General features: G+C 34.0%; 1 protein-coding gene across 1 annotated transcript; it reads left to right on the forward strand.

Annotated features, from left to right (window-relative positions):
- The first annotated feature begins 13,347 nt into the window (after positions 1–13,347).
- On the forward strand, positions 13,348–46,932 carry GEMIN8 (gem nuclear organelle associated protein 8). The gene is made up of 4 exons (XM_003766575.3): positions 13,348–13,454; positions 28,521–28,558; positions 29,181–29,628; positions 45,715–46,932. The coding sequence occupies exons 2-4, from the start codon at positions 28,553–28,555 to the stop codon at positions 45,969–45,971; spliced, it is 711 nt and encodes a 236-aa protein (XP_003766623.1). The 5' UTR covers positions 13,348–13,454; positions 28,521–28,552; the 3' UTR covers positions 45,972–46,932.
- Positions 46,933–72,089: the final 25,157 nt, after the last annotated feature.

Here is a 72,089-nt window from a genome sequence, read left to right on the forward strand (position 1 = left end):
GAACATTGTTGACAAATTTCAAAGTTCTCAGATCAAAGAGAACATTTTAGAAGAAACAAGAAAAAAAATTCAAATGGTTGGAGCTACAATTAGAATTGTACAGGATTTATGAGCTGCTACAATAAAAGACTGCAGGTCCTAGAATCATATATATCAAAAATCAAAAGAACTAGGCTTGCAGCCAAAAATTATCATATCCAGAAAAATTATTTATGATTTTGAATGAGGAAAAAATGGACATCCAATGAACTTGCAGATTTTTCAAGACTTCTTATCAATCAAACCCAAACTTAAAAGAAAATTTAACATATAACAGCCAACATCAAAGGTCAATTTCAAGGAAATCAACATGGATAAATTGCTTGTGGTTTTTTTTTTGTTTGTTTTGACATGGAAAATTTATAAGCATATGTTTAAGATTAATGTCAACAATACAACAGCTCAAAAGAAAGATTGGAGCAGAGTTAAGGTAAAAATAGTAATTATATCATACAAATGAGGTTCAGAGAAAGAATAAACACAGTTCATTAGAGGGAGGAGATTCTGAAACCTAGTTTCATAGTTCTGATGACCTACTTATATCAGGAATGGGTTAAATAGGTAATGCTACATTTATACTCTGAAGGGTATTGCACCCTACAAAATATATAAAGATAAGGGGGAAGAGATAGGGGTCAGGGAAGAAGACAAGGGAGGGATCCCCAATGGGTGGGGGGAGGTTAAGAGCAAGGAAAGTTAAGAGCAAAACTAAAGCAAAGGATCAGCAAGGATAGGAAAGATATGTGTGTCTGTATGGGGGTCTGTGTGTGTGTGTATGTATGTGCATGCATATATCTACATATGTATATATAAATATAACCTTTCTTAACTATAGCCTGCTTGGAGGAAGGGAGGAGAAAAGGGAAGGAATAAAAAAGTAAAAAAGGTACATAGCAGAGAACAAAAGAATAATTTACAAGGAAGTAGATGGATACTCATGAATATAATTTCTTCTACTAATATATATAAATTTTCTTGAAGTGGTAATTTGTTGTTATATGTTTTGAATCCTCTCTGATGTTCTGTTGGGCACATGGCAATGTTCTCTTTTGTTTTACTTTATTTTGTTCTGTATATACATGAGATGACAGTTTCCTCCATTCTTATATAGGAGTAGAAGTTCACAGGTAGGGGACACTGCCCACAACATCAGACAACATCAGACTTTTTTGATATATTGATCAGTTTTGTTGATTTTTCTTTCTTTATTTCTTTCATTGTTTATTAAGTGTAGCTTTCTGGAAGAAAAGGAGGGGTTCTTTCATTATTTATTATAAAGTATAGCTATTTTGAAGGAAAGGAGGAAAGATATAAGAGGAAACGGGAGAAGATCCAAAAGCAAAAGATGAAATAAAAATCTATTTCTTCTAATTGTGAATGGACTAAACAATTCAAGAAAATTCAAGAAAGTAAAAAAGTTGATCAAAACAAAACTTCATAATTTGTTGTATAAAAGAGACATATTAAAAGCAAAGGCATACAGAGAGACTAAAAAAAATTTACTCTGCACCATTTGGATTTTTTTTAAAGCAAGAATTGCAAACACACTGCCATACAAAGCAAAAATGAAATATTATCAATAGAGATAAAAAGATAAGAAATTTTACATGAAGAAAACGATGAATACATATCAGTACTAAATATACATATACCAAGTGTACATAAATTCATAAAAGAAAAATTAACACCATTGAAAAATTAGACAGATGGTTAGTAACACAATGATATAGGAGACATTAATGTTTTTCTCTCAGAGCTGGACAAATATAACAAATGTAAAGATTTTATGTATATACAATTGGATAAATTACTTCTAAATTTAACTAATGGGATATGACTCATGGCATCTTCTGAAAAGAAACATTTAAGAATATTCATGTTTCTCAATTCCACATAGACCATGTGCTAAAGCAAATTCTAAGTGAATGTTTAAAAGCAGGAATACCAACACATCCATTGTGGACCAAAAACAAAAAACAAACAAAAAAACCTGCTGCAAATGGGGAGGTATGTATTAACCCTCCATACTGCCACAATAGTGGCCAGAATTCTTGGGGACAAGGTGATTTTGTGCAGATCTAAATCTAATTTTACTCCAACATAAATCAATCTGGGACCCAGCTGTAGGATTTTTGTTTTTTTTTTCCCCTGAGACAATTGGGATTAAGTAACTTGTCCAGGGTCACACAGCTAGGAATTGTTAAGTGTCTGAGGTCAAATTTGAACTTGGGTCCTCCTGATTTTAGATAGAGCTGGTGCTCTATCCACTGTGCCATATAGCTGCCCCAGCTGTAGGATTTTTTGACCAAAAAGAGTACTGAAACAATTATTATCTTCATGAACTGCTTTTAATCTCCTTAGAGATCATTTTTACCTGAAAGAAATGAAATGTGTTTTTTTGTACAAGAATTGTTTGTTTGAACTCTCAGGCTTTGAATGACCTCTTACATCAGATGAGAGATAGCAACCCAAACGAGTGACAAAGTGGATGGAATCTGGATTAATAGCCTGTTTTTCAAAGACATATAAAAAGAAGAGAGAGTATGCTCCTAAACACCACATAACATCCCATAAGAAAAGTGGGCTTTGAATGATAACAGAAGCATAAAAATAATAGTGAAAAGTAATCTCTGGTAGTAGTTAAAGAACTAACAACAATAGGATAGGTGAGAGACAGGGACAGAGGCAGAGACAGATAAAGAGAGACAGTGAAAGAGAAGCAAGGTGATCAGGGACAGAGAAAGAGAGCCAGACAGAGAGAGAGAGACAGAGACAGAGTCACAGAAAAAGAAAGTCAGAGATGAGACAGAGAAGACACAATTAAGTGCTCACTTGCCTTGTATTGGACACTGTGTGGATCATTGTGAATACAAATATAGGATCAAAAGACAGTACCTACCTTCAAATAACATATCCTAATAGGGGAAGACAATTCATAAAAGGAAACTGAAAAGCAATTAGGAAGAGAAAGCTATTGTATAAGAGGGAGTAAGATGGAAAAGTCCACAGTCTGAATTTGAGTTATAAGAGAAAAGTGCATGGATGTCTTAGGTAGTTGCTGAAATAGTTGGTCTTGGCAGAAACTCATATCAGAAGAGTGGGCTGCAGGGATGAAAACAATCCTAAGGTGAGAAGGCTATGAAGAGATGAACAGGACTGGAGAAATCAAAAGAAAAGCTAAGAGAGAAATGAAAAATAATAATACCAATAATACTGGCAGCATTGAAACAATCATTTTGGCAGTGGCAACAAGACAATGAAAGAACACTCATAATCTAGTCTATTTCTAGTCTATAATCTAGTCTATAAATTTCAGTTTATTTAAGAACAAGAGTGAAGGCCAGTCAGGTAGCTACAGGTAAGCCCTAGAAGCAGCCATGAAGCATATATCATCCGAATGGACAAGAAGCAACTCAGATAACTGTGGTCCTGCAGTTGCAGGAATGCTGCCCATATAAAAAATTGCTTGACATCTGGATAGGTCAGTAGCAAAGTTGGTTCCATGTGGACCTTTTGAACTGTTCTCATGAAATTCCTTTAGTTTTACTGCAGGGATTGAGGGGAAGGTGTCCCACTAGAAAGCTGACATTTGTAGCTCTTCCTGCCTATGTTATTAGTGTCCAGGAGTAAAAGAGAGTAATGTTGTGGATTGGAATACTGGTGAGAACAAAGAGGTATGAGTTAAACACCCCACCCCCTATCCGGCACCCACTCGTACACTACTGATCATGATTCTTACCAGCAAAAAAAAAAACTAAGTTACATTGCAGACCCAAGCAGTTTGGGTTAACTTTGACCCAAGGAGGCTTAATCTAGAATCCATCCTATCTTTTCAACACAAAGAGTATAAAAGCTATTAAAAAAAAAAAAAACAAAAAAAAAACTTTAGTGGAGAAGATCCTGAAACTCCAAGAAATCTCTTTATTGGGAGTTTTTATATGTTTTTATTTTCCTGAATTTCTTTTTAACTACCTTTAATATTCCTTTAACCTGAGGGTGCTGGATCATGCTTCTTGTAAAAGAACTTTTTGATTGAATCCTCAGGCTTTGATGGATCCACTGCACCAGATGAGACATAGCAATCTAGTCATTTTCCCCCCACAAACCACATTAAAAAAATAGTTAATAAGAGGTAATATATATATATATATATATATATATATATATGGATCTAAATGGAAACACTAATGACAATGAATAAAAAGTAGGTAAAAAACAAAATATATAAAGGTAATAGCAATGTAAAATTTTTTTTAAATTATATGTTTGTGTGTATATAATATACATATACATAAATAGCTATATCTATATACACATAATATATTTTGAGGATACAGTTAAAGCAATTTTCAGAAGAAAAATTATATCCCTTAAAACATATAGTAGCAAAATGGAAAAGGAAATTAATTAATTGAAAATGCATTTTTTTTCCTTTTTCCTCTTTTTTTTTCTTTTTAAGAAGATCTTTATCTCAGAATTAGATAGTTTGTTTTACCAAAGACTATTCCCATCCTGGAATATCTTCCCTCTTCACCTCATTGTCATCCTTGATTTCCTTGTTGAATTTTGATAATTTTTACACCAAAATATATGTATTATTCAACACTGCTTTGTTTCAGATAAGAGTAATATTCATCTTTTGTCCTCTCCCCCAATTTTTTCCTCCTTATTTATATATTATTCTTCTCAAATACTACAAGTATGATAAATTACAAGTTCTACCTTTTCCTTCTCCTTACTACATTAATGTATTCCTTTTATAGAGTGGCTACATGACACAGTGGATAGAGTGCTGGGTCTGGAATCAGGAAGATTTATCTTTATGTGCTCAATCTGACCTCAGACACTAGCTGGGTGATCCTGGTCAAGTCACTTAACCCTGTTTGTCTAAGTTTGTCTAAGCTCATTTATAAAATGAGCTGGAGAAAAAATGGCAAACCACTCCATTATCCTTATTAAGAAAACTTCAAATGAGATCTAGAGAAGTTAGACGTGACTTTAACAACAAATCCTTCTATTTCTCCCCGTTAAAACCATTAGAACAAAACAAACAAAAAAATAGGTATAGGTAAAATTCAGGAGATAATTGGTAAATTCTTTCTATCTCTACTTTTCCCTGTGTTTCTAAGAGATTGGAAAGCCTTTACTAACAATTTCTTGAAATATAGTATCCACTAAAAAAATTTTTTAAAACACAAAACACTGTCTCATCTCCTGTCTCCACACTTTTTCATTGTTCACATAGTAGGTACAAAAAGATATCTAAAGAAAGATCCCATTACATTGAAGAGTTGTGGAGGATTTTTGGAAGTACACAGAGAAGAAACATGTAGGAAGGCAGAATATGGATAGATGGCAATTCTCATTATTGGAGGGGTAACCATTTTAAGAAGGTCACAGATCTATCTAAATAACTGAAGTAACACTAGCTATGGAGGCTATAAGAAAACTACAATTAAAGCTATATTTCCTGAGAATTCTCATCCTTCATCATATAGTAATCAGCCTATTTTTTATGTGGAAAATGCCCCTCTGCCCTTTCAACTTCCAGCAATAACTTTCTTCCTCTTTCCTCTCATTCCTATTGTTTTCTTTGGTTATTGGAACACTGAATTTTGCAATCTCACATAAAATGGGAGGAATTCTTGAATAAGGCATGCCAATATTCAAGTTAGACTTTAGTAATGTGACTTAATCAGATGCAAGGCAGTGAAAATACTTGTGGTTTTTCTAAAAACTGTATTTCCACAGAGATGGAAAAACGAATGCCCACTAAAAAATGATAGAAATGCTTTGAAATAGAGAAAATTGGGGGGGGGGGGGATATAATTTTGTAATAACTGAAAAATCTCTGGATACTGATCTACATAATTGGAGTAGATAACATTGTCTTCTTCATAGTAGCTTTTCACCTAAAACGATCAAAGAGCATTTTGCCACATTTTGATAGTGTTCTCTATGTTTTGTGCTTAAGTTAGTTGTATAACAGCATTGTTTCTTATACATGGTTTTCATTTGTTTTTTGAGCTCATCCAAAATTTCTGAATCACTATTCCCTTAATTCCTATAACAGTTTTGTTTTGAGACAAGTCTTTAAAATTCAACAAATATACCAAAAAAACCTGTACTAGATCCAAAGAAGAAATTCTTAACTCCATTGCACATACAATGTACTGTACACTACATTTTATTTTTGTTTCAGCTAACTCGAAAATTAAAATTCTGAAATTTTATTCTTCCTTAACATATTTAACACAAGATTTTTTTTTAATTGAAGACAGATATACTCTTTGACCCAGCAGTACCCCTATTATATTTGAATCCCAAAGAGAACTGAAAAAAAAGGAAAGGAAAAAATACTTATATGTACAAAAATATTTATTGTGGAAGAAAAGAATTAGAAGTTGAGGGGATGTGCATCAACTGGGGAATGATTGTGATGAAATACTGATATCCTATAAGAAATGATTAGCAGGATGTTTTCAGAAAAACCTGGAAAGACCACATGAATTGATACAAAGTGAAGTGAATAGAACCAGAAAAACATTGAGCATAGTAATGCAATATTATAGAATAATGAATTGTAAATGACTTGAACTATTCTCAGCAATACAATGAGCCAAGACAATTCTGAAGGACAATTCTGAAATTCTTTCTAGAGAAAGAATTGAGGGGAGTCTGAAGGCTGATCAAAACACACATTTTATTTTATTTTATTTTGTTTGAGGCTTTGGGGGGTTATTTTGGTCTGTGCTTTTGTTTACAACATGGCTAATATGAAAATGTTTTTTTCATGACTTCACATTTCTAATTTCTATCAAGTTGCTTGTCTTCCCAAAGAAAGGATTAAAGGACAGAATTTGAAACTCAACATTTTAAAACATGAATGTTAAAAATTATTGTACATTTTAAACTTATGGAATAAAACTGTTATGTTAGGGGAAAACAATTTCCCTAAATTGTTCTGCTTCAGTTTCCCTAAATTGTTCTGCCTCAGTCTCCCTGGTGACAACCCCCCTTCTTTGCCATTAGGACTGATTTAATTAGGGCTGGAACCTCTGATACTACATTCCAAAGAGTCATAAACCTCTAGATGGCTTATCTCAGTATTTGGGCACATTTTCAGACATCCTGGCTCCTAGCCTCCCAACTTATCAGAATTTATGATCTGTCCTTACCCTCATCCTATCAGAATTGAATTTATGGTCCATTCCTGGAAGTTCCCACTCACCAGTGCTCTACTCCCACCTTGCCTTTATTTCCCTGATCGCTGGAACCCTATAAGAATCCCTGGAATCCCCCACTCGCTGCTGGATACTTTGAGACAAGAGTGCAATCCAGCCAGCTGGGGTCAACATGGATACTGTTTTGCCCCCAGTTCCAATCTCTCTCTCTCTCTCTCATAAAATATTAAAACCCTCTCTATTCCATCTTTCCTCACTTTCTCCAGCATTACAAAACAAGTACTTCCATAACATGGTGGAATTAAAAATATGATTGTACATAAAGCTACAATTCTATTATGCCCAATTTGCTATTTCTTTCAAATATACAACAAAATTATCATGTAAACTCCTTTTTTCTCCCTTCCCTACCCTAGAGATGGCCATCATTAGATACAAATATACACACACACACGCACATATATATATATATACACACATACATATATATATGTGTGTGTATATATAATATAAAAAAGTATGTAAAATTATTCTATATATATATATATATATATATATCTTTTTATCAATTCTCTCTATCAGATAGCATCTTTTTTCTTTTGTTCCTTGTCTTTAAGTATTTATAATAGACAAAATAACTTAGTCATTTTTAAACAATAGTGCTATTAAGGTATACAATGTATTCTTGGTCCTGCTCATTTTGCTCTTTATTATTTTGTGCAAGCTAAAAGTCTACCTTATATAGAAAGCCTTTTGAAATCCCTCTTATATTTAGTGCCTTCCTTTTATTATCTTCAATTTCTCCAATTTGTAGTTTGTACATAATTGTCTGCATAATCTCTTCCCAATTATATAATGACTTCCTTTCCTTTGCATCCCCAGCATGTTACACAGTGCCTGGAACACAATAGGCACTTAATAAATGTTTACTGTTATGTATATGTATATATGTATAATAAAATAAAACTTCTTTGATGGTTATCTATCAATCAAGTATATGATTCTTAGAACATACTAAGCACTCAATGACATCAAAATCATTTAGCTATCAAATGTATTTATAAAGTATATGGTCATTCTCTTTTCCAAAGGACCACATCAATGTTTTTAGTGTATTTTTATTATATGTAATACTAAATCTTGCAAGCAAAAAAAGAGACAGGTGGAAAGCAAAACCCTTAACCATATACTTTATTATAGCAATATTATAAAATACAATAGAACGTGTTAAATGTCCAAGGTTTTTTACCATTATTTATTTGTCTAGCAATTGTATGAGAAAATGAAGCAAATCAAATGAGACTGAGATTGATGTGGTTAGTGGCAGTGCAGAGAGTTGTGAGAATTGAAAGGATGGCGCACAGGTCCAACAGGGAAAAATTCCCAAACCTGAAAAGTCTGAATGGCAGAAAAGGAAAGTTTATTGTTCACTAAGAAGAAGCTCTCTTAAGCAGGCAATTCCTTATTAGGAATTTTGCAAAGGTGTGTTTGACAGACCCCTGTTTTATGAACAAAATGTTGGCCTGGGGCTGGGAGCTGTCTGGGATAATCAATAAAGAACCATCAGATAGAGATCTCCAAATGAAATCATTTTGAAGGCTTTTGCCCAGAGTCTGGGGAATTTCCTGGAGGGGATCCCAGCTACCCCCAAAAGATCAATGGAGGGTGATTTGATCAAAATCTCCAACTGAATGAGACTGCTTAACTTGGGGAAGGTGTTGTCTTAGGAAGGCATGCTTTTTCCCTTGGGAGAGTCTGAGACCCTGAATCTAGTTTCAGGGTTCACCCCTGTCAAGATCACATAAAATTATATGTGATATCATGATTTTGGGGAAAAAAAACCTAATAAAACATTAACAGCCTTGAAGAATGAATAGTTTGTTAACCACATAATTTACCATGCTTTTTATATATTGATTGCTTAAGAAGAAAGTATCAGAACTAAATCATTGGATTATACAGGTCTCCTCTGACAGGTCTGGGAAGAAAGTAAATGTAGGAAATGAATGTATTATATACACAGTGCAGTGCCAATGCACTGCATTTCATGGAAGCAGCTCCTTCTCAAAATTCTAAAAAGAGCAATAATAACAAGTAATCCTAGTGTTGAGCCTCTGGAGGTCAAAGACAGTGCAATTCTTGCTGAAATCATGTAGCGCTATTGCACTTTACTCTGTGCATTTACAGGCATTACATACACACACATATATACAATTATATGTTTTTATATATTACATATATTTTTATATGTGAGCATTTACATAACATTGGATATACATATTGATTACACATAGATTATAATATGTATCTGTGAAGAATAACTTTGTATTCTTCATGTGTGTGTGTACAATCATTAAATCATTCATATTTCAAGCCATCAAGTCATAAGTGTGTCTTAAGTATTTACTATGTGCGAAATGCTAGGATACAAAGAAAGGCAAAAATATTTCTTCCCTCAAGGAGCTTCATATTCTTATGAGAGAGATAGCATGCAAACAACTATGTGTGAACAAGAATTATATCAGATAAAATGAAAGTAATTTCAGAAGCATCAATATCAGTGGGGACTAGAAAAGATTTCTTGCAAAAAGTGAGATTTTTGCTGGTATTTCAAAGAATTCAGTAAAGCCTGAAGGCAGAGGTAAGGCAGGAGAGAATAACAAGCAAAGAAGACAGCAACAAAGCAGTAATATAAAAATGCATGGAGTTGGAGATGAATTGTGGAGTAGTCGGAGGGGAGGGGAGCTGTAAGAAGATTTTTAAGAGAGGAAACATGCCATGTTATAAAAGGTGTTTGTCTTGTTTTTTAAACAATCCTGGAGCAAATATCTATCTGTCTATCTATCTATAAAATTTTTCTCCCCAATTACATGTTAAACCATTTTTCAACCTTTTTTTTTTGTTTTGAGTTCCAAACTCTATCCTTCCTCTACCCCTTCCCTGAGATGGCAAGGAATCATATATAGGTTATACATGTACAATTATGTAAAACATTTACATAATTATTCATTTTGTACAAGAAGACAAATGAAAGAATTAAAGAAAAATAACATCCTTCAGTCTATATTCAAATAATATTAGCTTTTTTCTCTGGAGGTACATATTTTGCTTCATCATGAGTACTTTGGGATTGTCTTGGTTCTTTGTATTGTTAAAAATAGCTATGCCATTCACAATTCTTCATTGAACAATATTGTTGTTACTGAATACAACATTCTCCTAGTTTTGCTCACTTCACTTTGCATCACTTTATGTAAGTCTTTCCAGGTTTTTCTGAACTTATCCTGCTTGTTATTTCTTATAATACAATAATATTCATCATATAACATAGCTTGTTTTGCCATTCCCTAATTGATGGGTGTCCCTTCAATTTCCAATTCTTATCCCCGTATAAAGAGCTGCTCTAATTTTTTTTTTGTATAAATAGATCCTTAACTTTTCTTTTTTAATGTCTTTGAGATATAGACCTAGTAGTGTATTGATGTATTTTGTGCATAGCTTTTGGGGTATGCACAATTTTATAGCCCTTTGGGCATCATTCCAAATTGCTCTTTCTTTGAATGGATCAGTTTGCAACTCCAACTGCAGTGCCTTAGAGTTCCGATTTTCCTACATCCCAACATCCATCATTTTATGAAAAGTTTTAAAAGCCAAATTAAAGCATTTTTATATTTGATCTTGGAGATAACGTGGAGCCACTGAAATTTACTAAGGGAAAATGGGCAAAGTAACATGGTCAAATCTGTGATTTAGAAAAATTTCTTTAAAAATAGTGTTGAGTGGAGTATCAAATAGAGTGGGGAAAGATCACCAAGAGACACAGAACAGAGGAATGAAAGGGCCCAGGACAAAGCCTTGTGTCACCCCCACATTACCCTTCTCTAGACTTTTAGGGCACTGTTCTCCTACTTCTCCCACCTGTCATACTTCTGAGACTTCTTTGCTGAATCTTTAATTAGGCCATGCTGACCAATTGTGGGGGTTTAGATGGTGCCTATATGCCAATTACTTTATAAATATTCATCTAATATTCTATTTACCTCTTTAATTTCTTTCTTATTTGTTTTGTGATTTGATTTATCTAAATCTGAGAGTGCAAGATTGAGGTCTCTTGCTATTATAGTTTTGCTGTCTATTTCTTCCTGCAGCTCTCTTAACTTATCCTTTAGGAAGTTAGATGCTATACCACTTGGTGTATATATGTTTAATACTGATGTTGCCTCATTGTCTATAGTACCTTTTAGCAAGAGATAGTTTCCTTCTTTATCTCTTTTAATTAGATCAATTTTTGCTTTTACTTGATATGAGATCAGGATGGCTACCCCTGCTTTTTTGACTTTGCCTGAAGCATAATAGATTCTGCTCCAGCCTTTTACCTTTACTCTATGTATCTCCCTGTTTTAAATGTGTTTCCTGTAAATAACATATTGTAGGGTTCTGACTTTTGATCCAGTCTGCTATCTGCCTCCACTTAATGGGAGAGTTCATCCCATTCACATTTACAGTTAAAATTACTAAATCTGTATTTCCTGCTGAATGAGATGAGGTGAGATCGTTCAAGACAGTTGTGAAAAGGATTCCATCTATTTCAAAGTTTGAGTAGGCTTGAAGGACTTTAAGCATCAAGTCAAGGGCATACTTAAGTTCCCTCCCTGCTATCCCCTAAGGGCATACTTAAATCCCCTTGTTATCCTCCTATGACATCACTGTCTTTCTGTTTAGGTCAAATATGGGCAACTATGTACTTATTGGTCAAGTTCAATTTCTTGGGTAGTTCCCGGGTTTAGAATATAAGATCCTCAGCCAATAAGGATGAGGGTCAGTGGTGGGAGGGGGCATTTACGTTAGGGATAAAAAGTGTTGACCCTGGCCCCAAGGTGCTTCCTCCCTTCGATTGTCTGCTCTTTGGGTGGGACGCCAGATTCTCAAGAACGTATAATAAACTTCGCTTTGCTTCTAGATATCTCTCCAGCTTTTTTATTAAATGCTGTACCACACACTGCCATCCTAATATCCCCAGATTATGGTTTTCTTTTTCTTTCCCTCCTTCCCCACTTCCTTAGTATTAATCTTATTGGTCCCACTTGCGTCACCCAGCTCTCCCTCTTTAGTATCCCTCCCTCCTCTCTTTGAATCCCTTCCCCTTTCTTGTACCCTTCCCTTATTACTCTTTTTCCTTTTCCCTTTTCCGATTCCACTTTTTAATGAGGTGAGAGAAGATTCTCTGTAAAACAAATGTGTCAATTATTTCCTCTTTGAGCCAGCTCTGATGAGAGTAAGATTCGCACAATATTCCTCCCCCTCTCTTAAGTTCCCTCAGATATGATAGGTTTCCTTTGCCTCATGGTCGCATGAAGTTTCCCTCTTTTTTTCTCCCCTTTCCCCTTTTTCTGACACTCTCCCCTTTCCATTTCTACTTCCCTTTTTTATGCTATATCAATAAAATCAAATTATACATGTGGTTTTTATGTACATCCACAACTGAAATACAGTTCTCGTAAAATATTCTTATTTGATCCTCGCAACAACCTTGCAAAGGAGGTGCTATTATCACTCTTATAGATGAGAAACGGGCAGGTACAGAGGTTTAGCGGCTTGCTGGGGATCACAAAAACTAGTGCCTGAAGCTAAGCACAGATAGAACCCTCTGTCCGCAGCGTTACTAAATGGATAGTAAGAGACCCATTAAAAAATAATTTTTTTAAAAGAGAGACCAGTTTGATGTTGTAACCCCGGACAAGTCACTTAACCTGTGTTGGCCACTATTTTCTCCCTTGTGAAATAGGAATGATTACATCCCCAGCTTCACAGGGTGGAAGATCAAACGAACTCGTGTGAACGCTTTAACAAGCCTTAAAAGCTCCTTACCGTTGGGGAGGGAGGAGGTGAGGATTATTATTCCCACTGCCCTGCTTTATAAAACAGGAAAGTTAGGGAGCTCAAAAAAAAATGGGATGCTTGGGATGGAAAGAGATTAAAGAAGAGACTATAAAAGCATTGGGAGAACTAGCGAGGACAAGGAGTAGACCGACGCTCCAGCCTTGTCTATAACTAATACGGAGGAGGTGGGGCTACGCCTCCCTGCGTCGCACTACGTCTTGCGTCACTTCCTGAGTGACCCGGAGGACGTGCAGCCTCCCCATAGATACGGGAGGCGGGACTTCCGGACACGCTTGGCAACTAAGCCTTTCTGAAGAGGAGCGGAAATTGTGAGGAAAAGAAGCTTTCGGGGTAACACGTCTGCCTCCCTCTTCTTTTTTCCTCACCTTCCCCAGCGCCCGAGGGGACGGAAGCTTGCGGACTTATTCCTGGGCCCCCTAGCTGTTCCTTTTCGGGGTTCGGGAGAGGCGGGGAGGGCGAGTCGGGAAGAGAGAGGACTGAGGCAGCGGAAGGGAAAGGGTTTGGTGTCAGCATCCCCGATGTAAAACCGCTAGGCCCCTGAGAGATGCTTTCGTCCTACCTGTTTCAGATGAGGAAGCTGAGGGTCAGAGAGAAGTGGCTCGGCGAAGGTCACCTCAGGCCGCAAAGTCCCAGGGCCGGGACCCGAACAAAAGCTTTCTTGTGTTTTAAAGCACTAGGCTTGTCTTTAAGCGTATTTAAGTGAGTGATGTCTTTATGAAGTGCGAAAACATGGGTCAGGTTCTCAGCTGAGCGCCGATGAAACGACAATAGCGGCATTAAATAGCTTTTATTCGTTTTATTATACAATTTTTATTGTTTTTGAGTCGTTTTCCAATCGTGTGCAATTCCATCATTCAATTTGAGTTTTCTTGGTTTGCCATTTCCTTCTCCAGGTCATTTTATAGATGAGGAAATAGAGTTAAATAACTTGCCCAGGGTCACATTGCTAGTAAATGTCAGAGGCTGAATTTGAATAAAATTCTTTTTTTTTTTTTAATAATAGCTTTTTATTTTTTTAAATACATACAAAGATAATTTTCAACATTCATTCACCTTGTGTTTTAGATTTTTCTGCCTCTCTTCACCCCTCCCCCCAGACAACAAAGCAATCTAAGTTAAACATGAGCAGTTCTTCTAAATATATTTCCATATTCATCATGCTCTTCAAGAAAAATCAGATCAAAAGGGAAAAAGGAGAAAAAAGCAAACAATCAGCAACAAGAAGGTGAAAATACTATTAAAATAGTTTTAATTTAAAATAGTTTTTATTTAAATTAAAATAGTATTTAATTTAAATAGTATTAAAATAGAAAACATTTGATTCATTTAGTTCTGAAGAGGAAAGTGAGGCAGGTGACCTTGCAAAGCTTTCCCTCATTTAAATTCAGTTCACTTGCTTGTCATGGCATCACCTTCCTGATGTCATGGTCCTCTTCCAGAACAAAGGATAACCACAGGCCTGCACTCTATCCACTTTACCATCTAGTTAACAACTTATTACATAAGTTTTTTATATTAAAAAAAATGAAATGTGTTACTTTGTAGAGGGTCATTATCAATAATGCTAAAACTTTTCATAGTTGAGACAGGAACATTACTGTTTGATTTCTTGCCATTTCTCCCTCCTCCCTTCCCAAAATGCTGTCTAGATTATTCATAATTAAAATGAATCTTAATTAAGCCCCATGAAAATATAGAGTGCTTAAAGTATGGCAAAAATTCATGCTTGTGTTTGCTTGTTAGCTTATTCCTAATGTACCATTTTTGAGTATGTTGGTACCTGTTTATATTTTAAATTTAATTCTTAGCCATTTCTGTTTATAACCTTTCTGTATTTTATAATTTTTTGGAGTAAATAATCTTAAACTAGGCTGAAAGATTTAACAGTGCTAGGTTTGTAATTAGGAAGACCCAAGTTCAAAACCAGCCTCACATTCTTACTGATGATCAGTTATATAACCCTGCTTGCCTAAATTTCCTCAGATGTAAACTGTGGTTGATAATAGCACATTTCTCAGGGTTGTTATAAGGATCAAATGAGATATTGTAAAGTTCTTAGTACAGTTGTTGGAATATTGTAGGTGCTATATAAATGCTTTTGCATCTTGGTGGTGCAGTGGATAAAGTTCTGGACCTGGAGTCAGGAAGACTCATCTTACTGACTTTAAACTGGCCTTAGTCATTTGACAACTGTTTTGCCTCAGTTTGCTCATATGTTGAATGAACTGGAAAAAGAAATGGCAAACCATTCTAGTATTTTTGCCCCAAAAGGCATGCCCCAAAAGGAGTCATGAATCGAGAATGATACAACTGAACAACAATCTATCTATATCTATATTCTTTCCAATATCTTTACCAAAAAAACTTCAAATGGTGTCATGAATTGGATGAAACTGAAACAACTAAACAACAAAGTATAAGTGTTTATTTTCTTCCCTTAAACTACAATTTTTTTTTTCCATGTCTTGAAAAAAATAGTCAGAATTTAGAATTGGAAGACTTTTATATTTATCTGTCCTACTTCATTCCTTCTATATAGACAAAAATATAGATTAAAGTGGTTAAATGACTTACATGGAGTCTCATAGATGATAATTATCTGACCTAAAAATTTAATCCAGGTATCTTGAATTTATATCCTCTGATATTTCTGCTATTCTACCTTCATGTGTAGCATACCACTCTTTTTACGATTCAGGAATTGTGTGTGTGTGTGTGTGTGTGTGTGTGTGTAAATTTTCTTATCATTGGCTAGGCTAAAATACGTGGCTTGCAGCTTGCTTTTAAAGGTGATTTCCTCTTTTTTATATCCTAAAATGTTTTTTTGTAGAAATATGGACTGTTTCAATTAAGGTAGTATATAGACTTTTGAATCATAGCTCTAGAGCTGGAAGGTCTCCAGGGTCCAACTTCCTCATTTTTACAGCTTGGGAAATTGAGACCCGCAGAGAATTTTAACTTTTCTAAGATTACACAGTTAAAAGTACCAGAGGTAGGATTATATAAAACACCATGTTAGAGTGAAAATCACTTGGTAGTAGGGCTAAACAAAAACAAGTTCCTTCCAAGGTTAAAAAAGGTTGCTAATGCTTAGATTGAAAAATCATCATGATGATATTAATCAATAATGTATTGATCCATTAGTCTATATTATGTTATAGGTGAAAAAGCTGTGTCAAAATAGTTTACATTTTATTTCAAAGACAAGGAAGAGACTATTGTTTTCTGGTTCTGTTAAGGTTTGTGAGGAACATAGGAAAACTGATATTGAAGCTAAAATAAGGGGCTATTGTCAGAGCAGTTGAGGTGCTTTCTACAGTGAGGCATCTGGGTACCAATGAAGCAAAGCCCCAACAGTTAAGTCTTTGACCCATAAGCTTAAATGAATTGCAAATATCTGCCACTGAACACAAAATTTTTAATTTCTATTTTTTAAAAGTACTGTTTCTTGTTCATTTTATTTAAGTAAATAAATACCTGCTGGGTACTCATTTTGTACAAGGCCTTGAACCCCTTAAACAACTTTCAGTCTTATTAGAGAGGTGAGATAACTACACAAATAGAGAAGTGCCATATAACAGTATGTAGACAGTAAGTAGAATTGAAATTATCAGGCCTCAAACTGTCATGCTGAGGAAACATTGCAGATATGGAGTCAATTTTGCTAAACCTTAGTTTCATCATCTACAAAATGGAAATAATTATATCACAAAATTGTTCTGAAGATAAAATAGTATACTACATCATTCAGTCTGCAAGCATTTATTAAGCATTTACTAGATACTGTGCCAGGTCTTAGATATACAAAGAAATGAAACAATATCCTCAAAAAATTTATGCTATATTATAGAAGGACAACATATATGGGTAAGGGGTAGAGAAAGATATTAGCAGCTGAAGGTATCAGAAAAGTCTCTTTTTGCTGAGCTTTGAGGAAAACTAGAGTTTCTTGCAGGCAGAGGTTAGAAGAGAGTGCATTTCGAACATGGAAGCCAATCTGTGCAAAGGAATGGAACTGAGAGGTGGAATGTCATATTAGAAATAAGAAGAAAGCCTGTTTGCCTGGACTAGTGTGCATATAGGGAAGAAGTTCAAATATGGAAAGGCAAGTTTAAGCCAGGTTTGAAATACCAAATCTTGGAATTTGTGTTTGACCCTAAAGGAGTTAGGAAGCCATTAGAATTTATTAATAAGGGAATAAGTCCTGTCATTCAACTAGTACTTTAGGAAAATCACTTTGATAATTGTGTGGAGGATGAAACCAGGAGAAGGAAGAGGCTTTTATAGAGCAATTAGGCAGCTGTTGAAGTAATAGAGGTGATATCTGAGAAGGGGACATCTTGGAGTTAGAAATTATGTGATGACAGTGAGATGGAATTGGCCCTGACGTTTTCATTTATTTTATTTATTTATAATAACTTTTTATTTTTTCAAATATATGCAAAGACAGTTTTTAACTTTCTCCTTTGCAAAACCTGGTGTTTCAGATTTTTCTCCCTCCCTTCTATCTACCCTCTCCCTTATACAGCAAGCAATCCAATGTAGGTTAAACATGTGCAATTTTTCTAAACATTTCTGTATTTGTCATGTATGCTACATGAGAAAAATCAGATCAAAAGGGAAAAAAAATAACAAGCATATACAAACAACAAAAACAAAAGGTGAAAATACTATGCTTGGATCCCCTTTTAGTCTCCATAGCTCTCTCTGGACGCAGATGGCTATTTCCATCACAAATCTATTGGAATTGCCTTGAATCTTCTCATTGTTGAAAAGAGCCACTTGCATCAAAATTGATCACATAATCTTGCTGCTGTGTATAGTGTTCTCTTAGTTCTATTCACTTCACTTAGCATCAGTTCATGTAAGTATTTCCACTCTTTTCTGAAATCAGACTGCTCACAATTTTTTTTTAAAAACAATAATATTCCATTACATTCATATACCATAACTTATTTAGCCATTCTCCAACTGATGGGCATACACTCAATTTCTAGTTCCTTGCCACTCAAAAAAGGACTGCTACAAACATTTTTGCACATGTGGGTCCTTTTCCCTTTTTTTATGATTTCTTTGAGATAAAAACCTAGTAGAGAAGCTGCTGGATCAAAGAGTATGCAGTTTTATAGCCCTTTGGGCTATAAATTGTTCCAAATATAAATATAAATAGTTCCAAATTGCCATCCAAAGTGGTTAGATAAGTAAGTTCACAACATCAACAATGTATTAGTGTCCCAGTTGTCCCACATTCTCTCCTACATTTATTATTATCTTTTCCTTTCATCTTAACCAATCTAAGAGGTGTGAAGTGGTATCTCAGAATTGTCTTAATTTGCATTTTTCTAATCAATAGTGATTTACAGCACTTTTTTATATGATAAGAAATGATTTATATTTTTCCATCTGAAAATTGTCAGTTCATATCCTTTGAGCATTTACGAATTGAAGAATGGCTTGTATTCTTATAAATTTAAGTCAGTGAGGCTTTTATTAGAAGCACAATGTAATTAATGCTGTAAAGTTACCCATGTATATATCCTGTAAATAAAAGGCTATTAAATTAAAAAAAAAAAAAGAAGCACAATGTAAAACATTTTTCCCCAACTTTCTGCTTCTGTTCTAATCTTGGCTGCATTGGTTTTGCTTGTACCAAATTTTTAAATTTGATAAAATCAAAATCCTCCATTTTTTATTTCATAATGCTCTCCTAGTTCTTCTTTGGCCATAAACTATTCCCTTCCACAGATCCAACAGATAAACTATTCCTTCTTCTATTAATTTGCTTATATTATCACCCTTTGAACAATATTGCATAATAATGGTGATAATGAACAACATTGTTCCACCCCCATCTTATTGGGAATAGTTCTAGTTTATCCCCTTCACATATAATGCTTGTTGATGGTTTTAGGTAAATGCTACTTAAGGAAAACTCCATTTATTCTTATGCCCTCTAGTGTTTTTAATGTTGGATTTTATCAAATGCTTTTTCTTCATCCGTTGATATAATCATATTATTTCTGATAGTTTGACTATTGATTTGGTTAATTATACTAATAGTTTTCCTAATATTGGACCAGCCTTGCATTCTTGGTATAAATCTTATTTGGTCCTAGTGTATTATCCTGATGATAAATTGCTATAATCTCTTTGCAAATACTTTATTTAAAATTTTTGCATCAGTATTTATTAAGGAGAATGGGCTATAATTTTTTTTCTCTGTTTTGGCCCTTTCTGGTTTTAGATATCAGCACAATATCTGTGTCATAAAAAGAACGTGGTAGGACTCCTTTTCCCCCTATTTTTTTTTGAATTATTTCTCTTTAAATGTTTGGTAGAATTTACTTATAAATCCCTCTGGCTCTGGAGATTTTTTTCCTTAGGGAGTTCTTTTTCTAAAATGGTACTATTTAAGTAATTTATTTCCTCATCTGTTAACGTGGGCAATCTACATTTTGGTAAATATTCATCCATTTCACTAGGATTATTAGATTTATTAGCTATTTTATTGTCCAGTTTATTAGCAATTACTTAATTGCAAAATAGCTCCTGATTGTTACTTTAAATTTCCTCTTCATTTGGTAGTAAGTTCACCCTCTTCATTTTTGATACTGATAATTTGGTTTTATTCTTTACTTTTTCTAATCAAATTAATCAAAGGTTTATCCATTTTGGGTTTTTTCCCTCCACAAAACCAATTTTTAGTTTTGTTTATTAGTTCAATAGTTTTATAATTTTCGGTTTATTAATCTCTCCTTTTATTTTCAGAATTTCTAATTTGGCATTTAATTGTGGGTTTTAAATTTGTTCTTTTTCTAGCTTTTTTTAGTTGCATGTCCAATTCATTGATCTTCTCTTTTTCTATTTTATTCATATTAACATCTAGAGATACAAAACTTCCCCAAAGAACTGCTTTGGCTGTATGCCATAAGTTTTGGTACGTTGTCGCATTATTGTCATTCTTTTGGATAAGATTATTGATGTTTCTATGATTTATTGTTTCATCCAGTCATTCTTTACGATTAGATTACTTAATTTCCAATTGATTTTCAGTCTATCTTTCCCTGACCCTTTATTGAATGTAATTTTTATGGTATCATGATCTGGAAAAGATGCATTTACTTTTTCTGTTTTTCTGCATTTGATAGTGAGTTTTTTGTGCCCTAATTCATGATCAATTTTTGTGTAAGTGGCATATACTGCTAAGAAAAAAGTACATTCCTTTCTATCCCCATTCAAATTTCTCCAAAGGTCTGTCATACCTAATTTTTCTATAATTTTATTCACCTCCTTTTTTCCTATTTATTTTCTGGTTAGATTTTTCTAGTTCTGATAGAGATTGAGATTCCCCCATAGTATAGTTTTGCTGACCGTTTCTTCTTGCAACTCACTTAACTTCTAAGAATTTGGATGCTATACCACTTGGTGCATATACATTTGGTGTTGATATTACTTCATTATCTATGCTATCCTTTAACAAGATATAGTTGCCTTCCTTATCTCTCTTAATTAGATCTATTTTTGCTTTTGCTTGATCTGAAATCAAGATGGCTAGCTCCCCCCCCCCCTTTTTTTTTTTTGCGTTAGCTAAAGCATAATAGATTTTCCTCCAGCCTTTTACCCTTTACTCTATGTATCTCTCTGCTTCAGATATGTTTCTTATAAACAACATATTGTAGGATTCAGACTTTTAATTCAATCTTCTATCCATCCTCTTCATATTCCCCCAAAAGGATTACTTTTTTATGCTTCTATTGAGTCTTGTATTTGAAGATTAAATTTTCTGTTCAGCTCTGGTCTTTTTATCAAAAATAATAGAAAATCCCCTATTTCAGTGAATGTCCATCTTTTCCCCTGAAAGTTAATGCTTAGCTTTTCTGGGTAGTTGATTCTTGGCTGCAGTCCAAGCTCCTTTAGCTTCTGAAATATCATATTTTAGGCCCTTCTATCCTTGAATGTGGAAGCTGCTAGGACTTGGGTAGTCTAAATTATGGTTCCTCAATATTGGAATTGTTTCTTTCTGGCTGCTTGTAGCTTTTTCTTCTTGATCTGATAATTCTGGAATTTAGCTACAGTATTCCTTGCAGTTTTTGTTTTCGGGTTTCCCTTCAGGAGGTGATCAGTGGATTCTTTCAATAACTATTTTATCCTCTGATACTTTCGATGATATCTTCTATATCTCATACCTTCTATGATATCAGGGCAGTTTTCCTTTATGATTAATTTCTTGAAATATGCTGTCCAAGCCCCCTTTTTTTTTCCCAATCATGGCTTTCCAGTAGTCCAGTATTAGATTGTTTCTCATGGATCTGTTTTCTACGTCAGTTGGTTTTCTAATGAGATATTTTACATTTTCTTCTGTTTTTATTGTTGTTGTTGTTTTGGTTTGGTTTAGTTTGGTTTGACTGATTTTTGATCTCTCATTGAGTCAATTTGCTATCATTTGTCCAATTCTAATTTTTAATGGATTGTTTTGTTTTTTTTTAATTTAGTTTCTTAACCTCCTTTTTTATTTGGCCAATTGTACTTTTAAAGGAGTTGTTTTGTTCAGTGGAGTTTTTTCCCCATTTAGTCAATTCTATTTTCCAAGAAGTTTTCTTTTTCCATTTCACCAAAAAAATTTTTTTAAGTTGTTTTCTTCCGTCATTTTCCTTTTTCCCTTCTCTAAACTACTGGTTCTTCCCCCCAACCTTTCATATTTCTCCTGCAAAGCACTTATTTCTTTTTCCTGTTTTTCTTCTCTCTCTCTCTCTCAGAATCCTTTTTGAACTCTTCCAAGAGACCTTTTTGAGCTGAAGACCAGTTCATATCCCTCTATGAAGTTACTCCTAAAGGCATTTTGCCTTTGCTGTCTTTTTTTGGGTTTGTGTTCTGATCTTCTCTGTCTCCATAGTAGCTAGAGCTCTTTTTGCTTTTTTGTTCATTTTTAAAAGTTGAGCTCTGTTCTTAAGGCACAGGGGGAACAGGGGCCTCTCACTTACTGTGCTGTGCTGGAGTTGGTGTGCTGCAGACTTTCCCATTGTAGTGGATGGGCCTGGCCAAGTGCCACCTGTTACATTGGGTTTGGAAGCTCACAGTTTGCTTTCTGTAGTTGCGTTGGAGGTCTCACAGTTGGATTGCTGACCCAATGGCCTTCTGAACCAGAACTGAGTAACCTCTGCTGCTGTGTTTTGCCCAAGAGCCTCATAAAAGATTCCCCCCACCCACCCATGCTATTACATCATAATTAAATACTACAACTTGTTCATCCATTTCCCAAATGATGGACATCCCTTCAGTTTCCAATTCTTTGCCATCGCCATCACTAAAAGATTTGTTATAATGTTTGATTGAAAGTTTTATAGCCTTTTCTTTTGGTCATAGTTCCAATTTGTTCTCTAGAATGGCTTAATCAGTATATTACTTCATCTCTAATACATTAGTGTTTTAATTTTCCCACATTTCTTCCATCTCAGTTTCCTATGTTTGAGAAATGAAGTCTCTTATCAGAGAAATTCACTATAAAAATTTTTTCACAGCAATGATTATCAACTATGTGTTTTCCTGCATCCTATTTTCCCTATTTATCCTCATCTCTTTGTCCTGTCCATTTGCAAGTGTTTTGCTTCTGACTGACTTTTCCCAAACTATCCTCCCTGCTATCAGCTCCCACTCCCTTCTATTATCCTCTTTCCTTCCTATTTTCCTTTACAGTAAGATAGATTTCGATACCCAACTGAGTGTGTATATTATTCCCTCTTTGAGCCAGTTCCATTGAGAGTAAGATTCATGTGCTCCCTCCCCCATTTACCCCATTTCCCTTTCCACTGTAAAATCTGAGGCCTCTTTTATGTTAGATATATTCCATTTTAGCACTTCCTTTCTCCTTCTCCCAATACATTCTTCTTTCTCATTCTGTAATTTTACTTTTTTAAGATAATCATGCCAACACATTATACACCTTCTAACTGCCCTAATAATGAAAAAGTTTTTAGATATCATTTTCCCTTGTAGGAATATATACAGTTTAACATTATCAAATGTCTTATGATTTCTTTTTCCTGGTTACCTTTTCCATCTTGTATTTAAAAGTCATATTTTCTATTCAGTCCTATTCTTGTCAGGAATGATTAAAGTCCTCTCTTTCATGGACTATCTATTTTTGTTTCTGATGGTTCATACTCAGTTTTGCTGAGTTGGTAATTCTTGGTTTTAATTCTAGCTCCTTTGCACTCCAGAATATCATATTCCAAGCCCTCCCTCTCTTATCCTTTAATATAGAAGCTGCTAAATCTTGTATTATTTTGACTGAGACTCCACAAGATTTGAATTATTTTCTTTTTTTTGGCTACTTGTAGTTTTTTCTTCTTGACCTGTCAGCTCTGGAATTTGGCAATAATATTCTTGGGAGTTTTCATTTTGGGATCTCTTTAAGGAGGCAATTGGTAGATTCTTTCAATTTCCATTTTACCCTCTGGTTCTAGAATATCAGGGCAATTTTCTTGATAATTTTTTGAAAATGTCTGGGTTTTTTTTTTTTTGATCATTGCTGTCAGGCAGTCCAGTAATTCTTAAATTATCTCTCTGGATAGATTTTTCCAAGTCAATTGTTTTTTCAATAAGACATTTCCCATTTTCTTCTATTTTAAAAATTCATTTGATTTTGTTTCATTGTTTCTTCATTTTTTAATCATGTTATTATCTTATACTTGCCCAGTTTTGATTTTTAAGAAGTTACTTTCTTCAAAGAGCTTTTGTTACCTCCTTTTCCATTTGGCCAATTCTACTTTTTAAGGAGTTCTCTTCTTTGGATATTTGTGCTTCTTAAGGTATTATTTTCATCAGTATTTTTTTTTTTTATCCCAAACCTAACAGAATTATCTAAGTGGCCTTCCTCAGAAATTAAACAGCCCATATGAATGGACTTTTTTTTGGTACAGTTTGATCACACAATAGTTTGTTAGAAAAATATATGCAGAACTTAGTGAACTTCAAGTTCAGTATAAATCAGCAATGTAATATTGCAGCATTGAAGGACTATGGAAATAATATAGAAGCTATGCCTTAAACAGAATTAAGAGAAGTAGTCAGTCAGTTAAAAATCATTTATTAAGCATTACTCAGTACTAGCCATTGTTCCGAACACTGGAGATCTAAAGAACAGGAAAAACAGCTCTTGCCTTGCTTAATAGCTCAAAGAGTTAATTTTTCAAATGAGAATGACAGCACATACATAACTGGTACATTCAAAAGATAAACAGGTAATTTGGAAGGGGAAGGTACTGATAACTGGAGAAAGCAGGAAAGGATTTCTCTGAGATTTGAGCTAAATCTTGAAGGACTTCACTAAGAGATGAGAGATAAAAGCATTCTGTGTTTGAGAGAAAGCCCACAGTGCTCATGAATAAAAAACAGATCCAAATATGTGGTAAGCCAGTAAGAATAGTCTGCTCTGATATATTGGCTATTGAAGTTTGTTTATTTTTTTAAATTTCAGAAGCAGTTTATAGAATAGTCAGTTAGTGCTATGCAGAAGTCTTTCAAAAGGTATATTTTTATGCAAATAATGTTCAAATTTCTGGTGAGAAAAGAAAAATATAAAACAGCTGCAGTCTATATTAGCATGTGAGAGGAAGAAGATGCCTTTTGTGTTTATATTATCTGCCAGCCCATATCCTATGTTTACATGAATGTAAATATACAGTAGAAATTTGTGTGAGTATATATACTTATAGTGTTACAGTTTAGCAAATAGGAAAATATTACTTATTCATAGAATTTCTACTTTTAGACTTGAAATTATTTTATAAAGAGGAGATCTAGACTTTTGTCTTCCTTTTTTCTTTACTAAGTGTATATTTTTATACATTTAAAAATACATTTCTTAAAGTGATAACAGATTAACTAAAGAATAAGCTTTTTAAAAAAAAGCAGCTTTCATGGGAAAATTTTCTTTTAGGACTTGGAGACTCTTTTATTTGCCAGTAGACCACAGTAGTGTTTAGTGAATGACCTCAACCCTGTTTTTTTTCTTCCTTCCCTTGGTGGTGTGGGGAAAAACAATGAATTCAGTCTCTATACTAGTTTGGTTTCAGCTGTGGGGTGACTATTATGCCATTGTGCTGACTTGTGGTGGCTTCATGATTTGCATTTCTGTTGACTATAGCCCTTCCTGACATTGCCAATCTCTTTTCATTTAGCTCCACTGTCCCATAAGGTAAAAAGTTGCTGTTCAATTGACTGAGCTATTAAAGCAGCTGACAGACCTGGGAAAAAATATTTCAAAGAAACATTATACAAATAAATAATATAAAACTTCAGATTTACATCCCCTACCTTATAAGCTTCCTTTTGTTAAAGGGTATAAGTGTCTGGAATTGTGACTTTAATATCAAAAATTATTTTTAATAATTTCAGGAATCCCAGTAGTTATCTTTTTCTTGGATTCTTATGCTAGGAAAGAACTCCACATTTTCCTGAGTTGTCATGAAAAGAATGTTAAGTGAATCAGAGGAACACATGTTTCCAATCAATCTAAAGTTAATAGAATGAGTTATTAGACTATATTCTCTCACCATCTTTGGGAAATTGATTGTGATCAGACCAGAAAAGTTCAAAACTGTTGTTGCCTTTCATAATTATGGATTATCTTTTTGATTGTTGTATATAAGTTGAGTTTTTAATCTTTTTTTAAAAATAAAGTGAACATATTGCTGAGTATAAAATATATACAAAAAACCTAAATTCTACTCATTAATAAATAATTACTTTTATCTTTTTCTTAAGATTTCCTATAGGTAGAAAAAATATCTCAGAATTTCTTAGGAGACTTCAAGTAAATGAAATAAAAGCTCTAGTATTTTTTGATTCTCCTTGATAATATACCACATCCATCATATCAGCTAAATGGGAAGGGTTACTGGGCTGGGGATCATAAGACTTAGATTTTGGTACCAGCTGGCAATGTAACTTTGACTAAATGGTATATAGATATATACACATATATATAGTAGGAGCAGAAAATAAAGCACTTCTATATCATTGCAAAACACACTGACTTTGTCCCACCAAAATATTTTGAAGGATGTTTGCATGAAGAAAATAAAGTGCCAGTTTTCTTAGTGATAATGATAAAGAGAAAATAAAATAATTTTGCAAAAAATTTTCTCCTGAAACTTGTATATTTGACCAATATTCTTGAAAAAATATAATATTCAGAATACAGGGTTCTCAAATTAAGAATTTGTCCCCAAAAAAGATAACTACATATACTTTAAATATTAAAGAAAATAAGTTTATAAAATAATTTGATATATTTTCCCAATTTAAAAAAATACTTGCCCAGCAAATAATAAAAAAAAAAAAGAAAGCAAATAGCCTGGTTTTTTTTTGTGTGTTTTTTTTTTTGGTGGTTGTTTTTGTTTTTTAAGAAGCAATTACTAATTTATTTGAGAGACCAGAGGTATTCCTAAGAATGGATAGATAAGGATCACAGTTTCTTTGAAAAGAGAGCAGGATTGGCATACACCTGTTGTTTTCTAGGAACTATGCTAAATGTTTTACAAATGTCTCATTTGGCCCTTACAATCTCATTCAAGATAGATACTGTTTTTATCATGATTTTACAGTGAAAAAACTGCAGCAGGCATACAGAGAAGCTAATTGTCTTGCCCGGGCTCATGTGGGTATCTGTGGGTATCTGAGGCCACATTTGAACTTGGGACTTCCTGCCTCTAAGCCCAGTACTCCATTCACTGAACCATATAGTTATCTTTTATAGATGTGGTACATTGGGCATATTCCATGTGAACAAGAACAATTAACAGGCTTATTATCACTTATAATAGTGCACTGAGACAAATATTTAAACTTGAATGTCTAATAATATTTTGACCACAAGAGTGAATCCCAGGTTTATCAAAAGCGTGTGGTGCTATTTAGAGCACCTTGTTGATATGAAGTGGGATTTTTTTATTGTAGCTGTCATAAATATAAAAAATTCAATCTTGATTAGTGATTGAAAAAGAATTTCAAGTAGCATAGAAGTATCATAAAAGTTTTGAAAACCTTTGTTTCTAAAAACAAATTCACCTATCACAACATGATGGTTATTTTGTTTTAAACTTGAAAGTTGTGATTTACAGCTAATAATATTAGCTAACATTTATATAGCTCTTTAAGCTTTTCAACACACTTTAATAATATTTCATTTTATCCTCAAAATAACCCTGAGAGGTAGATACTGTCATTTTACAGATGTGAAAACTGAGGTACACAGAGGTTAGGTGTCTTGCCCCAAGTGATACAAATAGTAAGTGTCTAAGGCTGTATTTGAAATAAGGTCTTCCTGACTGCAACTTCAGCTCTCAGCACTATGCTGTCTAGATAATGTGATATTATTAAGGATATCTGTATATTTAATATTGTTTTAAAATTAAATGTTCTGAATAAAAGAAACTAAAGAAAACTATTTGCTTCGATTACATTATGAAAATAAGAGAGTGATAGTTTTGTGTGTGTGCAAAAGTAGACATGTTATATAAAATTTGAAAATTGCTGACAATTTCCAATTCTGTCAACCTATTTGGAAAAGAAATGCAGATTCTTTAAGCCAATAGAGAGACCCTAGGAAGTGAGAGAATTGAAGATTAATAATCTTTTTTCAGGGATTCTTATTCTTTTGTGTCTCATCCATCCCTTTGGCAGCCTGCTAAAGTCCATAAACCCCTTCTCAAAATAATATTTTTAAATACATAAAATATATTGATTATAAAGGAAATAAAAAATTTTAAATATAGTTATTAGAAGATTTTTTAAAACTATTTGAAGAATCCCAAATTAAGAACTCCTATGTCAATCAAAAGATTCTCAATGGAGATGCTAAGATGTGTAGTAGAATAAAGACTGTGTTAATGTTTGCACTTAAAGAGACTGCTCATATTCCTGATATTAAAGTTACTCTCTGGATCTAAATTAAAGGGTTTGGGTTGGTTTAGAAAGATGTGTTATATTCATGCTTGTGATAAGAACCAAAGTAAGTAAGATAATTTAAGTGTTTAGAATTTTTTTTACATCTTGTTTTGTGTATTTGCAAATAGGATGACCAAACATACATTTATGCTTGGTTAATTTTAATAAGACTTTAGTGCATATAGAAAAACTAATTGAATTCAAAAATATGATGTAACCTTTTACTCTCAACTATATCAGTAGAAAAGAACCATAGCTGTTTGAACCCTGACCATAATCAAAGCCATACTGTCCATGTGTTATCATTTTATTCGAATAACAAGCATTGGAAGTAGGGGGAAATAGTTTCTAGAGTGCTTCTTCTGCAACACCAAACTTAGTAAATAATTATAAATGTCATATCTGTAATAATCTCAACATTTATTATGTGGATATTTTGTATTCTAGTTTCTGGTGGCTGTTTGAACTGGCATGCCTCAATGATGGTAAGGATTTTTTTTTTTTTAGCTTAGTAGAAAGGAAAATAATTATTAGTATTTTAAGTATTATGCATTATGTATTATATATTAAGTATTATTTGTTCAACTGCAAAACAAATAAGAACTAGAACAAAGAAATGGCATTAAAATAATAATAATGCCACATGGCAAAATTTTGTTCTACTTGATAGTTAAGAAAACAGTTGCTGCCCAAGTGTTTGGAAATTGAAAAGGGCTGAGATTTGAAGCTTTGATAATTGAGAAATTTGCTTCTCAGCAGTTTCTACTGAGAGTCCCAAAGTTGTAGTCAGGCCTCTCCTATTCTCTAAGTTTGAGTGACTTAAACAGTTTGGGTCTTTGTACTTTTCCCCATATTTTCTTTAAAAAATTGTTAGCCTACCTTTCTGTTTTCTGATATTTTATAATCTTGAACTAGATGCTTTATAACATACGTTTGCTTCTTCCACCTCCTCTGCAGTTTTTAAGTATTTTGTGAACAACGATCGTGTCTTATACTTTCATACTTATATATGGCACCTGTCACAGTGCTTGATGCTTGCATTTGGGCACAATACTTGTCATTTAGTGCTTAAAAGATGTTTCTCTATTCTGTATCTGTGTGTTTTAGGATTCATCACAGGGAGACTCTGAGCCATGGTATTCTCAGCGAGCATATGCGAGATACTGGCAACATTATAACCAAGCCATGCAGTGGATGCGTCGGCACCAGAATGCCTACAGGAAGGCTATGCTGTCCTTCTATAATTCCCCATGGTATTTGCCTGCTCTCATTCCAAACAGTCGTTATGCAGACTGGGGTGGGGAGGACCAGTCAGCCAAGGAGGATTATTTCTCTTCCCATGGTTGGCACAACAGATCTCAGTATCCACAGTGGTCACAGCAGCCTCCTCATAATACCCACAGTCACCAAAGGACCACAAAAGATGACCACGTTTCCTCCACAGAAGAAGAGTCAGATTCAGATGGGGAAATAGAATGTGATTTGAGTAACATGGAGATCACAGAAGAGCTCCGTCAGTATTTTGCTGAGACAGAAAGACACAGAGAAGAGTTAAGTAAGTCTTGTCTGCTTCCTTTCATTCTTTTCTCATATATGGTTTTTTTTTTTCATTAATGATTTCATTGTGTTGTCCTTCCTCCTTCACCCCAATCCTATTTTACCACAGACTTCCTTGAGTTTCATGACTGGAAGTGACCTTCAAAGTAAAACGTGTGACTGATTTCCTGAAGGAAGTGTTGTACAATAAAAAGATCAGTAGATTTGGAATTAGGAGCTAGATTCCAATCCTGGTTCTGCCACAAATTACTTGTCACTTCATCTTTCTGGGTTTCTTTCATCACTTGTAAAGCAAAAGAATCAAACTATTTAAGGTCTTTAATGTCCCTTCTAGCTCTAAATATGGTTTTCTAATGATCATAAGATTTCATAAGTCAGAAAGTCCTTGTCCTTTTTGCAGTTTCTGTATGCTACATTCTTTTTTGATTCAGGGTTAATATAGAGTGAGTACAAAGTGGAAATACACCTGGAGTCATCAAAGAGCTATGCTAGCATAACTCAAACACATAGGCCCACAGGCAAATATTGAAACATTTATTGTTCCAGATCCAATCATTTTCAACTGTGTTTTTGTCACATGACTCAGACATCCCTGAAGACCTGGAAAAATTGTCCTAATGCATTAAAAAGCTCAAGAAACCATTTTCATTTAATAATAGTATACATTGAAACACCTTTAAATGATCCAATAAATTATGACCCATTTCATTCTCCATTAAACAATTTGAATTTTACAAATCACATTTTCTTGTTTAAATTTTTTATTAACATGTTTTATTTTTATATTATGTTCATTTCCCAGCACATCCTCCCCCTTTCCATTGACTTAGCTTTTAGAACAAAGAAAAGGAAAAAATAATGCAACAAAACTAATAGCCAACAACATATCAGCCAAATCCAATATTATATGTAATATTTCATGCCCATGATCACCCATCCCTACAAAGGGAGGGAGAGAGGCATATTCTAGTATCACATTTTTGTGGCTAAGCTTAGTTGTTATAATTTTACAGAATTCAGGTTTTTTTCTTTTATTGTCCCTTTTTCCCCATTCCATTAACTTGTATTTGCTTAGTATATGTTGTATGTACCTATTATTATATTATAATAATGCATATATTAATATAATATATGTCATTTCCCCCATTAGAATATAAATAAGCTTTCTTAAGTCAGAAAGCCCTGTCTTTTTTGCAGTTTCTGTATGCTACATTCTTTTTTGATTCAGGGTTAATATAGAGTAAGTACAAAGTGGAAATATACCAATACACCTGGAGTCATCAAAGGGCTATCCTCAGTGCTTAGTATAATACTTAACTCAGGGGTCCTCAAACTTTTTAAATATGGGGCAAGTTCACTGTCCCTCAGACAGTTGGAGGGCTGGACTAGAGTAAAAACAAAAACTTTGTTTTGTGGGCCTTTAAATAAAGAAACTTCATAGCCCTGGGTGAGGGGGATAATCGTCCTCAGCTGCCACATCTGGCCTGCGGGCGTAGTTTGAGGACCCCTGATTAGCTCATAGTAAAGGCTTAATAAATGTTTATTTGAAAAATTCTTTAATATTACTTATTATTTTTCCTCATTCTGTTTACTTCACTTTGCATCAGTTCATATAAATCTTTCATGCCTTTCTTTACATTACATTCAGTATTTGTTAGAACATAGTAATATTTCATTCATATAGCACAGCTTGTTTATTGATTTCCCCAGAGTATCTTCTTTGTTTATGGTTCTTTCCTAATTTAAGAAACACTTTTACAAACATTTTGATAGGTACAAGACCTTTCTAGCATTGACTTCATCTTTGAAAATCAATTTCAATTTTATTAAAACTGGAATTTGTCTTTATTATTTAATGTAAGCTCCGTAGGGTAAGTATCATTTTTTATTCATAGCTAGCATTTTACATAGTGCCTTGTATCTACTAAATGCTTTAAAATGGTTTGTTCAATTGAAATGAATTGGATTTGGCATTTGAAGTCTTTACACAGAATCATTAATACATCAAATGCCATAAACCTTGAGCCAAGTCTTTGCTGTATTTTATTCAAAGAGATCAAGACTGAAAATACTTGTGGTTTTCTAAAGCCATCCACATTGATATGGGGAAATGAAAGTTTTCTCTTGAAAAACAAATAAGTAATAAAAATATCAAGAAGCAATTCCCCCCTTCCTCCCCAGTCAGTTTATTTTGATTGAGAAATAGATCTCCAATTCCTGCTTGTTAGCAATATTTGTATTAGGTATCATTTTTAAGCTGTAAAAGTAACATTAAGGTTTTCCTTCTAATCTTTTATCTTTGTGTTTATCTGACAAGTTTTCTGAGTTTTGTTTGTTTGTTTTAATTACTCATTACTCAGATGACTTTCTCAGTCATTTAGAAATTGTTACAGTATTTTATGTAATCTATGCTAAACTGTATCCTTAAGTAATATTAAGCAATTCTGAGGAGGTGGGGTAGGGCCTATTTTCTAGAGAGGAACTTTCCAAAGGAAATTCTAAATAGCACCTTACCCCTGGAAATCATACTAAAATGCTAAATCATTTATGGAATGGTAATTTCATTTTTTTAAAAACATATATTCATTAGTTCATTGTAAGGAATTTATTGTTACTTTTTAGTGAATTAACCAGATATACAGATTTTTTAGTGAATTATCTAGATATACAGATTTTTGAGAATTAGGAGGTTGGGAATTCTAGCAGGAGGAATTTGTAGCAATAAATTGTTTCAAACCTGACAAGTACTTTAAGAAAAAAGTTTGTTCTTGTATATAGAAATAAGAGATGATATCAAGAAAAAAAAATTTCATTGTTAGAATTGAATAGTTTCAAATTAAATAACTGAACAGTGTTAAGTATTTTGATTTTAGTTTGTATATTTTATTCAAAGCTCTAAATGCTTTGTCAAGTAGTAAATATTTCATTTTACAAAAATTAGGTGGAAATTGCCCAGAGGAAAGAAAGAAGTATTTATTTTTACAAAGTATGTGATCCTTTTAATTTAGCTTTTCTAATTTATGCTTTAAAATATTAATTTAGTAAACACTACTAAATTCAATATATTGCATTCCTTTGATTCTAGAATTGGCTCTCATGAAGAACTCTAAGCCTGGGTTACTACAAGACTTTGACTTAGAAACTGTTTATGTCAGTGTTTGTGAAAATACAATGTTCTTCAACCTGCTCTTTTAGATCCCTTCAGAAAAAAAAAAAAAGGGGGCATCAAGTGAGAACCCATCTAGATGTTACTAACATAGAAGACTACCTCCAGCAGAAACATTATGTATGACATTCTATTCTGTATAGAACAGAAATTGAGAATTTTTTCTTTGAAAAATCAAAGAGAAATTCTTCCCAAGTACCTTAATTTTTTTTTTACCTTAGCAAAAATAAAAAATTCAGAAAAACAAATTCTGTAATTTATATTTTACAAAATTGCATGTCTTCAGAGGAGGACAGTTATAAGAGATTTTCTTATATGTAATATAATAAAAAGCTATTGCATTTTTAGCAACATTAGACCAAAATTTGCATGTATATCTATGTGGTTTAGTTTCATGAAAACAAAGGCTGACTTTGATGGTGGCTGAGATTCTTTTGTTTTCTGTGCTTCCTTGGCATCATTGTGGCAAGTGCCTCTCAGCCTCCTAAATAATAGTTTCTTGTTTCTGTAGTCTTAAAAACATTAAAATATGATTTTGTCACAGTTCTCTACTTTTATTTCATTTTTGGCTCTCATATCTTAGCAAATTATAATGTTTATTTGAAAGTTTGATTAATATAATCATTTTCTATTAGGGTTTATGTTTTAAATAAGAGGTTGAAAAAAAAACAACCTCTTAAGTATTTTATGAATAAGTTTATATTCTACTTGCCTAATGATATTTATTCAGAACATTTGGGAAAGTTTAGGTGACAAAAGAGTAAATTTACAAAAAGCTGAGAAGAGAAAATTGAGACTATTCACGGAAGTTTGCATTTTTTAAAATATGTATTCCATAAATATATGTTTTACATAGTTTATAGGATCATTGACTTAGAGTTAGAAGGGAAACTTAGAGGCAAAATCTTATCCAACTCCCTCATTTTACAGATGAGGAAAGTGACATCCAGAGAAGTTCCATGATATCTCTTAGGTCCCATAAATAGTCATTGGCAAGTGTGAGATTTAAGCCTATGTTCTAACTCCAAAGCCAGTGAGTTTTCTTTCTACTATCTTTAGTTCTATCTTAGTTTATCTTCACTTCAAGTGAAATTTTTTCAAATTGGACTTGATGATCTTATTTATGATTCCTAGGAATCTAGATACTAACTTCCTAACATATTCTTTTAATTGTAGTAGTAGTGTATAATTCAATGATTTTTAAAGTAGGAGATTAAAAATGGGTCCTTTAAAACCACTAGAAACAGAACCTGCTTTTGATTGTGTGTCTTTGTCAGACATAATCAGTAATTCTTACTTTTTGAGGTTTAGTTGGCTATGATGTTTCAAGGTTCTACTGTGTAGAAAATTAATATGGGTAAGAAAAGAAATGTATATTAACTTCTTATTCTTAAAATACAGACGCTGCAAATTATAGCAGATTCTCCAAGAAATCTCCAAGATTCCCCCTAAGGGAAAGAACCAGACTATAGAATTTTGTCTCTATCAAAAAATAGGTATGAGGAAAAAAAAATATTGTCATTGGCTGTTTAATTATAGAACTTCCTCCTCTAGGCCAGTTTGCCATCCTTGCATCAAGCCTCAGTCAGTAAGTATATAATGACCCTACCTTCAAGTGACTTACTGTCTAATTGAAGAATCATGGAATATATACACACAATTTTAAATATCACTGCAAGAAATGACCTATTATTAACTACAAAACAAATGATATTGATAATAGATAATGAAGGGTTTTTTGTCACTGTGGACTAAATGGAGAAATCAGGACTTAAGCTTACCTGTTGAAGGATGAGTAAGGTTTTTGAGGTGGAGGCTAAAGAAAGTTCAAGCTTCTCTTTATCTTTCTGCTGCTTAGAAAAACCCAAAGTATTAATTACCACAAAAACCGACAAAATGAATTTTATATTATAATTGGTTTGAAAAAATATGTTCCATACCTACAATAACAGATTCCCCTTCATGTCATTATCTTTTTGAATAGAAGTATGCCTGTTATTTTAAATTCTTGTTTTCTTAATTAGTCTTCAGTCAGGCTATTGGAACTATGGCAGAAGAATTCTTCTAAAGTCTTGTTTAGAATCCTGTTCTACAAGTTTAAGAGTTAAAATGAATTTTAAGCTAAACTACTAACAAGACCCATGAGCATAGTAAATCTTGTAGTTACTTAACAAACTAATCTTTCATGCTTTTTTTTTTTCCAGTCCCAGATTTCAGTGGTGGTGAATGAACTCATACATATGATAACCCAAGCAGGTACTATATTTTATAGATAGAGAGCATAAGTAGGTTATTGTAAGTGTAATATATTGGTAACCTGCTTCATCAGGAATCAGATAAGTCTCCAGTAGAAAGGGAGCTGGCTTATATATCTGTATCAGTAAATGTTTCAAATTCCTAAAGTAAGTATGCATATAGGATAGGATATAAAAATATTATGATTTGTTATAGCCAATCTCAAAAAACATGATTCAGGATATGAATCAAGTTTATATTTTCCTATAGCTGTGCTAAAGATCAATTCTGACAAAATGGCAAGAGTTGTAATATGAAACACATGCTAATATTAGAAAAAAGAGAAGAAAATGGATTCTTCATTAAAGCTAATGTCATGGTACTTGGTAGTTCTATCTAATCCCCCCACCATTCCCCCTCAACTATTCTGCCTTTTGGCTAGCTGCTTATAGTATATAGGTAGAATTGTCTATATGCCTTTGCTTTTTTTAGGTTTAGCTTACTGTATATACCGTAATTATTTTACCAGTCATTTATGTTAGACAGAAATTAGCAGTTTTTCAAATATGATTTACCCTATTCTTTTATTTATTTTTTTGTACTCCTCCTTGTCACCTTATTCATCTTTAGTGTCTGACCAAGATATACTAGTTAAGTTAACATCTAGGTGTGCTTTGTAATCTAGGCACAATCCACTTGCAAAAACAAAAGTAGGTGAAAAATATATATTGTCTAGACTATGACATGCAGTAAATTGGTATTACCCAGTTATAAAGCTTGATTCTAAAAGGGTTTTTCTAGTATGTGATGAGGGAAGATCTTAAAATCTTTTGCCAAGTTAAGATCCTGTTTGCTTTGTGGAAATTAGCCCAATAGCTGTATTTAAGACTAATAAATAACTGGCATTTATGTAATCCCTTAAAATTCACAAAGAATTTGACATAAATTATCTCATTTGATCATACTAAACTTATGAGCAAGGTGATACAGGTATTATTATTCCCATTTTAACAGATGAGGAAACTGAAGCTCAGAGAGGAGGTTATAGGATTTGCCCAGAGTCACCACAATTCATGTCAAGGGTGGGATTTGATCTGTGGTCTGGAATTTGATCAGGAATAATCCAGACTTCAAATCTAGTACTTCCATTGTGTCATGCCGTCTAATCTTAATAATCACGATTTGAAACCCAAGAAACTGCCAAATTCTAAGACCTCATAAGTAACACTTGTTTTACACATTTTTTTTTTTTTTTTTTTTTTTGGTTCTATAACTAGGCTAAGACTCTTACCCTTGTTTTTCATAAAGTGAAACTGTGTCAGTGATTGAGAATACTTGCTTTCAAAGGAAGTCATTAACAGGTAAATAGGAAATTGTACACTTGTGTACACTTTTAATTTTTAAAAAATAATGTCCTTGCTTTGTAAACTTTTCTTACTGAGTTGAGACCATCCCCTCTCTCATAAGCAAGTAAATTAAACAAGTGTTAGTGTGGGGTATCAAAAGTAACCACAAGTAATAGACCTAGTCTGAGGACTAGTATGAAATTTATGTGAATCTGTTTCTCTGACTCTGAATTGGCATTATTTTGGAGTCATTTTTGTACTGTTGCAGGGTTTAAATCACTCCCCATTTTGATGGAAGATGTTTAGCATATCTTCAGATATAGTCTTAATTCTGCCTTTGAATGTCAAAATTAATGTGCAAATAAAACCTAACCTTGTTGTGATTTCCTGCAGCCAAGCTAGAAAAGGGAAAATCAAGATATGAATCAAGTCCAAATTTAGGTATTAGAGGAGGAAACATAGGTCTCTGTCTTACCCCTTTCTAAAAACAACCCTTGTATATTGCAGTGGACTTAGTATTGATTCAAGGATTTATTGCATTGGAATTATCAAACAAGCAATAATCATTTATTTAATACTTATATTTCAGGAACTAAAGTAGTTAGGTATGTTAGTTAAAAAAAAAAGGAGGGGAGGAATCTTTAGATTTAGATTTAGCAGGGGCAGTCAGCATGTCATAATCAGCAAGTATTGATTAAATACCTAATTAAATGAAGGTTAAAATGTCAAGATAGCCAATTAGATATATAGGGTAAATAAAAATGAGGAAGTAACTGAAATTACTAGCTTGGTTGATCAGGAAAGTGCTAAGACTCTTGATAGTAATAGAGTAAAGTGAATTGCAGTAATTCATTAGTTTTATATTTCTCAATTGTGTAGAACAAGTATTCAAAAAAAAAAAAGTTTTCAAAAAAAAACAATTCTTGGTAAGATCCACTATAACATTGGGCATATTGGTGTTATGTAAGTTTTACCTCTCCAGGAGGCCCATGGCTTTCTTATGGTTTCTGTCATTATTTTTGGAAGAGAAAGAATATAAGTATATATATTCAAAGTTGCCATGGCATAACCCAACCACCCACTTTAATATCAATTATTCCATTTTTCCTCTACCTCTGTAAAACAAACTTCTCTTTCTTTGTTGATGTTTATAGTTATCAATATAATCTCCCCTGTCTGAATAAGAATGTGGTAAAAATGAAGCTTGACTCACTATAGACCACAGAGAGTGGAGTAGAGATTCTCTATGAGGGTCTTCAAATTTAATATTCCAGACCCAGAGTATTATCTGTCAAGGGTACATCTTCCTCTTTAAATGTTTTAAACAGATGTAATAATTTAGAGAAAGGTGTTATTAAAATCACCTCTTCTGGGTTGTTCCATCAATAAGATTTCTAGTTCTGAAAGTTTACTGGACAGCAAGGAAAGAGCTAGAAATGCCTATTATCTGGTCTACAGAAATCCTGCTCCCTTTCAGGCAAATAGGTATCTTAGTTTCCTGAGCACATCTTTAAATACCTAGAATTTTTGCCCAACTAATCTACTTGGTAGCCCAGATGTGTAGCAGAAAACTTTGAAGTAACAAGATGTTTTACTTTTTCTCTGTCAAGTTAATATTGAGCTGGCATTTAAGCTGCTACATTTTATAGAAAGTTACTTGATATATACATATATATTTTCCATGAATCAAGGTTTGGGTTTCATTTCACTTACTGTGCTTGACAGCCTTTTGGCTCTTCTACACATTACTTTTTCATATAAAAATAAATTATAGCAATCTTAAGGCAAAAGTGGCTAAATATTTGAGTTATTTTTCTGGGTTTACAGATGTTTTGGTTCACATAAAGTATAATTCTATACTTTATGTAATATTTTTAAGTTTTTAGAAGTATTACATGATCCCAAATTCCAGATTGATGATTAGAAAGTAATTTAAATGAATGAGGTGGGAAAAGTGTCTAGGTGGTACAGTGGATCAAGTACAGGGTCTGAAATCAAGAAGACCTGAGTTCAGATCCAGCCACACTCACATACTAGATGTGTGACTTTGGGTGAGTCACAACCATTATTTGCTTCAGTTTCTCATCTGCAAAATGAGAATAAAACAGCAGCATCTACCTCACAAATTCTTGTGAGGATCAATCAAGGCAGCATCTAGAAAGTACATTGACTTAGAGTAGATGCTGTCTAAAATGCTTATGTAGGTATGGATATCCTCTGCTTCTCAAATGGATCTGGGATCTTCTCAGCTTGGAAGTTCCCTGTAGTGATGGAGGCTACCACCCATCTGGGCTGTCTGTCTTTTGGAGCTTTTATCCACACCTTCCCATACCCTTACCCTGTGGGGTCTGCCCAAGGTGCTAGAGATGTTTATTGTATTTTCCTGGCATCCCCAAAGCACAAGTAGATCTTGGTTATGCATTTGTTATTCTTTATCCTCAGCATCTTCTCGTCCTACCATGTAGTTCCAGGATGGCATATTTTACTTTAGTTGTTATTAGAAGCTCCTCATTAATTTTACATATACACATATATGAATATAGATATAAGTAATACACACACACACACACACACACACACACACCCCTTTTCATTGGCCTCGCAGTGCTATACATTCTTTAGAGACTTGTAGACCGTGTTCTAATGCCATGTGGCAATAGTGAAGGAATGTTGGCGTTTTAAAATGTTCCTTTGCTTTCATAGGAAGCTTGGGATACTTAATGCAGCTTTATAGTTTTCCAAAAGCAATCCAGCTAGTTCTCTTCTTATGTAACTCTTGGCCTAACTCACCATCCATTTCCACAAATGTGCATACTATTGGAAATCTGAACAATAGGCATTTTTCACTCACTTGGTCTTTCCTTTGTGGGGGGGTTAACTCAAACTCTTTTGAGTGATTACAAATCTCTTCCAGGAGAGTCTGCTTTTCAGGTTTTAGGGGCCTTGATAAATTCATAAACAGAAGCATCTAGAAGAGCTCATCATCTACAGGGCTCCTTCTTTAGTGGCCTTTCCATCTTCTCTATAAGTGTCTGGGACAGTGATGTTAGGGTCCAAGTATGGTAGCTTTCCTGCCATCAACAGGGAAAATTTAAAATAATTTTTTCAAATTATTTCTATTTTTCTTTTTTGTCCTTTCATTTTGTGTGTATGTGTCCTTAAATACCCTTGGGACAACTTCACTTAGTTGGACCTCCTGCAGTGCTTTCTTTAAACTGATTTTACCCTTCACTGCTTTTTTCTATTTTATTAGAAAATACTACTTATAATTGTCCATCATACTCCTACAAACAAATTTATATTCTAATCCACTGTTGACTTTGGCAGCCACCTTCCCTTTGGCCTGAAAGTCAAATGTTTTCTAACTAGGGCACTTTGTGGTTATTTGGTTTCTCTTTAGCAATTTGGTTGCTAAATTTCCAACTTTTAGTTAAATTTCTTTTAAAATGTATTTTAATTGGAGTTATAATTTCTGTTGTCCATTTCTGACTTTTAATTATAAATTGCATGTTTAAAAAGTTCAAGATTGAATTAGTTCAACTATATACTACATCTTTTTCTCGTTATATTGACTAAGTTTGATCTTAGCTTTGACAAAATAAAGATCTAATATACAGAAACAGCTGACTCAGGGATAACACTTGTATCAATAACAAGTCTTTTATATGTTTGAAATGTAACCTATTCCAAATTTTGTGATGTTGTTTGTGTTTGTCATGGTTGATGTCTTATGATTCTTATCTTGAGGAAAACATTCATGACACTAAAAAGCATCTCTGTAATATGTAAACCTTTGGCTCCTCCCTCATAATCCTTCTTAATACTATGTTTTATTATTTATCTCTCCACATCCTCATATTTTCCTACCTTTGCATTAAAGATACCAAGTATCAGGGAATGGTGATTTAATATGGAAATCTTTATCAAGTTCATTGTTGAATTTCTCTAACTCTTCTTCCTCAAGAATTAATGTTAGTCATATATTTTAACATGTATAATATATATTGAATTGCTTGCCATCTAGGAGAGGGGGTGGGAGGAAGGAGGGGAAAATTTGGAACACAAGGGTCAGTGCTGAAAAATTATCTGTCCATATGTTTTGAAAATAAAAATCCTTAATAAAAAAGAATTAATGGTTGTGCATAAGCTTTGATAGTTTTTATGATTTTGTTTCATCTATTTATCATTAATCCTATAATATATATAGTGACCAAATATCCCACTAAATGTTTTTTCTCATTGGGCATACTGTAAAATTCACTTTATAAATGTCTTTCTCTTTCCTTTTCAAGGAATACTGCTTAGTATTATATTTGGCTGTACGTGGCCTGATTTTTTTTAATAGCAAGAACATCAAGATTGATATGATTCATCCTTTTTTTAAGACTATTGTTTATTGGACATAGATTTCACCATTTAATCTAGAAATATTCAAACCCAAGTTTATAAAAGATGATATAAAATCTGTAGTTCTTAGCATTCTGCCCCATTACCATTACTCAACCATTGTCACCACAGAAACAGAAGGGGACTTCTGAAAGTTATTTTGTATTTTCCATAGTTTTATGGCAAGCTACCAATGGTAAGTTTCTCCATAATTAGCTAGCCTAGTCCTTGGAAAACAGATTTAGACTGTTACTGTAATCATCAAAGTCATTCTAACATTGTAGATGCTACCAGATGTAGATGTAGATTGGGACCTCCAAATCATTCTCTGTAGAGTGCACAGGACCACAATGTGACTGACTATGGTTTGTGTTTTATGTCATCAAAGAGATTCCAAAGTGACGATTGCCAGTCTTTTGCTTTAAAATGAAATTATTTCTGTTTCTTTGCTTACTTCTTTGTTTCCTCTTCATCTTACATGCATCTCATTAACAATGTTCCCTTAGTATGCACAAAACTGAAGGAATTTTTGAATTCTAATGGGCAGTTTTCCCATTTTTACCAATAGAATTCCTTATAAAATCTATGTAACTTAGTCACTTACTAGTTATCCTATACTGCTTTATTGTATTATTTTTGTTCCTATGAGTAGTAACATAAAAGTTATACACAATATTATTAAAATTTATTTTAATCATACATGAATTGAGGAGAAAGTAGTTCTAAAACATTAAATTATTTAACTTTTTATTGGATAATAGTAAGAAACAAGATTTATCCTTGTTGAAGCCCCTACCATATATGTTATAAGAACTAAGCACATGCTTTAATGATCCCTTTTAAATTATGGTACAAATTTAGATTTAAAAGTATATGATTACTTGGACTGGAATATTTCCAATAGTAGACCTGTTTCAGTGAAAATTGAGATCTTAAAATTAATGCATAGCCCCATTTACTAGAACATAGAAGTCAACAGTCTTAGATTTCATTCCCAGAATTGCCTTCAGTTAGATTTAAAAAAAAAAAAAAAAGCCTTTTGATAGTTTTCAGCTTACTTAACTTTTCTTTGCCTGGTCTGAGTTGTACCTTGAAGCCTCCATATGGATCTATGTCTTATAACTGCAGTTATTCCCCGATGTGATTTTCTTCAACTGACCAGTCAGCAACTATCTAATAGACACCTCTTATGTTTCCAGGCACTGGAGATACAAGTACAAAAAATGAAACAAACACTGATCACAATAAGTCTACCTTCTAATAGGGCAGACAAGTACATATAAAATATATACAGCTTAAAGATAAAAGTGAACAAATACCAATCAATACAAATTAATTATTTACAAAGTAATTTGAGAGAGAATAAACTAACAGTTAAGGGAGGAGATCAAAAAGGCTTCCTACAGAAGAAGGTACTTGTACAGATAAATGTGACTTAAGGAAGAAGAACTTTCTGAGGCAGAAATAAAAAAGAATCCCATCGTTCCAAGCTTATAAAATGGAAATGTCATATGTGAAGAATAGAGAGACCTATGTGACTGGAATTTAAGTTCTGGAAGGAAAATGATATCCAGTAAAGTTAGAAAGATAGGTTGGTTATAGGGCAGCAACTGGGGCTAGATATAGAAGTCCTGTGAGTCATTTGCATAAAGACTATACTGAAATCATGATAGAGAAGAGGGCAAAATAGTAATACTCTGGAGACACAAAAGATAACAAGGGAATAACAAGAGATGAAAGGGTGGCACTTAGATAAACTATATGACTTCCAAATCATCTACTACTGATTTAAATATAGAGAAGTAGATCAGCAGAACAGACCAGACATGAGAAAATCAAACTCGAAAACCCATTATTCAGTAAATCAGAAAACATTACTTAGGAAAAGAACCACAAATTTGATTTTTTTAAACTGCTGGAAAAACTGGAAGACAATAGGAAGAATGTGGGCTTATACCAACACCTTATGCCATATTCCACAATACATTCTGAATAAACACCTAAGCTTAATATTAAAGATCATTACATAAACAGAAAAAAAGGAGTTTTTTTCTATCTTAAATAGGGAAGGCTAGGATATACAACTTTAACCAAATAAGGGATAGAGACAATAACAAAAGTTTCTGCAAAACCAAAATTAATGCACTTAGAATACAAAGTGAAGCGATTGGGAAGGGTGAACATCTTTATATCAGATTTCTCTGATTTGGTGTCCAAGGTATATAAATAATCAGCATATATGTATCTCTCTTTGTGTATATACTTTCAGTAATCAAATCATTCTTCAAGTAGCCAAAGCCAAAGTTTGTTTGGGAACAAATTTCCCAAAAAGGAATGGAGAATGTTCCAAATCACTAGTTATAAAAGAAATGCAAATCAAAGCAACCATAGGGTTTACTTGACAGCTTACAAATTGGCAAAAATGACAAAAGATGGGAATTAAAGGACATATGGGGAAAATGCTTTGTTGGTAGGGCTATGAAATAATACAAAAATCATACCCTTTGACCCAGAGATTCGACTCTTAGGCTTACATTCCTGGAAGACTATTGATAAGGAGAAAATCCTTACATACACTAGAATATTTATAAACAATACTTTCTGTGATAACAAAGAATTACAAACAAAGTAAAATCCTACTGATTGGGGAGGGACTTATTTGATTGTAATGGAATTTTATTGATCTGTAAGAAATAGTGAATATGATAAATAGAGGCAAAGCCTGGGAAAATGACAAAGTAAGCAGAACCAAGAAAACAATATACGCATTGACTACATTAGTGTAAATAAAAAAGAACAACCATAAAACAATTAGACATCAATGTTTCAAAATAATAGAAAACAGTCATGTTTTCAAAGAAAGTATAGCAGAACATATCCTCCCTTATTACCCTTTGCAATGGTGGGCGGTCCATGATGTGTTAATTGCACATTTTGAAACTTGCAATGTATTTGTTCTGCTGACCTTTTTTCCTTTTTTTTTTTCTTTAAAAGATATTGTTATATGGGATAATTCTTGAGGGAAGGCATACTAGGGAAAATCTTTGAGATAGGAAACAAATTATCAGCAATATATTTTAAAAAAACACAAAGGACACAATGTGACTTTGGACAAAGTCATTTCAGTTGAGTGATTAGATTGGGAGCTAGATTGCAAAGAGTTGGAAGAGTTAGTGAGAGATGAGGAAGGGGCTATGAATATCAGCTGCTTTGTCAAGGATTTTGGCTGAGAAAAGTTTTGGGTTCTTTTTTTTCTTTGTTTAAATCATGAGAGATTTGGGTATGTTTAAAAGCAGTAGAGAAGAAGCCATTGATAGTGAGAGTTTGGAAATGCAAAAAGAGTCAAGGGATGACTGAAGATGAAATCTGTTAAAGAAGCCAGGTAGCATGGGATTAAGGTCACAGGTTGTGACAAAAAGTGTTGACCTTGGCAAGAAGAAGGGCCATCTTTTTGGCACACCTGAGGGAAAAGAGTCTTACCCTGGAATTCAGACATTAGAAAATGTCTGCCCCAAACCCATTTGGGTGGATGGCTCCTTCTAGAATCTCCTTTTGGGGAGTGTTCTTAAGTGAGCCATAGCTCATTTCTCTTAGGACTCCACCATGCCCCTATGCTATCTGTTCTCCCTTTTTCATCTTCCTTTCACATGCTGTCTTCCTCTTTAGAATGTTGTCTTTCCTCTTTAGGAAGCTCTTTGAGGGCAGGGACTGCCTTTCTTTGTGCTTGTATTTATATTTCTGGAGCTTAATACAGTGTCCAGAACATAGTAAGCATTTAACAACTGCTTATTGAGTCACTTTGCATGGGAAATGATAACGAGTTTTGATATGAAGAAGGAAAAAGGGGGGCTCACATTGAACAGCCTTTTCAATCAAGAGAAACAGAATCTCAGCAGAGAAAGAAGGGGAAATATGAGTGTTTTGAGGAAGGAAGAGAAGATTTGGAATCACTTCTATGGTGATAAAGGAGTTAGAAAATCAATTAGTGAGACCACAACATGAATTTTTCATGTATCCCATCAATGGTTGGTTTTGAGATTTTCCTTCAGCTATGTTAAGCAGCTCATAGGACACTAGTAGCAACTCAGACCTCTAGGTGGGTGGGCACAGTGGATGGAGTTCTGAACATAGTCACAAAGGCTTCAGTTTAAATCCAGACTCAGACATTTATTAGCTATGTGACCTTGAACAATTTAGTTAATCTCTGCCAGCCTCCTAAATTGTTAAATGGGGATAAAAGCAACATCTCCCTCCCAGGGTTGTTGTGAGGATCAAATAAGGTAATATTTGTAAAGCACTAGCTATTATAATAATAATTATTATTATTATGAATAAAGGGAGAGGAGGCAGATGGTAGGAATATAATGCATGATTTTTTTGTTCAGCACTATAGCTTTTTTTTTCTCTATGCTGCCTTATTTTACATTTTCTTTTATATTATGCACTTAAACATCACTAAACATGAATCTTTCAATAAAAAATGAACAGAGAAAGAACTATACCTAAAACTGGGAATTTAAACAACATAGATTTCTTTGAAAGCTTTTTATTAAGCTTGTGTAAGAAAGAAAACCAGCTAGTCTCCTAAAGCTATACTTGTTGGAGTGATGGGAGGGAAGTTGAGTAAGTTTTTATTTTTCTTGGGTGTTTTCAAGGCTCATTTCAGAATGATTTGATTTTTACTCCATGCTATTTTCCCATGAGTTTTTCACTCTTACCATCATCTTACAACACCTTGATAAGTGTGTAATGAGCTTCATAAATGAGTAGATAATGAGCCACATCATGCATCAAAATCTAATGAGCACATCATCTCAGCTTGCCCAGATGGGCATTAGAAACACATTTATCTTGATTTAAAAACCAAGATATGGAACATTAGTGGCACTGAAGCATGACTAGTTAGTTGTCAGCCAAATCATTCACTGGCCCTGTGTGTTTGTTTACTTAGAAAGACAACAACAACTGGAGGCGGAACACCAGGATGTTTATGTAGAAGCTGACCATGACCTGCACCCAACCACTGGTCGCTCAGTGCAGCCGCCCTCAGAGAGACCAGGAGAGAGGCGAATGGTAGAAATGAAGAAACTGTATGGGGAAAGTGCTGCCAAGATCCAGGCCATGGAGACAGCCATGCAGCTCACTTTTGACAAGAACTGTGATAAGAAACAGCCTAAGTACTGGCCTGTTATTCCTCTGAAACTGTGAGCCACAAAAAGCCTCTGATTGGTAACAAACACCCAGTTGAACCTCCTGGTAGCCAGCTTAATGAACATATTGTTTTGTGAACAGAGACTCCAAGGGTTATTGATCCTCTTCTCTCCCTCTTTTTATTTTGGTGCATCTCTCCCAAGTTTTAAATCTTTCAAGAAATGAAATTTGCCTTCTAAAACTTTGACTGTTTTGGCACAAATATAAATACAAAAATGCAAAAAGAAAATTAGCAGAATTTGCATGTCTCTTTATGGTAAAAAGTGATAACTCCATTGTTATATTTCCTTTAATTTTTAACAATTCCGTTGTTCCAAACTAAACTAATCTTCTTTTGTAGACTTTAAACATTTTTTGTGTGCAAAATATGAAGATTATAAATTTCAAAGTAATATGCTATGATCTTAAACACAAATATGCTATGAGTTTAAACACATGCATACCTAATTTTGTTTTTTATATATCTCAAAAGTTTTTGTTTCAGTTTGATAACATTGCCAAAAAACGAAAACCTTTCAAAATTAAAGAATAGTTGTAGGAACACAGTTTCTCATCTTTAATTATAGAATATTTGTTATAAAATGAGGCATACTACTTTTAGATTTTAATCTCCCGTTGCAAATTTCACATTAAATATTGATGTCTTATTTGCATTACAATGGTAGTAGTGTTTGTCTTTAATTTGTTACTCTATAAAATCTCTGCTCTTAATGTCAACAATGTATAATGCCAGCGATGCTGGATCAAGCTCTAGAGTTTTTACTCATTCTGATATATTTGAGATAAAAGCCTTTACTAAGGTAATTTTTATATTGTAAATTTGGGATGATTTTGTATTGAACATCCAAAGTGTTCACAACCGCCATATATTTGCAACCCATGTGGACAGATTGGAGATGTTGCTCATTAGATTTGGACTACCTTTATAAAATAAAACTTTACTTCATATAGAAAACAATCATTTGTATGGAAGTGTTTATAGATATGTTTATTTATTTAATGATTATTACATTCCCTACTTTTTACGAATCCCTACTTTTCCTCTTTTTACATTATTTTCTCCCATCCTTTATCAGAAAGCAATTAAACAAGTTCCTTAATTTATCATCTATAAAATAAAGATTGGAGCTAAATGACTTCTAACATTCCTTCTAATCGTGGAGGTTTTATAAATTACCACTAGGCTTGATCAAGCAAGACCTAGTTATAATCTTACCTCTGGATTAGGTCATTCAGTCACCAGTTCTGGTTTATGTATTCACTGCTTAACCAATTCCTGAACAACCTGAATTTTATACTCTCAAAATTTGTAGTAAAGTGCACATTACTTTCTAAACTTGTCAGCCTCACCCACCTTTTTCATTTAAAAACAGAATAATGGAATTGACTCCTTTCCATACAAAGCAAAGATTTTTCTTAAGTAAAGGAATGAAATTCCACTTCTCAGAACTATAGAGGTCCACAAAATGATGTATAAGTCCATTTATAAAAGTTATCTACCTCTTAAGTAAATTGTTACTGTTTATCGTCTTTATGGACCTCTGCTGACCTCAGAAGACTAGCACATCAGTCAAATGGTAGTGAAAAGACTGGCTATTGGCATATTTCTAACAACACTTAGCTTAACATTTCAGCACCTGCCCTGAGACAAATGTGATACCTTTATTAATTTTGAATTTCATTACCTGGTGTTTCAGTTTGTACTTGGACATTCAGACAAAATTCACAATTCACTTTTCTGTAAGTTAAAACATGACTAGACATATTTTTAATCCTTCTCTTGCCAGAAATTTTTTTTTTAAAAGGAAAATTGTTTCTGTAAATGTGATCTAAATATTTCATGCCTATTCTTTTGCACTTGAGAGTCCAAATGATGCCCTAAACCCTATAATTACAGTCTCTTAAAAATAAGCACACATAGATATACTCCTTTATAATATAGAGGATATTTTCCAGGGTTTTTTCCCCCCTTATCAGTAAAATATAATTCATGTCTTCAGGTAGTACACAGTGAGCCAAATACCATCTGTATTCTGTATCATTTTACATAAAATAAATCATACTCAAGGAAATCAGTAGTCTAGACCAGTATCTCCTTGTAAATTTGACCCACATCATCCATGCAGTTCTCATTTATTACTTTTTCTTGAATGTGTAAAAGCTTGAACAGAAGCCCTCAGTATATTAATCAGCCTTCATCTACAATGATGAAAAACATTGTTCCTGTGGTGATCTTTTTGTGTTTTAACAAGGTTTTTAAAAGGTTTTTTTTGTCTCCTGAAAGCATCTAGGGAAATGAACTGCTATGGGACAAACCTATGATTCATCCATCAGAGATACCTCTCCCAACCATATTGGAAATGCCCCACAGTTGAATTAATAAATATGGCAATCTGTCTCAAATGTTCTTCAGTTATACAATAGAATATTTATGAAGTTTATCTCTTCTTCTGTTTCTCTTTAAAAAGGGCTAAAAGACCTAAGCTTAATTTTCTAATGTAAGATTTTTAAAATCTCTAGCCTCCTTGAGTATTCCAGAACAATACAAAAATACCACCTCATAATGAAGGCACTGAAGCACAGATTACCTACTAGGGGTTGAATTTCTTGTCTGATTAAGAGCATCATGAATTTACTAATTTTCTGGTAGTCTTTGTATTAATACTTAGTTAAAACAGATCAGTTTTATGATCTCTTTTATAAGGAAAGATATTCTATTCATTTTGGAATTTTCTCTGTGTTTATTTTTATATTTTTTTCTGCTACAGCACAAGTGTAATACGACCACCTTTTCACCTGAATGGTTCTGGATAGATTATTTCACTTCTTTGTCAAAGTCAGAATCTTAAGAGTTGAAAGATTAAAAAAAAATTGTTTATTGTATGGTCTTCCCACCCAATATATGAAATTAAAATGGGGGCCACCAATATGCACATAAGACTCACTGACACTCATAATAGCTTAATTTTAGGTATAATGGTATCTGTGTTTTATTGTATTTAATCTGGTTTGGGCCACATTTGGGAGCATTGCAGACCACCTGGGCCATTTGTTTAACAATGGTTTTAGAGCATGCTGGTTCTTTTGTAATATCCCCAATGTTAAACAAACTGTTGTCTATTGAAGTCCATTTTTAACAGAATCCAGTAGTTTCTTTTCTTCCCTCTGAAACTACGCAAAATAGATATCATCCTTCATCTATTTATCACTCTTCCAGGTATTTGAAAAGTTTTCTCTAGATTAAAATGGTTAATTTTTCCCAACTTTTCCTCATAAAGACATTATCCAAATATCTGTCTAGAATTCTAATCACCCATCTCTAAATATGTCTTCAGTTTACAAATATCCCTTGTAAAATGAAGTAACCCAAACTGATCACAATCTTCCAGTTTTCTTGTCAGGAAAATGGACCTAAAAGCTAAAACCTGTTGCTGCTTTGCTTACCTGTGTGCCATGTGTGAACAATACTATTAATATACATTTTAGATTCTATGACAGTTTTAAAACTTAATTGTACCAAATTCTCTCTGGATTAGGGGTTCTAAATACTTTAGCATTATACAGTCTTATTTTACATATGGCATACAAACTTGAAAATATGACCAAAAGGCTCTCAGATATATTTTTTTATCCTCATGCCAGAATTTTTTTTTTAAAAAGGAAAGTGATCTAAATATTTCATACAACTTTTTGGCCTAGAAGTAGCTATAAGTTTCTCTGTGCAGATCTAGGGTTGAGGCATGAACAGAATGATTTATTTCACTGTAATTCTTGGCATCCACATTCTTTCTTAGTTCTAACCAGAGCCACAGGCTTTACACTCAAAAAGCAAAAAACTTTGGATACACACAGAGAGCCATGTCCATTTTGCAAACATCTAAGATTCTCATCTTCTGGTTCCAACTGATAAAACAAATCAGAATCTCTTAGAGAAGACTAAGAAACTGAGTCAATGAGAAGTTTAGAACCTTGGAGGCAGCCTGGAGCAGAAAATGGACTTGGGAAAGAATGTAAGTCAGAAAAATGTAACAGTAAGTGCTAGAGAATTGAATAGTTATAATCAACTAGGCCTAGCAAACACTGGATTCTTTGTTTAAAGTGAGAGATTTTCTCAATTTCCTCTGGACCAGATGCATTTTTGGTTTTCTTTATGAATCACATCAAAAATACTATTGCCTAAGCCTTGAAATGAGGACTTTAGGGATGGGGGGAAGGTAGAATTCTTGTTCTCCCCAAATTATTGTTTATTAATAATCATTTCTCTCATGTATGGTCTAAATCTATTAAAATATAGGCTTAAGTCATTTTCAGTAACATCTACTCTTCCATAAGTGTGGGGAAGAGAACGTAGAAATAAAGATAGGAATATATCAAAGGATCTCCTGTTGTTCAATCATTTTGGCCATATCCAGCTCTTTGTGTCCCCATTTGGTGTTTTCCTGGCAAAGATAATGGTGTAATTTTCCATTTCTTTTTCTCTCTCTCCTCTCTCTCTCTCTCTCTCTCTCTCTCACACACACACACCTTCATATAATAGGCTTTTCTAAACAATATATACATGTGCATGTATTCATATAACAAATGACTTTAATCTTTTATGAATGAGGAGCTCTTAGCACTCTAAAAAGGCCAAAATATTTTTTGAATTTAACCAAGAAAATGTTCCTCTACCTTTTTTCTTCCCAATGTTTCCTCCAATATACCACACTATTAATCTTTGTGGCAGGCAAAAGAGCTTGAATTCTAGTCTCAGAATCAAAAGAATTGACTTCAAGTCCCAGGTGTGACAACTACTATCTGGCGTTAATCTCCCAGCCTCTGTTTCTTCTTCTGTAAGATAGATATAGTTTATGCTAATTATCTGACCAAGTTATTACAAAAAAAGCACTTTTTATAAGCTATGTATGTGTATTGTTATCTTGTGCTTGATAATTATATGAGATTCATCTACAAGAGTTAGTGAACATATAAATACAATAGTTAAAAGTTTTAAATGAGATTATAAATGATAATTTTCATGTATAATTGAAGAGAACTGGGGTCTCAAGAGGAGTATTTCCCTGAGATTGATGTCAAAAGAGGCAAGAAGACCCTCTTGCATATTGTCATTAAGTACCACTGTCAGAATACCCAGCTGGAAGACTATATATTTAACCTACAATGGAGATTATTTTTTTTTGTTGACAAGCTACACATCAAGTTTCATCTTTTAACTTTACATTAAGGATTTGCATCATATAACATGTTGAAAATATTTCCATCTCTTTCCAAACTGCCCAATTATTAATATGAAGATTACTTCTTGTAAATAAATGGAGTTTTTTTGGACATCTGAATTAATCTGTGTTAATGTTCTGTTTTATATTCTGCTTCATTTTCTTTAGGAAATGTTGCACATTTTTATTTCTATAATTGCTTTGGAATTAACTTCATATTTTCAAATAATTGGAGTAAATTTGGAATGTGGATGAGAGAGTAAATGAAAAAAAAAAAAATTATTACAAACTTACTGTTTGCCAGGCTCTGTGCTAAATGCTGGGGATACAAATTTATTCAGATGGACTTGAGTGCCAGGGATTTCTCCTTTTGAATATCCATGAATTTTTTAGCTCAGTAACTAATTAAAAGGCCTTGTGATATCAAAAAAAAAAAAAATCATAGAATATCTGTGCTTGCTCTAAAGTGGGAGAAAGAAAGAAAATGCCTCTACATTCTACTTCTCTAGAGAATACAATATAAGTAATTCTGCTTGATTCTAAAAAAGTAACTACTACTCATCAAAGCCCATTTCCTAACATTTCTGGAGGACAAAAATGTAGAACCCACAGACCAAGAAGAAAGGTCATTTAAACTATGATTGAAAAAGTTCCTTACCCTTTCATAAGATGACTGTAAGAAAGCTAATTAGAACATGAATAAAACTTTACAAAGAATGTCTTTTCAATTTAGAAATTTTCTTAGTAAAATGATTGTCTGAACACGATATCTGTCTTAGTACCTACCTTTCAGTGTTGTGAGGATCAAAAAAAGATATTTTTAAAGCACTTAGTACAGGACCTAGCACATTTTCAGTTATGTCTGCCTCTCCATGATTCCATTTTGCATTTTCTTGGCTAATATACTGGAGTGGCTTGCCATTTGCTTCTCCAGTTCATTTTATAGAAGAAGAAACTGAGGCAAAAAAGGGTCATATAGCTAGTATCTAAAGCCATATCCTCTGTGTCACCTACCTATCTTACCTGGCATATAGTAGGTACTGTATAAATGTTTATTATCTTCCCTTTCACTTCCTTAGATTCCATTTCTATATATTGTACCAACATATGATTTTTGTTGTAATAGCTAACATTTATATAACTCTTACTATGTACCAATCACTGCTAAGTATTTTTCCATTATTATTTCATTTGATCTTCACAGCAAACTTGGGAGGTAGTTGCTATAATGGTCTCTATTTTACAAGTAAGGAAATTGAGAGAAATAGATTAAATAACTTGCTCAGAATCACACAATAAGAGTCTGAGGCTGACTTTGAACTCAGGTCTTTCTGACTCCAGACTTAACACAGTGACAGATCCCAAAGTTGCAAAAGGATAATGATACTTTGGCGGAAATAGAGAAATTAAGAAGATGGTAGGTTTTGGAAGCAAGATAATGAGTAGGTTAGTTTGAGATTACCTGTGAAACATCCAGATAGACATGGTCAGCTCTCAGTTGGTGATAGAAAAAAAAATGGTCAAGAGAAAAATAAAGGCTATAAATCTGAATTTAGGAATTCTCTACATGAATTGAATGAGATTAATTAAATATAGAAATAAAGAGGTAGAGGGGAAAAAGGGAGAGGGAAAGTAAAAAGAAGAGTGAGAGGGAGCAAAAGGGATGGAGGGAGGGAAGGAGAAAACAGGGGAGGGGGGGTGCATTTATTAAGCATTTACACAGATACAGGTAATAAAAGTGTATGCTCAATGAAGGTGCTAGGAGAATTTAACTAAAAAGAGAAAAAGGTAATAAAAATTGATTTACTGCCAGCATGAGAAGGATGCTCCTGAACCAAAGGTAGGAGCAGAGCCAGTCTGATACGTGGAACATCATGGGATTTGGGGAGATTCTTTGAAAAGGGCATCTTACTCCTTAAAAAACAAAACAAAAATTTCATTTACCAAATTTGAGTAGTATCTAAAATGTATAGCATTAAAACTTTATTTGATTCGATAAAGGTATTAAGTGTCCAGAAACTCCCTGGTAAAATAAAAATACCACCCAATAGCAATAGTTGGAGCTCATAGTTGGAGTTACCTAACAAGATTCTTAGCAAATGGGAGAGGGAAATAGACATTGGCTTATTAACAAACAAATTTGTACAAAAAAGAAATGATCAAGAGAATATCAGCTACTACAACTGACTCATGCCTCCTTTCCCTTATGTACAGTCTTTTTGAGAACAATACATATATATACATATCTACATACAAATGTGCATATATATGTGATACACACGCACATGATATGCTTGATTGTTTCTTCTTCCAAAAGGGGACTAGCAGACTTTTGCAAATAATATTTTATAGAAGACAAATCCTTGCCGTTACAAAATTGAAAGATACAGAGAATATATAATTGATTTTTATTACAAAAATGCATTTGATTTGACAATGCAAAATGTTGCCTTAAAAACAACTACATGTCAAAAATTACTATGATTCCCTGAAAGATATAAATAACACAGAAAGTTCAACAACACTGATTATTAATTTCCTGCAACCTAAAATATGGAGACAGATAATAGTGTTTGTACTATGATGATAAAAGTCCAGTGCAAAAATTCAAGTTGGATTCTCTACAAATGATACAGTCTTACAGATGTTCCTATTTGTGAATAGTACTGTTCTGGAATATTGTAAAACCTCCAAAATTAGATGTATAATTGTTCAAAAGAGTTTGACCTAATTTCCCACATAAGAAAAAACTAAGTGGATAAAAAATGTCTATTGTCCAGACTGTGATAAGCATTTGAAATAACAAATTATAAAACCCCACACTTGTATATGTGAACACATATGCACGTACAAATATGGGCTAATTGGATAGCTGTTTGTCATCCTTTGGACAATATATATTTTGATGTAATTTTGTTTTTCCACTGTGGCTAATTAGACCATATTTGGTCCTAGTATGTATTTGTGATGTTCTGGACTTAGTATTAATTAATGCTGAGTCATTCTGAAAAGGCACACTTGGAACATCTCATCAAGGATAAGGGATTCTTCATCTGTATCCTGATAGAATCATTTCCTATGATGCTGGCAAACAGCTCAAGTGAGCAGATGTCTCCCTGATATATACCTCATTTGGTATTAATGCTCAGCATATTGTTAAGGTGTTTCCTTAGTTGTATCGTTCATAGACTCTTACATAATTTTTCTAAAAGCCTGGCAGACACTAACTTGGGAAAGCCTTTCTATACCCTCCTCCCAATCAAATGCTTTTTAAAAAAACAGATAAATAATAAGCACAGAGCGGTCTTTTATTTTTTACATGTCTCAATTGGTTTTGTGACCATAAAAGCATGGGGAAAATTGCTGGAGAAAATAGCCTTAAAAAATGTTCCTGTTTCTTTCTCAAATGTTTTTGTCAATGATTCCTTCAATACTTGCACAAATCTTTCTCAGGATTTTATTGTAGATATGGTAAGCTGGCATATGGATCAGTAGGTCACCTCTTTTGGACAAAAGTACTTTTCCAAAAAAGATCTCCATAAATTTTTTTCATTCTTTTGGTATCTTTCTCTTTTTGAAGTGTCACAGAATCTTAAATTTGGAATAGATTTCAGAGATCATCTATGTGAATATATATAAATAGGAACTCCCCTAAACTAGTCCTTTCAGGTTTTACTTGGAGGATTTCAGTGACAGAAACTTACTAGCTTTTGAAGATACCCATTTCTTTTTAGCAAAACTCTTAAGTACTCAGCAGATGGCATCTAAGCGGTTTAGTTGGATATATCCCTGTGATTAGAGTTAGGAAAATTTGTCTTCCTGAGTTCAAACCCTGGCATCAGATACTTATTAGCTGTGAGACTCTGGGCAAGATGCTTAACCCTGTTTGCCTCAATTTTGTCATCTGTAAAATGAGCTAGAGAAGGAAATAGCAAACCATTCCAGTATCTTTGCCAAGAAAACCCCAAAATGGAATAACAAAGCATCAAGACACAAAGCACTGAATAATAATAACAAATTACTCAACAGAAAAATGCTCAAATTACTCCTTGTATAAAACTTAAGTACACTTTTCTGCTATTATGTCCTTTATTTTTACCAAGAAGGAAGGCCTGGGTGCTTGGAATTTCCCTTATTCTCTGCAAGGATGTTGATGTTTAAATTACAATTATCTTCTCAGTGGAAGATAAACTGAAGGTTACCGTGAAGACTATAATGCAAGGTGACTGAATGTTTTATTAGGTGGTGTTTCTTATTCTTCTGGGTCACAAAATTAAGTCCTAATTCCTTTATTTCTCTTTCCAAAAAGAGCTTACGAAATTGTACGTCCATTTAAATACTCTGGCGATTGGACTGCATGTTATTTCTTGCTGTTGTTCTGGTTAGGTCTTTTTTCAGTTCTGTCTGACTCTGTGATTTCATTTGGAGTTTCCTTGGCAAAGATAATGGAGTGTTTTGCCATTTCCTTTTCTAGCTCATTTTACAGATGAAGAAACTGAGGTAAACAGTATTAAGTTTTAATCATATAGCTAGTATGTATTAGAGGTCAGATTTGAGCTCTTGTCATCCTGACTCCAGAAATGCCAACAGTTAAATCAGATATAAATTAGATTGTAGATGGTTTAATTGCCAGTGTTTTCTGTACCCTTCCCTTTCTCCTGTACCCCTGGCTTTCCCTCCAATACCATCTTTTGCAGAAGTAGAATGGAATGACATGGCACTAAGCACTATTTTGTTATTTGTTAGTTTCACTGTTGGCAAATAAGTCTACAAAATAAGCTAGTCTGGTTATTAGAAAGCATACTACATCTACTCCAAAACTCAAGTTTTATACTTCCTTGTAAGCTTGCTAGAAATTATGACAGCTTGTGCTTTACTAGCATAACTTTTAGGAATCTAGGGTCACTCAGAAAAGAAAAATGACAAATGTTGGTGGTGATACAGGAAAACTGGAACAATAATACATTGTTGATGAAGTTGTGAGCTATTTCACCATTCTGGAGAGCAATTAGTCTCAAAGGGCTATATAGCTGTGCATGCCATTTGACCCAATAATACTGTTAAGTCCTATATTCCTAAGAGATCATAAAAAGGGAAAGATTCCACAGGTTCCAAAGAGATTTTTTTAAAAAAAAAGGAAAAGGATCTAATGTACAAAAATAGAAACTCTTTTTGTGGTGGCAAAGAATTATAAATTGAAGAGATATCTATCAGTTGATAAATAGCAGAATAAGTTGTTATATATGATTATCAAGATGGAATGCTGTTGTGCTATAAGAAATGGGACTTTTGTTGGAGGGAGGAATGATTTCCGTTTGAGCAATCCAACATTTTTCCATTTTTCTATAAGGTGATCTTTAGCTTGGACTATGAAAGACTAAGGAACTTGGTATGCAACAAAAAATAATGTACCCAGCCAGAATGAGCATCTTTTTCCAGGAAAGAAGATGGTCATTCAACGAAATAAGCAAATTTCACCTATTTTTGATGAAAAAACAAGAACTTAACAAAAAGTTTGATCTACAAATATAGAACTCAAGAGAAACCTAAAAAGGTAAAAAGAAATCTTGGGAACTACATTTCTGCTATAAAGATGTATAAAGAATACATGTATACCTTGTTCTAGAAACTAAAGGTGGAAAGGACATTGTACCAGAAAAAGGGTAAAATGGGAGTACTATATCTCACAAAGAGGCAAAGGAAACCTATTTTATCTGAGAGAAAGAATGGAGGGGGATGAATATAGTGGGTATCTTACTGCCATCAGAATTGGCTTTAAGAGAAAAATTTTAGACATATTCAACTTATGGTGAAACTTCTCCCGTTTCATTGAAAAGTGAGAAGGGAAAAGGGAAAAGGGAAGGAATAAGCTAAGCAGAAGTGAATATGGAAACTGTGAAGGAAAGGAATAAAATAGGGGGAGGAACTCTAAAGTGGGGGGAGGGATACTAAAAAGGGAGGGCTGTGAGAAGCAAGTGGTGCTCACAAGATAAATACTGGGAAGGGGGGGAAGGGGGAAAGAAGGGAGAAAAGCATAAACAGGGGTTAACAAGATAGCAAGTAATACAGAATTAGTAATTTTAACCATAAATGCGAACAGGGTAAACTCCCCCATAAAGAGGAAGTGATTAGCAGAATGGATTAAAAGCCAGAATCCTACAATATGTTGTTTACAGGAAATACACCTGAACCAGGGAGATACATACAGAGTACAGGTAAAAGGTTGGAGCAAAATCTACTATGCTTCAGGTAAAGTCAAAAAAGTAGGGGTAGCCATCCTGATCTCAGATCAAGCAAAAGCAAAAATTGATCTAATTAAAAGAGATAAGGAAGGGCACTATATCTTGCTAAAGGGTAGCATTAGATAATGAAACAATATCAATATTAAAATATATATGCACCAAGTGGTGTAGCATCTAAATTCTTAAAAGAGAAATTAAGAGAGCTGCAAGAAGAAATAGACAGCAAAACTATAATAGTTAGAGCCTCAACCTTACACTCTCAGAATTAGATAAATCAAACCACAAAATAAATAAGAAAGAAGTCAAAGAGGTAAATAGAATACTAGAAAAGTTAGATAGGATAGATCTCTGGAGAAAACAAAATGGAGACACAAAGGAGTACACTTTCTTTTCAGCAGTTCATGGAACCTATAAAAAAATAGACCATATATTAGGACATAAAAATCTCAAACTCAAATTCAGTAAGGCAGAAATAGTAAATGCATCCTTTTCAGACCATGATGCAATAAAATTACATTCAACAAAAAGCCAGGGGAAAGTACCAAAAAATAATTGGAAACTAAATAATCTCATATAAAGAATGATTGGTGAAACAGCAATCATAGACATAATTAATAACTTCACCCAAAACGACAATAATGAGACATCATACCAAAATGTGGGATGCAAAAGCGGTAATAGGGAAATTTCTATCTCTAGGGCCACTTGCATAAAAAAGAAAGAAGATCAGTGAATTGGGCTTCCAACTAAAATGCTGAAAAGGAACAAAATTAAAACCCCAGTCAAACCTTAACTTGAAATTCTAAAAATAAAAGGAGAGATCAATAAAATTGAAAATAAAAAACTATTGAATTAATTAATAAAACTGAGAGTTGGTTCTTAAGAAAAAACAACAAAATAGACAAACCTTTAGTAAATCTGATTTAAAAGGAAGGAAAATCAAATTGTTAGTCTTAAAAATGAAAAGGAGAACTCACCACTAACAAGAAATTAGAGCAATAATTAAAATTACTTTGCCAACTTTATGGCAATAAATTCTACAACAAATGAAATGGAAGAATATCTTCAAAAAATATAAGCTTGCCCAAATTAACAGGGAAAAGTAAATATCCTAAACGGTCCATCTTAGAAAAAGAAATAGAACAAGCTATTAACCAACTCCCTAAAAAAATCCCAGGACCAGATGGATTTACATGTGAATTCTACCAAACATTTAAAGAACAATTAACTCCAATGCTGTATAAACTATTTGAAAAATAGGATTAAAGGAGTCCTACCAAACTCCTTTTCGACACAGACATTACTGATACCTAAACCAGGTAGGCTGAAACAGAGAAGAAAATTATGAAATCTCCCAATGAATATTGATGTTAAAATCTTAAATAAAATATTATCAAAAGATTACAGAAAATCATCCCAGGATAATATATTATGACCAAGTAGGATTTATACCAGGAATGCAGGGGTGGTTCAATATTAGGAAAACTATTAGCATAATTGATTATATCAATAACCAAACTAACAAAAACCATATGATCATCTCAATAGATGGAGAAAAAGCATTTGATGAAATCCAACATCCATTGCTAATAAAAAACACTTGAGAGTATAGGAATAAATGGACTTTTCCTTAAAATAGTCAGGGGCATCTATTTAAAACCATCAATAAGCATCATATGCAATGGGGAAGAACTGGAACTTTTCCCAGTAAGATATGGAGTGAAGCAAGGTTGCCCACTATCACCATTATTATTCAATATTGTATTAGAAACACTAGCCTCAAGCAATAAGATTGAGAAAGAGATTAAAGGAATTAGAGTAGGCAATGAAATCAAACTATCACTCTTTGCAGATGATATGATGGTGTACTTAGAGAACCCCAGAGATTCTACTAAAAAGCTATTAGAAATAATCCACAACTTTAGCAAAGTGGCAGGATATAAAACAAATCCCCATAAATCCTCAGCATTTTTATACATCACCAACAAAATCCAACAGCAAGAGATACAAAGAGAAATTCCATTCAAAATAACTGTCAACAGCATAAAATACTTGGAATCTATCTACCAAAGGAAATCAGAATTATATGAGCAAAATTACAAAAACTTTCCACACAAAAGTCAAACTTAAATAATTGGAAAAATATTAAGTTGCTCTTGGCTAGGCGCAAATATAATAAAGATGACAATACTCCCTAAACTAATCTATTTATTTAATCTATACCAATCAGACTTCCAAGAAAATATTTTAATGATCTAGAAAATAACAACAAAATTCATATGGAAATAAAAGGTCGAGAATCTCAAGAATTAATAAAAAAAAAAAATCAAATGAAGATGGCCTAGCTGTACCTGATCTAAAACTATATTATAAAGCAGCAGTCACCAAAACCATTTGGTATTGACTAAGAAATAGATTAATTGATCAGTGGAACAAGCTAGGTTCATAAGACAGAATAATCAACTATAGCAATCTAGTGTTTAACAAACCCAAAGATCCTAACTTTTGGAATAAGAATTCATTATTTGACAAAAACTGCTGGGATAACTGGAAATTAGTATAGTAGAAATTAAGCATGGACCCACATTTAACACCATATACCAAGATAAGATCAAAATGGGTCCATGATTTAGGCATAAAGAACGAGATTATAAAATAAATTAAAGGAATATAGGATAGTTTATCTCTCAGACCTGTGGAGGAGGAAGACATTTGTGACCAAAGATGAACTAGAGACCATTATTGATCACAAAATAGAAAATTTTGATTACATTAAATTAAAAAGCTTTTGTACAAACAAAACTAATGCAAACAAGATTAGAAGGGAAGCAACAAACTGGGAAAACATCTTCACAGTTAAAGGTTCTGATAAAGGCCTCATTTCCAAAATATATAGGGAATTGACTCTAATTTATAAGAAACCAACTCATTCTCCACTTGATAAATGGTCAAAGGATATGAACAGACAATTTTCAGATGATGAAATTGAAACTATTACCACTCATATGAAAGAGTGTTCCAAATCACTATTAATCAGAGAAATCCAAATTAAGACAACTCTGAGATACAGCACACCTGTCAGATTGGCTAAGATGACAGGAAAAAAATGATGAATGTTGGAGGGGAATGTGAGAAAACACTGATGCATTGGTGGTGGAGTTGTGAACGAATCCAACCATTCTGGAGAGCAATCTGGAATTATGCCCCAAAAGTTATCAAACTGTGCATACCCTTTGACCCAGCAATGCTACTATTGGGCTTATACCCAAGAAGATACTAAAGAAGGGAAAGGGACTTGCATGTGCCAAAATGTTTGCGGCAGCTGTTTGTAGTGACTAGAAACTGGAAAATGAATGGATGCCCATCAATTGGAGAATGGTTGGGTAAATTGTGTAAATGAATATTATGGAATATTATTGTTCTGTGAGAAATGACCAGCTGGATGAATACAGAGAGGCTTGGAAAGACTTACATGAACTGATGCTAAGTGAAATGAGCAGAACCAGGAGATCATTATATACTTCAACAACGATACTATATGAAGATGTATTCTGATGGAAGTGGATTTCTTTGACAAAGAGACCTAATTCAGTTTCAGTTGATCAATGATGCACAGAAGCAGCTACAGCCTAAGAAAGAACACTGGGAAATGAATGTAAAGTGTTTGCATTTTTGTTTTTCTTCCCGGGTTATTTTTACCTTCTGAATCCAATTCTCCCTGTGCAACAAGAGAACTGTTTGGTTCTGCACACATATATTATATCTAGGATATACTGCGACATATTCAACATATATAGGACTGCTTGCCATTTAAGGGAGGGGGTGGAGGGAGAGAGGGGAAAAATCAGAACAGAAGTGAGTGCAAGGGATAAGTAAAAAAATTATCCTGGCATGGGTTCTGTCAATAAAAAGTTATTATAATAAATAAAAAAAATAAAGTGAAAAAATCATTCTGGGAAGGAAAAACCCATGTACTTTCTAGCCAAAACAGAAACAATTGCTGTTTTCATTTACTTTAAGCCAATCAGGGCCCAAACATTTATCTCTTGTTGACCATTCATTGAGAGCCAAAACGATTTGAGTTTAAGAAATGTTCTTTTTTCTTTTTTTAATAGTATGTTATTTTTCCAAATACATGCAAAGATAGTTTTCGACAATGACCTTTGTAAAACCTTGTGTTCCAAATTTTTCTTCCTCTCCTCCACACCCTCCAAAAGAGCAAGCAATTCAGTATGTTAGTCATGTGCCATTCCATATTTGTCATGCTGCACCAAAAACAAACAAACAAACAAAAAAATCAGATCAAAAGGGAAAAAAAACGCAAAGAAAAAAATAAGCAAACAAACAACAAAAATAGGTGAAAATAACTACTTTGATCCACATTCAGCCTCTGAATGCTCTCTCTCTCTGAATGCCGATGGCTCTATCTATCACAAGTTTATTAGAATTGCCTTGGACCACCTCATTGTTGAAAAAGAGCCAAGTTAAGCAACTAAATAGATCAATGGATAGAGCACTGGTCCTAGAGTTCAAATCTGCTCTCAGACACTTAATACTTCCTAATTGTGTGGTCCTGGGTAAGTCACTTCACCCCAATTGCCTCACAAAACAAAAAAGAAAAAAAAAGAAAAAGAAAAGAGCCACGTCTCTCGCAGTTGGTCATTACTAAATCTTGTTGTTGCTATGGAAAATTTCTCTTGGTTCTGCTCACTTCACTCAGCGTTTTCTGATCATTTCATATAGAACAGTAATATCCCATTGTATTTATATATCATAACTTATAGAACAAGATTTCTTTTTTTATTAAAGCTTTTTATTTTCAAAACTATGCACAGATAATTTTCAACATTCATCCTTGCAAAACCTTTTGTTCCATTTTTTTTCCTTTTCCTTCCCTTTACCCCCTCCCCTAGATGGCAAGTAATCTAATATATGTTAAACATGTGCAATTCTTCTATACATGTTTCCACAATTATCATGCTTCACAAGAAAAATCAAATCAAAAAGAAAAAAAATGAGAAAAAACAAAATGCAAGCAAACAACAACAAAAAAAGTGAAAATGCTATGTTGTGGTCCACATTCAATCCCTACAGTCCTCTCTCTGTGTGCACTTGGTTCTCTCCATCACAAGACCATTGGAACTGGCCTGAATCACCTCGCTGTTGAAAAGAGACATGTCCCTCAGAATTCATCCTACAATCTTTCTGTTGCCATGTATAATGTTCTCCTGGTTCTATTCACTTCACTTGACATCAGTTCATATAAGTCTCTCCAGACCTCTCTGAAATCATCTTGCTGATTGTTTGTTATAGAACAATAATATTCCATTACATTCATATACTATAACTTATTCAGCCATTCCCAAACTGATAGACATTTATTCACTTTCCAGTTTCTTGTACAAAAATGGCTGCTACAAATATTTTTGCACACATAGGTCCTTTTCCTTTTTTTATGATCTCTTTGGAATACAGGCCCAGAGACAGAGCTGGATCAGAAGGCATTAACAGTTTGATAATCTTTTGGGCATAGTAGAACATGATGTCTTATAGAACAATAATACCCTATTTGATTGATTATTGATTGATATACCAGAGCTTATTTGGGCATTCCCCAACTGATAGGCATCCACTCACTTTCTAATTCCTTGCCACTACAAAAAGGGCTGCCACAAACATTTTTGCACATGTGGGTCCTTTTCCCTTTTTTATTCTACATTTTGGATACAAGCCCAGTAGAGACACTGCTGGATCAAAGAGTATGTACACTTTAATAGTCCTTTGGGCATAGTTCCGAATTGCTCTCCAGAATGGTTGGATCATTTCACAGCTCCACCAACAAAGGCATGTTCCTTAAGAAAGAAATCTAGTCCATAAACCCCAAGATATCTTACGAGGTCCTAGTTATCAGAATTTACATCCCTTTGGGCAGAGTATGCACAGATAAGGGTATGATATCCTATGTGGATTAAAGGAAGGGAATGGAAAGAAGAAGAGAAGAAGAAAGGAGAGGAGAAGAGAGGAAAGGAAGTGATGTATAAGGTTCTGTCTATATTTCTGGAGGGCCTTCAGATCAGCCTTGCTCTCAACAGAATAATCACCACAAGAATAGTCAGGGATAAACCTGGGGTGGGGCTATCTTTCTGGGAGACCTTCAGACAGGCCTTGGTCTCAGTGGAGAAATGCAGAAGGCAAGAGAGCCACCAGGATGGTGGGAGATGGAATGTTTCTTCCAGTCCTTGTTGGCTCTTATATATCTTATTGTAATTACATCATTACAGCATACTGATTATGTGTGAACTTAGAGAACCATTACATCACCATGCTAAGTACTAAATATATATGTAAACTAGATAACCATTGTCTCATCAATTCCTCTGAGTTAACACTTTCTTTCAAGTATACTTCTCCAGAGTTCTGGCTCTCTACAGTGATGAGAGGGGAAGGGAGTAGAAGAGAAGAGAGGGGAGTGAAAAGGAGGGGAGGGGAGTGAAAAGGAGGGGAGAAGAGAGGAGGAAAAAAGAAGAGAAGAGAAAAGAAAAGAGAAGAGGAAAGAGAAAAGGTTAATAGTGGTGCCACTGGCAGAAATATTAAAATTAGAAAAACTTAGAAAAAAAGATAATAAGAGCTATTTGTGTTATATCAGGGGAAAGTAGTACTGTAGATCATTGGTGCCAGATCCCGATCAAAATAGAATCCTATGGGGCCACGTGTCAACTCAAAAGAACAGAAGTTAACATTATATTGTATGGTATTTTTATTTTGTTAAACACTTCCCAATTATATAAAACTGGTTCCAGCCTCTTTAAGAAGTCTTGCAGCTTCTTGTGGCCCAGAAGCCCCATTTGACACTCCTTCAGGTCATTGAAGATGGGAGGATATAAGTTTCCTAATCAATTCAGAGAGCCACCTCAATTCAGTGATGAAATTGGCTGTTTGAGGTTTGCTGAATTGAACTGATTACCAATTTTATGCTTATACATTTGCAGCATATGGTTTTGTTTAATGTGCATGCTTTAAACTTGCACATAATTTTACTTTAGTCTAACTTAAAATATACACACTCAAATAACTGCATCTAACTCTCAGAATTTCATTTTAACTCTTGGAATCTTTTATTTAATATGCCAATTGAATGTGAAATCATTGTGTATACTTTTTGATTCAATGGAAGAATATCCTTTCAGAGTGATGAGAGATTGTTCTCCAATCTTCCTGACTCAGCTCTCTCCCTCTTCAAACCATCTTTCATCTAGCACTAAGTGATTTTTCCCAAAGCACAGGTATAATCTCTCTCTCTCTCTCTCTCTCTCTCTCTCACACGCACACACACACACACACACACACACACACACACACTCACAGATACAAACAACTCTAAGAGCTTCCTATTGCCTCCAGAATCAAATACTAAATTCTTCTTGACATTCAAAGCCCTTCATAACCTAGCACACCCCCTATCTTTCCAGCCTTCTTACATCTTATTCCCCTACACATACTCTTTCATTCAGTGACACTAGCTTCCTGGCTATTCCATAAAAAAGATATTCTGTCTCTTGCCTCCAGGTATTTTCTGTAGCTGTCTCCCATGCCTGGAACACTGTATCTTCTCCAATCTGATCACTGACTGTTATGAGCTAGAACTTGAAACAAGGTGATAACTCCAGGGAGATGTTAGAATCCTAGTGTTAACTCAATGGAATTGATACAGTGCTTATTGGTTCACACCTTAGAGCTAATCCTCACCAAGTGATGTTAGTTGCCTAATTTAGCACATACTTAGCAAATTCTCTAACTCACTAATGTATTTAAGTACTCATTGGAGTTTACAATTTGGGAGATTTCAGGTTTTAGTATGAGATATCCAAATTCACACCTCTCTTAATCCCTCCTTCAGAGGAGGCGTCAACCTTTAAGAGATCATATATAAGAAGCTGACAGAGGCTCAGTCAGTTAGTTAGTTTGGAATATTGCCAGGAGTCGGAGAGGAGCACTCTGGGAGATTGAGAGCTATGAGCACTCTGGGAGGAAGCCCACAAACCCACTCTCGGAGGTGGAGTCAGATTCCTTCCAATTTTCACCTTGGTGCTGGTTGGAGACATTTGGAGTTGAGCTAAAGGTAAAAGACTAGCAACAAGAGCTCTAAGAACCAAGGAAAGCTGAGGCCTCTAAGAAAGCTACCCAGGTCCAAGGAAGGAGAGAATAAATGTTTAGATTTTATCAGCTGACTGCATTTGGAGTGATTATTACTCGGAACCGAAACGAAGGCTGCCTCCAAAAAACCTCCCAGAGAAACCTGCTCTCCCCCAAAAAACTATTATATTTTAAAGTAGAGAACACCACAACTGACTCCACTGGCTTCCTTTGAGTCCCATCAAACCACTGTATCTGGATTCATTTTTAATCATCAGGACCTTTGTCTAGCTACTGGATACCAGTAACTATGGAGAAGAGAGTGAGACTGATGACTCAGCCCAATTCTGCCTCACTTTGGAGGCAAATCAAGATATCCTAAGTCCAATGACTTAGGGACCAATGTCCCTATTACCTCTCAATTCCAGTGCCTTTCCTCAGTTATCTCCTATTCTGTATAGAACTCGTTTTGTATATATTTGTTGGTATATTGTTTCCTCCATTAAACTATAAGCTTCTTGAGTGTAGGGTTAAACTGTTACCTTTTTTTAATATTCCCAGTACTTAGCACAGTGCCTAGCATGTAGTAGCTACTTAATAAATATTTATTGATCTGCTTTATATGCAGCATGTAAACACAGCAAGATAGTATTTAAGACTATTTGGATGTACTTTCAAGAAAATGTAAAGAATATCTGAGTTCTATAGGGTCATGTGGTTTTGAACCATCTTTATTATGGACTATATGAGAAGTTAGACTGAATAACCTTTTTGGTGACTATGCACCTATAATGATCACTATCACTTGTCAGTGCCAATCTACAATTTGAATATCAATTTTATTCTACCAAATATTTTGCCTCAGAAATTTTTTGCCTCATCTGGGCTCAGTTCCCTGGCTCAGTCAGCTTCTCACACCTTTTCCATCCCCTCCAAAACATCAGTTGGGAGAATAAGATTACATTTGTGACCTTTGTCCTAATCTACCTTTAACCTCATTCTCACACATGTATCTCTATTGAATGACTTAGGTTATAACTATCACTTACTAGCTATTCTATTTGATCCACTTCAGAAAGACCTTTTCCAGTGATCCACTTCAGAAAGACCTTTTCCAGTGATCCTTATTACTAAGGAAAAATTCAATCATTAGCCAAAAGGACCATGAGATGTACAAATTTAAAGACATCTTTACTCCAAATATTTGTACATATTATTTATGTCCAACTTGTGGTACAGACTTCCAAACTCATATTGGATGGATCCACCACAATTAGAAACACTACATAATGTCATTTTGGCCCTCTTCAAATATAAAGAACAACTACCACTATTCAGTCACAGAAGCAAGTTCTCTACTTACCATTTTGAATCTATAAGAAAGACTCCAAAGGCCTCACAGATATGAGGAACTGGACCAAATGGAATCTGTGCAATAGAAAGCTGATTGTAGGTTACTGGATCAGCTGAAATAATATACATACCTATTGATCAAAGTCAACATAGTGAGTTGATTGTGATGAGTCACTGAATAAATTTATAGGCATCTCTATTCACTAGCTTTCATAGTCTGTACTAAAATAATAGTTGAACTGACAGAAAACAAACTAGGAATGTAATGGACAATACTATTGGTTGTGAAATTTTGGCAACTTCATTTCTGAGGTTTCATTTCAATTTCCTTTGTATGACTGATTCCAACTCATAAGAAAAGATCTGTCAAACAGCTCCTAATCATGGTAAGTACTCTGGATTTATTGCTTTCCAAGTTTTTTAAAATGCTTTGAAGCTATTTTGTCAAAGCTTGAATTTAATGAATGCTATGCTACAATTTGAAGTAGCATTTTCCAGGTACAATCTCTGCATTATTCATTCATTCATTTATTCAACAAACGTTTATTAAGTAGCTGCTCCATGCCAGACAATGTTCTAGGCACTGAGGAAAAAGAGACAAGAACAAACAATGTCTCTGCCCTCAAGAAGGACATCTAGACCATCTTCCATATAACTGCCAAAGTCCTAGAGCACAGGTCTATCTACCCTTAATTCCTGCTCAATAGAGCAGCTAGGTGATGCAGTGTATAGAGCAATGGTCCTGGAGCCAGGAAGAATTGAGTTCAAATCTGGATTCAGATTAGCTATGTGATCTTGGACAAGTCTTTTAACCCTGTTTTCCTCTAACCCCCTCTATTAAATAAGGCAGAGAAGGAAAAGGCAAACCAATATCTTTGCCAGGAAAACCCCAAATGGGGTCATGAAGAATTGGACACAATGAACAATATCATCCCTGCTCAATAAACTCCAGTGACTGCCTGTCACTAATAAGAACAAATATAAATTCCTTTGTTTGGAATTTAAGGTCCTTTACAACTTGGCTTCAATCTGTATTTACTCTCTTTCATACATTCTGCTAAAACCAGTCCCACTAAAGATTTTTTCCACCCAATATTGCACCTCTATTACCTATGTCTATAATGTACCTCCTCCTCATAGCCACTTCTTGGACTCCCTACTTTCCATTACTGTCAATAAAATACAAAGAAAGGTAGAAAACAGTCCCTGCTCTCAAAGAGCTTTTAATCCAATAAGGGAGAAAAGCGCCAAGTCCTTCAGATCCCACTATCTCTGCCCATCTCACAAAAAGCATTATTTTGTATATATTTTGCATTTGTTGATACATTTACATGTTGGGTCCCTATAGAATATATATTCCTTGAGGCAAGAACTATTTCATATTTGTCTTTCCTTAGCATATAATTTATACTTCATATGTGCTTTTTAATTTATTTTACAGAGGAATTTAAGTTCTACTGATATGTATAAAAAAGCAGATTGCCTAAAATAATATGTATGAAAGACTAGCTTGTGTAATAGGAAGAGTCTTAAACTCTGTAGGACCTTGAGTAAAGTCTTTTAATTCTCTGCACCTCTCTTTTTTTCACCTATATAAAGATATTGAACCAAATGATCTCAAAGTGGCATTCTAACTTCCTATGGTCCTATGATTATTATATATAATGAGAAGCACAGTCATCTGAAGTGAATACAGTCACCTGCATTAAGTTAATATATCTCTCAAAATGATCATGAAAAAATCCTGAACGATGGCTATAATGCAAACATATCTCTTGAGCCTACATTTGAGCCATGCACTCTACTGAACTACTTAACCCAGTTATATCTGTAGATTATAGAAGGTTACTGAGAAATGAAGTTTCCCTGCTTTTAAATAAGATTGAACTGATTCTGTAAAGAGAAAAAGAAAGAATGACTCAGGATGTTGACAATGTGCCTATGAGGGATTTGTGGTTTGCCCTTCATAACTGGATCAACAATGACCTACTTTGTGATTTAGAGACACATGTTATGTGCCAAAATAGCAGATGTATATGCTCACCATAAAAAGAGACTTTCACAAGGAATCACCATTTCCCAGGGGCAAAGCAGAAGGGTGCTTCTGAAAGATGAGCACAGTAATGCCTTTCATCATTTCTTTAAAAAAAATTTTTTCCTCCTCATTTTTAAATAGATGCATGTTTGTAATAGGAAATGCTATGACCCAGAGGTTTTTGTTATTTTTGTTGCAGTTCATTCTCATTGAATTGACTTTAAGTTTGGTAATATTCATTTCTATTGCACTTTTTTTCCCCTAAGCATTGTCTGAAAATTTGTTTTTTCTACTATATCTTTAGATAGTCAGTTTGGTGAAACGTGGTCTCCAAAGATGGATGAGAAGCCCTGAAAAGGACTCAGCAAGCTCTCACACCAGAGTTAACAGTCCTTCATGAACACCCCAAAAAGCAGTGGCCACACCCCAGTACAACTACCTCAACAGGCCAGTCTAAACCAGTCAGTTAAAGTAACTGACAGGTCTCAACCGTATTGTGGAGTTAAGGAGATGTCTACCCCAAGTATGTTAAGACTTCCCCCTGCAGAATGGGCAGAGAGAATATTTTGTTCAACTTCTATAAAATCCAATGAAAGCAGGCATTTAGAGCTTATCCAGACATCAAAGATGCCAAGGTCATTCACTTCATCTTGGATCATCTCCAGTCATCCTGATTTTCATCCTGCCACTGGATGAAAGATGAATCTGAAAGAGAAAGTGAGAATGAAAACTTTGTGCAACTTTGCCTCACTGAAATCTGAGGCTGGATTCTTCCTGATCCTAAGTTGCACTATTTAACATGCCCTAAAAATTACAAGCTTGGCAATTGTTGAGCTATATAAGATGAAAAGAACGATCGACAGCTTCTATGCAGAAAAAGAGCAGGTCAGCAAACCTGAAGAGACCTCAAACAGCAAAAATGCATCAGACTGTCCTCCTTTACATGATGCTCTCATAGAAGAGACCATTAAAAGTCTCAAAAGAGAGTTAGAAGATAAATGGGGAAAGGAAAGAGAAGCCTTACAAGAGAAGCAACAACTTCCTGAAATACTGAATTGAAAAGTTAAAAATTCCCAGGAAGTGCAGGGAAACAAAATTGGTGAATTGGAAAAATAAAGAACTCGCAAGAAAGTAGGATCTGTGAATTGGAAAAGAAAATAATTCACTCTATAAAATAATTCACTAAAAAAAAATTAGTGAAATGGAAAAATTCCACAGACCAAAACAATACATTTAAAAACTCAATTGACATATACAGAAAGAAGTAAAAAAGCTAATGAAGAAAATAATTCTTTAAAAAATTAGAACTGAACAAATAGAAACTAATGATTCATTGAGACAGCAAGAATCAGTCAAGCAAAAAAAAAAAATGACAAACTAGAAAAAACCATGAATTATCTACTTGCAAAAATGACAGACTTGGAAAATAGATCTAGGAGAGATAATCTGAGGATTATTGGACTTTCCGAAAACTATGATGAAAAAAAGAGCCTAGATACTGTTTTACAAGAAATCATCAAAGAGAACTGCCCAGATGTAATAGAATCAGAAGGTAAAATAGGCATTGAAAGAATTCATCGAACACCTTCTGAAAGAAACCCTAAAATAAAACCCCAAGGAATATTGTGGCCAAATTTCAGAACTATCAGATTAAGGAAAAAATTTTACAAGCAGCAAAAAAAAAACCATTTAAATACCGAGGTGCCACAATAAGGATCACCCAAGATCTGGCTGCCTCTACATTAAAGGAAAGAAGGGCCTGGAATATGATATTCCAAAAGGCACAAGAACTTGGGATGCAGCCAAGAATAAACTACCCAGCTAAGCTGAGCATTTTCTTCCAGGGAAGAAGATGGACATTTAATGAAACAAATGAATTCCATTTGTTTCTGAAGAAAAAAACAGAACTAAACAAAAATTTGATCTCCAACCATAGAACTCAAGAGATGCAGAAAAGGTAAAAATAACTCTTGAGAATTGTATTTCTGTTGTGGATATACAAAATAATACATGTATAATTTGATTGTACTTATATAACATAAAAAAGGGAAGTAGATATGGAAAAGGGATGATGGCAGAATAAGGTGGGAAGGAGGGATAAAAAGAGGGAAACCACATCCCACAAAGAGGCAAAGGAAACTTATCATATCTGAGGGAATTTAGAGAGGGGGAGGAACATTGTGTGAATCTTACTCTCATCAGAGTTGGCTCAAAGAAAAAATAATTGACATTTGTTTTAGAGAAAATTCTCTCGCCTCATTAAAAACGGGGAGAGGAAAAGGGAAAAGAAAAAGAGTAATAAGGGAAGGAAGGGGAAAAGACTCAAAGGGGGAGGGAGGGATTATAAAGAGGGTAAGCATGTGATACAAGAGGGGTACATAAGTTTAAAAGGGGGAAAGAGGGTTGGGGGAGGCAAGAATAAGTAAAGCATAATCTGGGGTTATTAGGATGGTAGGAAATACAGATTTAGTAATTCTAACCGTAAATGTGAATGGGATGAACTCCCCCATAAAGAGGAGGCAGATAGCAGACTGGATCAAAAGTCAGAACCCTACAATATGTTGTTTACAAGAAACACATTTAAAGCAGGGAGATACATATAGAGTAAAGGTAAAAGGCTGGAGCAAAATCTATTATGCTTCAGGTGAAGTCAAAAAAGCAGGGGTAGCCATCCTTATCTCAGATCAAGCAAAAGTAAAAATTGATCTAATTAAAAGAGATAAGGAAGGAAACTACATCCTGCTAAAGGGTAGCATAAACAATGAAGCAATATCAATATTAAACATATATGCACCAAGTGGTATGGCATCCAACTTCCTAAAGGAGAAGTTAAGAGAGTTGCAAGAAGAAATAGACAACAAAACTGTAATAGTAGGAGATCTCAACCTTGCACTCTCAGAATTAGACAAATCAAACCACAAAACAAATAAGAAAGAAATTAAAGAAGTAAATAGAATATTAGAAAAATTAGGTATGTTGGATCTTTGGAGAAAATTGAATGGAGATAGAAAGGAATATACTTTCTTCTCAGCAGTTCATGGAACCTATTCAAAAATTGACCATATATTAGGACATAAAGACCTCAAAATTAAATGCAAGAAAGCAGAAATAGTAAATGCTTTCTTTTCAGATCATG

Source organism: Sarcophilus harrisii, chromosome 3 (genome assembly GCF_902635505.1).
Source record: "Sarcophilus harrisii chromosome 3, mSarHar1.11, whole genome shotgun sequence".
NCBI classification, from domain to species: domain Eukaryota; kingdom Metazoa; phylum Chordata; class Mammalia; order Dasyuromorphia; family Dasyuridae; genus Sarcophilus; species Sarcophilus harrisii.

Bases quoted from the DNA above. Each gene is read 5' to 3' on its own strand.
- GEMIN8 (XM_003766575.3), top strand. The intron at 29,629-45,714 runs GTAAGTCTTGTC...TTGTTTACTTAG, and splicing joins AAGACACAGAGAAGAGTTAA to AAAGACAACAACAACTGGAG.